Source organism: Zingiber officinale, chromosome 1A, assembly GCF_018446385.1.
Source record: "Zingiber officinale cultivar Zhangliang chromosome 1A, Zo_v1.1, whole genome shotgun sequence".
Taxonomy (NCBI): Eukaryota; Viridiplantae; Streptophyta; class Magnoliopsida; order Zingiberales; family Zingiberaceae; genus Zingiber; species Zingiber officinale.
In genome coordinates, this window is record NC_055987.1 from 52,449,166 (window position 1) to 52,521,254 (window position 72,089).

At 36.3% G+C, this 72,089-nt stretch overlaps 3 protein-coding genes across 6 annotated transcripts; 1 reads left to right on the forward strand and 2 right to left on the reverse strand.

The window, feature by feature from the left end:
• Positions 1–36,918: 36,918 nt before the first annotated feature.
• LOC122024921 (long chain base biosynthesis protein 1b-like) lies at positions 36,919–48,530 on the reverse strand. Of its 4 annotated transcripts, XM_042583674.1 has the most exons (14): positions 48,388–48,530; positions 48,206–48,304; positions 41,610–41,724; positions 41,401–41,495; positions 41,097–41,188; positions 40,103–40,196; positions 39,948–40,020; positions 39,707–39,839; positions 38,803–38,977; positions 38,440–38,580; positions 38,272–38,367; positions 38,056–38,197; positions 37,362–37,489; positions 36,919–37,288 (listed from the first exon to the last, which is right to left on the reverse strand). In XM_042583674.1, exons 3-14 carry the CDS (start codon positions 41,713–41,715, stop codon positions 37,112–37,114), a joined length of 1,452 nt encoding a protein of 483 aa, XP_042439608.1. In that variant the 5' UTR covers positions 41,716–41,724; positions 48,206–48,304; positions 48,388–48,530; the 3' UTR covers positions 36,919–37,111. The 4 variants fall into 4 exon arrangements, with proteins under 4 accessions (XP_042439608.1, XP_042439614.1, XP_042439594.1 ...); XM_042583680.1 differs by lacking the exon at positions 48,206–48,304; XM_042583660.1 differs by having other exon boundaries at positions 48,278–48,530.
• A 16,709-nt stretch (positions 48,531–65,239) lies between these two features.
• On the forward strand, positions 65,240–66,201 carry LOC122003651. The gene is made up of 2 exons (XM_042558735.1): positions 65,240–65,766; positions 66,121–66,201. Exons 1-2 carry the CDS (start codon positions 65,452–65,454, stop codon positions 66,199–66,201), a joined length of 396 nt encoding a protein of 131 aa, XP_042414669.1. The 5' UTR covers positions 65,240–65,451.
• Positions 66,202–66,205: 4 nt separating this feature from the next.
• On the reverse strand, positions 66,206–67,342 carry LOC121997950. The gene has a single exon (XM_042552639.1). The coding sequence runs from the start codon at positions 67,340–67,342 to the stop codon at positions 66,206–66,208; it is 1,137 nt and encodes a 378-aa protein (XP_042408573.1).
• Positions 67,343–72,089: the final 4,747 nt, after the last annotated feature.

Sequence of the window (72,089 nt, forward strand, 5' to 3'; positions counted from 1 at the left end):
ATATTATCTAGGTTTTAACAACATATGAGCATAAGAACTTCATATCATATTATAAAGAGAACCATGAGCACATTAGATTTGGTTTTAAGCTTTCCTAAGCCTTTAATCTCACCATGGCCGAAACCCTAAGTGAAGGTGTCTAGGTTTTTAACAACATATAAGCATAAGAACTTCATATCATATCATAAAGAAAACCATGAGCACATGAGATTTGGTTTTAAGCTTTCCTAAGCCCTTAATCTTACCATGGTCGAAAGTCTCAAGAGAACCTTAGGTTTTTATTTTACACAATCTAAACTCATGGGAAACATATGAACAACTTGTATCACAGGTGAGGGGATACTCACTACTTGTTGCTTTGTTAAGAGAAAGTACTCTTGTGAAGAGGAAGAAGAAGCTTCTCTTCCTAGTTCTCCCTTTTCTTCTCTTGCTTGTAAGGAGTAGATCTTGAGGACTCCTTCTTGTGAATTAGTTTTCTTAGTAAGAAAACCTTAGTTTGGATTTCTGAAATGAGAGAGGGAGAGGTTTAGGTCTCGATGGAGGAGGAAGAAGGAGAAGGAAGGAGGAGGAAGAAGAAGGAGGAAGAAGTAGCCAAACTTTCTCTCCTTTCTCTTCTCATTCCTATTTATTCTCAATGAGGATGAAACATGCCCCAATTCATCCCCTTGACTCCTCTACTCTCTCACCCTCTTCATTCCCATGAAAATAGAGAGAAGAAAGAAGAAAGACAACTTGTCTTTTGCTTGCTTCTTCTCTTAACCAAGAGGAAGAGGAGGAAAGCTACTTGATTTTCTCTTGTTCCCTTACTTAATCTTACTCTTACTTTTAACTACAATTTCCATTCTTTTCTATTCACATATCATTCATGACTCTAGTGGTTATCATACACCAATTTAGCTTTATCTATTGTGAGAGGTTCAAGGTTCAAACCTTACCCTCTCTCTCTTTTTATTTCTTTTTGATTCTATTTCCATTTCCCTTTTTATTTTAAAATAGAATACCCATATGTATAGCTCAAATATTTCGTGGGTGTTACAAGGTCGACCACAGTGCCCTAGCAAGCCAGTCGACCGTCGATCATCAGCCACTGGACGCCGGAGCTTGACCCCGTTTCCTGCCTCGATTTGGTTCTCTGGTTGTCATGAAATAGCTCCATCAGGTCATTGAGGAGGTATAAGCATCCGATTATTACTCTTTTGTTGGTTTAGTTTTCCTTTCTAGATTACCTTCTATAGTCTCATGTTGGATTGTTCTATTTAAGGGTGCTTGGATTGAAAATTCACTGGCATGTGAAATGTGAAGGTTTTAGATTTGAATTGGAGACTTTGATTCAAGGTAAGTTATGTATAGTGTTTTGGTTGATCTCTTGTTAGTATTAGGTTGATATGGATTGGTAACAGATTCTATTTGAGATGTTAATCTGTGATAACATGATTAATGAGTAATTAGTTATCTTAGGTTGGAATTTCAGATGTGATTGAGGTGCGGATTGTGGATGATTTACATTGCGGGCAGTAGCTTCATCGTTGCTTCGACTAGGATTTTCTGACAACCACTTCTCTGACTGCGAGGTGATAAAAGGATACTCACTATTGGGTAAGTTTAGTTTGATTATGATGGTTATTTGGTGGTTGGTTGGTTCAGATGGATGATGGATGAATTGAGTTGATAAAATGAATTGTATTAGTTGAGATTGTTCTTGAGTTATAACAATTGGGACCACTTGGGATTGATTCAATTTGGGTTTCCTTAATCGGAAAGGAAATAGGTTTATTCATTTGGTCCTGATATTCAGTTAGCTAAATGATACTTGTTAGAGTAGCTAAATTAAATATGTGTATGCAGGATTCTGATTACGGGACGATTGTTCTGATGTGAGGATTGTTTAGCACAGACTACAGTTAAAGGCGGGTACCTTGACTTATCTTTGATATAGTCATGTTGATATGTTTAGTATGTTATAACCTTTAGTAATGATTATGTTCGTCCTTGTTTCGGTTGGTCACTACCTGATCTGTTACATGCTTATTTGCTTCCCTGTTATGCATTTTATGTTAGTACCCACATGATTGTATATATGCTCATAGAGGTAGTGACATACCATGCTTTATTGTGCTCAGGACGTAAGTTTTTGATACCTTACCTGATTTGTATACCTTTGATTTGGTTCATTGTCCTATAATACACATTTTATATTTATATATGAATATTGCCATGTTGTTCAGGATATTGCCATATTTAGTGTCATGCATCATCTCGCATGATTGCATGCTGTGCGATAGTCTGCTCCATTATTGTCGAGCACATCGCCAGTTGCATGTATTTACACACACGACCACTCATGGGTTAATGGTATATTCAGGCAGGGTGTGTTGCAACAGATGCTCTGTCAAGGGCTCCGTTAGTCCACTCATAGGTTAGTGTGACGTAGCGTTGTAGCAGGACAGGGATCCCTCCCCGTCATCATGTACCGGGAGATGAGAGCATTGAGCTCCCCTATTTATGATTTGGGGTAAAGAGGATAGGTGTACTCCGACAGTATCCCGTCTACTCGGTCACTCATCAGGAGCAGTGACGGCAGAGTGCACGGTTGTCACAGCCCTACCTACTCGGTTTCACCATTGTGTGTGAGATGGATGACTGGCATCAGGGGTGACCATATCATTGGCATCATATGCATTGATGCATTTACTGATTGTGATTGTTGCACTTATATGTTGCATTTGTATGGATGCATATGTTTGACATGCATACAGGATTTATGACATTCTCGGTCTGACGACCTGACTATTCTGATAGGAGACCCTGGTGAGTACAGTTCTCTTCAGCCCTTTTTGTTATGCATTATCAGCTTTTGTTTAGGAGACTGTACTCCATAGTTATTACTGTCTGTTATATCTTACTATACATGTCAACTGGTATCTGCTGAGTTGTTGAACTCACTCCCCGTGGACACTTTCTTTTTCAGGTACCAGGTCGTTATGGAGTCGCTTGGAGTATCATGTCTGCCGGTCCCCACGTCACATCAGAAGACTTATAGTTTCCCTTTATGTTTTATTTGAATTATGTGTCAGTGTATTTAGATTTATGCTCCGACTTTGTTTTTGGAATGTTGTTATTGTTACGTGGTATTTTGTGTTGTTGTGTGGTGTAAGCCTAGCCGGCTAGTAGTGTTTTGTTTTGTTTTGTGTGGGCTTGTCTTTATGTTTTTCCGTTGTGTTGGTTTTGATTTCAGCCGAGTGGCTGATAAAAATATATATAACTGTGTGGTTGTTGTTATATTTGTCCAGCCGTATAGGCTGAGATTATTAACTGCGTGGTTATGTATATATTTCAGCCGCATGTGGTTGATGTATATTGTGTCTGTAGAAATGCTTCAGATTGTCAGCCGTACAGGGGAGGTGCTATCGAAATTTTCTTCGGATAGGGACTCCCCCGGAGCGTGACAGAAACTCTGTCTATGCATGTCTAGAAGATAATGCTTTGACTTGGTACATTTGGCTTAGTAGAACTTACTGAAATTATCCTTTACGGATCCTACTAGCTTGACTAAGGTTTTGTACTAAGTTCAGTGAATATAACTATTTAGAAAACCTCGACAGCATAGTTACTCTAATTATATTTAGGTGACTCTTCATAACCCAGAAGTTTATCCAAACAATGCTTGTTTGCTGAACCCAAAACTAAACCTGAATTTAACAAAAAGTTAAACCAAATTCCAAAATTAAACTTAACTTATCTCACAAAATTATAGGATTCCTTGATTGAAAACGTATATCGGGTGAGATAACTAAAAACATTAAATTAAAATTAAAATTTAAAATTTAAACTTAGAATTAAAAATAAAAAATTTAAATTAAACATTAAACTTAAAACTTAAAATTAAAAAATAAATTTAAAAAATTTAACTAAAATTAAAATTAAAATTTAAACTTAAAATTAAACTTAAAACTTAATGTTAAAAAAAATTAAAAAAATTTAACTCAAATCAAAATTTAAATTTAAACTTAAAATTAAAAATTAAAATTAAAATTAAACATTAAACATTAAACATTAAACATTAAACATTAAATTTAAAAATTAAAAATTAAAAATTAAACATTAAATTTAAAAGGTAAAACTAAAAATTAGATTAAAAAAATTTAACTCAAATTAAAATTAAAATTAAAATTAAAATTTAACTCAATTAAAATTAAAAATTAAAATTAAGCATTAAACTTAAAACTAAAAATTAAAACTAAAATTTAAATTTAAATTTAAACTTAAAATTACAAATTAAAAATTAAAATTAAACATTAAACTTAAAATTAAAAATTAAAAATTAATAATTAATAATTAAAAATTAAAAATTAAAACTTAAACATTAAATTTAAAAGGTAAATTTAAAAATTAAATTTTAAAAATTTAACTCAAATTAAAATTGGTTAATTTTAATTTTTAATTTTAATTTTAAGTTTAATTTTAATTTTAATTTCAATTTTAAGTTTAATTTTAATTTTAATTTTTAGTTTTAAATTTAATGTTTAATTTTAACTTTTAATTTTAATCTTAATTTGAGGTAAATTTTAAATTTAATTTTAAGTTTTAGCTTATCATTAAATTAAAAATTAAAAATTAAAATTAAAATCAAAATTTAAAAATTAAAATTAAAGTTAAAATCAAAATTTAAATTAAACTTAAAATTAAAATTAAAATTAAAATTAAAATTAAAATTTAAAATTAAACATTAAACCTAAATCTAAATTAAATTTAAATTTAAAATTTAAACTTAAAAAAAAAGACGCCTTCCGAAGGCGCCTTCGACACACTCAGAGGGGCTTTCAGGAGAGGCGGGAAAAATCCCACCTAAGCGGTGGAAGACACCTTCAGTCGCTTGAAGACGCTCTCTATAACCTATGGAAGGCGCTTTCCATTAAGCTTGGAGGCGCCTTTAAGCAATGTTTTTCTAGCGAACAGAACATCTTCTGTTTGTGATCTCGGATGCGACAAGGCACCTTCCAACTACGATTTCTCAATGTTTTCATCCCCAACACCTCAAAATGTCTCCTAGGTATAACCTCAACTTAGTTTATCTTGTCAACATTTAGTTCTTATGTGTTTTCGTTGTCAATTTATGTTTATATACTTGTATAAAATTAGGAAAAGATGACATGTTACCATTAGGCCTAACAATACTCCATCTACTGATGCTAGATTCTCTACTGAGCAGCTTAGGTTGTCCTTACAGCATATATATGTTGCCCTGAAACTCGGTACTTAAGTAGAACCTTTTTTACTCAATACTGTGCCCCTATCACACAGATTATTGAGTACTATTAGTTAGATAAACTGGTTTACTATAGTCATGTAGTAAATCTATTTGTGTGCTCAGTTCTATAGTAACTTCGAAAAGATAGATGACCTGACCTACTCTACCAGAGTTGGTGGAATGGATTTTCACTTTTCCCTCACCTTATTATATGATAGTTTAGGACTTAGGAGATTTGCATGCACATTTTTGTGCTACCCTGGTAGGGTTCTACCATTTGGCGAGCTCTACTTACAACTATGCTTACACAACACAACAAAATAATAGAAGTCACCACATCACAACAAACCAGAAACAAAATCGGAATATACAATGCTAAGTACACCAAATACTTAAACCAAATAAAGTACAAATGAAACCAGAAATTAGGTCTTCGGATGTGGCGTAGGATCGGCAGACAGGATACTCCAAGCAACTCCACAAATATCTACTTGATGTGTGAAATAAAAATATATCAATGGGGTGAGTCCAAGAACTCAGCGGATACCGGATAGACATGCATAATAAGATATAACTAACAGTAATAATCATGCGGTACAGTTTCCTGAACAAAAGTAGGAAATGTAGACTGAAAAGGGCTGAAGAAATTGTACTCATCAGAACCTCCTATCCGGAAATAAGGGTCGTCATACCAGATACAAAATGTCACCTGTATGCATGTCAATCATATGCAACCATCAAACTGCAACATACATAATGCAGCAAGCATAAACAATTAATGCAATCCATGCATATGATGCAAAAATGACATGTGTCACCCCTGACGCCAGTCAACCATCTCACACGCGATGGTGAGACCGAGTGGGTAGAGCTATGATAACTGTGCACTCTGCCATCACTGCTCCTAAGTGACCGAGTGGATAGGATGTTGTCGGAGTACACCTATCCTCCTACCCCAAACAGAGTGGGGGAGCGCAATGCTCTCATCTCCCTGAGACAGTCTAGAGGAGGGATCTCTGTCGTGCTACCATGCTACGTCACGTTATCCATGAGTGGACCAGCGGAGCACTGGCAGAGCAAACTGCCACACACCCTGCCTAATATACCACTAACTCATGAGTGGTTGTGTGCAGATCATGTAACTGGCGATGTGCTCAACAATAATGAAGCCGAAAATCGCTCAGCATGCAATCGTACAAGATAGTGCATGATACTAAACATGTAGATACAAACAATATACACATCCATATAAAATGCACAAATAAGGAAATAAATCATACAATGATCTAGGTAACATAAATCCAAGTACACAAATCAGATATATCAAATAACCGGACTACTACACACTAGGACAATGTATGTCACTATTCCTATGATCAGGAGTAAACATGACAACAAACAAGAGAATATAAGCATGAATACACAAAAGACAAAAATATAGGTAAACTACAAAAACCAAATAGTGACATACCAAAGTAGATGCAAACATAATTATTACTACTAGAAATAAACTACTATACATATCTAAAATGACTATATCAAAGAGACAAGTCAGAAGTATCCGCCTCAAAAAGAAGATCGTGTCAACCGTCTTCAATAGGTCCAAAAGTTTACATCCAACTCGAATCCTATAAATACAGGACACAAGGCACAACTAAGGATCATAATCCTGGTATCAATTATCAATCAAGCTAAATTGATCCAAACTCTTCCTTCACATGTTCCACTTTAATCCAAGAAAGGCATAAACTAACAATATAGAATTAGGGCACCCTAACCATTCCACAACAAACACTCCATATATGAAATTAAACCTAATTTACTAATCAATAACCTCTTAAACTAGAGATCTTACCCTCAATTGATCCATGACTTCTGGTCAGATCGATAACACTTGCTAAATCTTATCAGAACAGTTCTCCTTGGAGGTTCTGGCCGAAATCTTCTCATGGGGCCAAGAGGTCTTAAGAATATAAGGGTAGCTGGTGGTTGACAGAGCTGTGCAAACATCTCACAGTGGCAGCGGCCGACGATGACGCGATCTGTGCCGATGAACTGCACAAAGGTGGTATTAGAAAACTAAGGCATAGAGCAGCAAGGGAAAATCGAGAGGAAAGAAGAAGAGACCTTGGCGTCAGCTGCTCGCGTGGATGAAAGGCAACACCGACGGTCAACACACGGTGGTGACGACGCGAGTAGGACAGATCTAGGGCTTAGTTGGCGACGGGTGCTCGGTGTCCACAGCTAGAAGAGGGTCGATGGTGTCGGGCAGTAATGGTGTTGCGATGGAGAAGAAGCAAGGGTCGGCGGAGATCAGGGATGAAGAGATGAATCGACAGCGTGGATTTAGGGCACGACTTGAAAGAGGGGAAATCAACAATGCCAATGCTCTAGCGTTGGCCCACATCAACCGATGGTGGCTCCTAGCAGTAGGCGGCAGTGGATTTGTCCTAGTGACGAAGATGAATCGGGTGGCGCTGTAACACCCACTAAGCTTTTAAGATAAATATGAGAATGATGAATTTGCCTTAGAAAAATATTAGTAGAATGTTGAACCAAAAAGAAATAAAAAGAAATAAAAATAGGGAGTGGTCAAGGATTGAACCTTGAACCTCTCATGATGTAAATGATAGGATTAATGGGTAATAACCAGTTGGGATAGGAATGATATATTGATAGAAAAGGAGGGAAACTCATGATAAGGATGAGAGTAAAAGCTAGCCAAAAGAAAGCAAGAAAAGAGCAAGAGAAAGGCAACTTGCCTTCCTTCTTTTCTCTCCCTCTTCCTCTCCCTTTGCCGTGACTTAAAGAGGACAATTAAGGGGATTCATTCCCCCTTGTTTCATCATGAATGATGAGAACAAATAAATAAATAAAATAAAAAGAAAAAAAAAAGGAGGCTAAGGGAGAAGGAAAGCAAAAACCAATTTTGCTACCTCTTCCCCCTTAACATAAAAGGGAGCATGTAAAGAGAAGATTTTATTTTTCTCTCATTTCTCTCATTCTCTCCTCTCCACCACCGAGAGCCTCAGCCCCCTCTCCTCCATTTTCGGCCCCCAAAACAAGGTTCCTCCTACGATACAAGGAAGGCTACCAAGGGAAATCAAAGGAGGAGAACAAGAAGAAGAGACCCTTTCTTCCATCACCACACTTTAGAACCACAAGCGAAAATGAGGTAAGTATCCCCTCACCTGTGGTACAAGTGGTTTTAATGTGTTTTTGGATTTTATGAGGATTTTAAAACCTAGAAACAAAGTTGTGAAAATTCGGCCAAAGAAAGGACTTGTTGATCCTAGGAATGTTTAATATAAGCCTTGATTCATGATAATTTTTCTATGCTTTGTAAGAAGGTTTTCTCTCATATTTTTATATATATGTGATGCTGGATTAGAGATGTACCTAACCCTAGAGTTTCGGCCAAAAAGGTTTTATAAGGGTTAGGGAATTTATTTGTTTACCTAACTTGCACAAAACCCTCTAAATAAATGGTTAAGGATCCATTACTGTTTTCATACTTGAAGGTTACTTGGAACCAAAAGTACCCCACTCACAAGTTTTGGCCAAGGAAGGGTTTAGGGTTAGGAAGACTTTGAATTTAAACTCACCATGTTTATATGATAGAATATAGAGTTTCTTAAAGAGTTGCATGCTTGTATGTTGATAGAAACTCAGGAACATCACTTTTAATGTTTCGACCATGGTAAGGTGGATGGTTTAGAATAGCTTAAACAGATTTTTTTTAACATGCTCAAAACCTCCATGACAATAAGATATGAAAGTTGTTTGATGCTCCCATGCTTAATTAGAGTATAGGAAAATTGGTTGCATGATATATGATAATTATGACCACAAGGGTCCTAGCTTGTTTGTGAACCAAACTTATATGTATAGTTCCTTTGATGTTTTTGCCATAAAACTTGTTTAGGTTTTCCATACTTTAGGCCACCTAAAACCTAGTTTAAAGACTTGGAAGGTTTCGGCCAAACATATGCTATGAGATAAAGAAAGGAAAAACCTAGGAAACCTAAGACACAATTTAAATGTATGCTTATAGTGCTTGACTTTTATACATGTTATGAAATGTGTTATGACTTTCTATGCTTTTATGCCATTTGAACAAATTCCATGTTTGATGAGGTTCGGCCATGTAGGGTTTAAAGACCTAGAAACCTTAAAATTTAGACCTCATGTGTTAAAGATGCTTCTTATGAAATTGAGATAACATGTTGATTGTGTTCACATGCTTATATATTTAACTATGATTCAAATGGACACCTTAAAGTCTCGGCCATGAAGGGATACATGTCTTAGAAACCCTAGAACTTACATTGAACATGCTCATGTCACTCTCCATGAAATATGAAATGTAGAAAGCTAAAAATTCACATGCTATATGTTGTTAGTGACCTAAATTGATGCTAAGGGAAGTTTCGGCCATGACCACTTGTATGATGCCATTTATAAATTTATACATGATGTTAGAGTAAGTTCACATGCTTGTATGCTTGCTTGAAAACCTAAATGAGTACTTGTAAGTTTCGGCCATGACATAATTTTAAGGGCTTAAAGGATTTAGGAACTAACTCAATTGTGCTTACCATATTCCTTGAAACAAATGCTATAAATATGGTTAAGGTTTCCATGCTTTATGTCATTTAGAACCTTATTTCACACTTGTTAAGGTTCGGCCAAATGAGGTTTAAGGACTTGGAGAACTTAGAGTCCAAGTAAATCTTGTTTATAATACTTCCTATGAAAATGATATGTGGATGAATTAGGTTCTACATGCTTGGATGTTGTTTAAAACCTGAATTGGTACCTAAGAGGGTTTCGGCCAAGATAAGAACCCAAAGGACTAGGAAGCTTAGTACCCAAATTAATCATGTTACATTGTTCCTTATGATTGGATGAGCACATGATACACTTTTATGCTTAGACATGTATGCTTGTGAGCTATACAAGATGAGAATTTCTACGATATGTTATGAGTTCAAAATATGCATGCTTTATGTTATGATATGTGGGTAAATTTTACATGCTTTGATGATATGATATGAGCTGAAAATATGCATGCTTATGTTATGATATGTGGGTAAATTTTACATGCTTTGATGATATGATATGAGCTGAAAATATGCACGCTTATGTTATGATATGTGGTTAAATTATGCATGTTTTGATGCTATGTTTAGTGCTTAAAATATGCATGCTTTCATGATATGCTATGTGGTTAAATTATGCATGCTTGATGATATGCTTTATGCTTAAGATATGCATGTTTTTATAATCTATGCCTAAGTGATGCATATTGTTATGATATGATGTATGCCTAAGTGATGCATACTTTTATGGTATGATGTATGCCTAAGTGATGCATACCTTTAGGACATGATGTATGCCTAAGTGATGCATACCTTTATGATATGATGTATGCCTAAGTGATGCATACTTTTATGACATGATGTATGCCTAAGTGATGCATACTTTTATGATATGATGTGTGCCTAAGTGATGCATGCTTTTATGATGTATGATATGTATAAGTATGACATGTACTTTACTTTATATGGCTTGTACCAAGGGTGGGCTCCATAAGCGCCCCGGGGTCGATGGAATAAGACTCGGGCCTCGTAAGGGATGGGCTCCTAAGTGCCCCTAGGTCGATGGAGTAAGACTCGGGCCTAGTATGTTGCCTTGTAGGGTTCAAGACTTGCTACCTTGGACCTACATAGGTTGCGCGCAATATGTAAGTGATACATAGCCGGGATCCCCTTTAAGTTGAGATTATGTTCAAGTATATATGTAAGAAGAAATGGTTTTAAAGATCATGAGATATACACATGTTTTTCGGATACATATTTTTTAAAATCATATTGCATATACCTTATGATAATTTATGATATGCCATGGTTAGATATGATTATGTTATGTTCCATGATATGTCCATGTGTAGGATATGCCATGACTCCTTATGACGATATGTCATGATTAGATACGATTATGTTATGCTTCATGTTATGCTTTACGCTATGATATGCCATGACTAGTTATGATTTCTTCATGTTGCATGATATGCTTAAAAGAGTATGTTACATTATGTCATAACTAGTTGAAATGATGCCATGTTGAGACATTCTTTGATTATACTATGATTTTCGATTTTAGTGAGTAGGAAAGGAACTTACTGAGCCATGAGTGCTCACAGCTTACTGTCCTTGTACCACAGATAAAGGAAAAAGCTGGATGAGCTAGAGGAGCAGCAGGAGAGGCAAGGAGATGTGTGTGGCAGTGGCTAGGCAACCAAATAAGAACCTGCTTTAAAAAAAAAAGGAAAATTTGTACATAGAGTATCGTAGCCCCGTCCCTTAGGGTTAGCAGGGAGGGCGGGCGTTTCAGGTTGGTATCAGAGCCAAGTTTTTGCCAGCTCACTACACACACATCAAGCCTCCGACCTGCCGCTCCAAGTAAGAATGTTTATGCTTAATTTTCTTGTTATATGCTTATGCTTAGTTTCATGTTATATGACTTATGCTTGATTTTTCTTCCTTGTTATATTGCTTATGCTTTATTTTCTTTTCTATATTGCTTATGATTTATTTCCTTATGTTATATTGTTTGTCACTCTATTCTTTATTTTTCCTTATGTTGCTTATGCTTTAGTTTCATGTTTTGCTTGCTTATGTTTGATGCTTTATTCTATGCTTTTAGTTATAATTTAGATTAGGATTACATATTAGTAGGTTAGGAATAATACCAGAACAAATAGATAGAAACAAAACAGTACGTTAGATTGGCTAAAAAATGATAACCACTTACACTAGTCTATTTGTCATTATTTAGATAAACATGGTTAGGACACGCAATGACCGAACCGAGGGGACAATGACTCCACCAGACCTGACACAGGTAGTCACAGACCTCCAGCGTCAGATCACAGAACAACAGCAGCTGATCACTACCTTAATGGGTCAGCAAGGCAACCCAGTTACCCCACCGGCAAATCAGAATACACTACCGGTTATACCTACAGCCGCGACAGTGCCCCCGGCAGCCCCTACTCTCTGATTCAGTGGCAAAGGCTTAAGCCGGAAGCCTTCTCGGGAAACTGCGAACCATGGGATGCGCAAGCCTGGCTCAAGACCGTGGAGAGCATAATGGAACTACTGGACTGACCTGAACACGAGAAGGTCAAATGCGCGTCGTTTTGCCTTACCGGAGATGCCCGGATGTGGTGGGACCGAGTAAAGGCGAAAAGACAAATAAACCAGATGCAGTGGATGGATTTTGAGACAGAGTTCTTAGAAGAATTCTTCCTTATGCAAGTGACCAACAAGCACTATGACGAGTTCACTGAGTTCCGGCAAGGTGATCTGTCAGTTAATGAAGCCGTCAAGAAGTTCAACCGCCTAGCATGTCTGTGCCCAGAACTGATCAGTACTGAAAAAGAAAGGGTCCGGTTAATGTTAAAGATGCTCCGATCCGAGATAGCTCTGAACGTAGCCGGCGGAGTTAATAGACCGCAGACTGCAGAGGAGCTAGTCAGCAGTGCCCTGATTACCGAGCACTACCAGAAAGCAATGAACGAGGGCAAGAACCAAGCACTGACCGGAGGACAAAAATCGCACAATACCAGAACCGGCTGGAAAGGAAACTCAGGTGGAAAGAGGAAACAGTGGAACAACACAAAAGGTGATCCGGCCAATAAGCAAACCAAGTACCCTCAGTGTGCCACATGTGGAAAGATGCATTCTGGAGTATGTCTCCTAAGCACCAGAAAGTGCTACAACTACGGAAAGGAAGGACATTTGGCAAGAAATTGCCCTACTCAGTCTCAGGGAGTACCTCCACAGAATAACCAGAATAGGAGTACCCCCGCACAGCTTCATCAGATGCAAACTGCCATAGAAGGGACTTCGATCAGCCAAGGAAGATTGGAAGCCCCTCCCATTATGACGAACGACAGAGTCTACTCTCTTACCAAGGAAGATGTGGAGAATGCCTCTACTGTTGTCACAGGTCAGCTACTTATTTACAATCAGTATGCTGTAGTATTATTTGATACTGGGGCAACACACTCGTTCGTCTCAATATCTTTTATGAAGAAGCTAGATATACCACCCCGAACTCTAGAGGACACATTCTTAACAACCTTACCATCCGGGGAGATTATGCCATCGGACCATATGCTGCAAGCAGTACTCATTCGGATCGCAAACAGAGAACTCTACTGCGATCTGATAGTACTTGATATGCAGGATTATGACATAATACTGGGTATGGATTTCCTGAGCAAGTACGGCGCTTCAATCGAGTGCCGCAAAAGGAAAGTGATTTTCCGACTCGAAACTGAACCAGAGTTTGAGTTTTACGGGGAACCGAAAGGAACGGAGAAGTTATTGTCATCTATTAAAGCACAAAGGATGTTAGATAAAGGATGTATGGGGTTTCTAGCACACGTGGTTGATACCAATCAAGTCAAAGACCCGAAGCTAGAAGATGTCAGGGTAGTATGCAACTATCCAAAAGTATTTCCTGATGAACTACCAGGGTTGGCCCCTGACAGAGAGATAGAATTCGAGATCGAATTGATTCCTGGTACTCAGCCGATCTCAAAAGCACCTTATCGTATGGCTCCGACTGAATTAAAGGAGCTTCAGGAACAGTTATCCGAATTACTCGACAAGGGACTTATTCGTCCTAGTCACTCTCCATGGGGAGCTCCAGTGCTGTTCGTAAAGAAGAAGGATGGGTCTATGCGAATGTGTATAGACTACCGAGCGCTGAATAATGTGACAATCAAGAACCGGTACCCACTCCCACGGATCGATGACCTGTTCGACCAACTGAAGGGTGCGACCGTTTTCTCAAAGATAGACCTACGATCCGGTTATCATCAAGTGAAGGTGAAACCAGATGATATACCAAAAACAGCATTTCGAACCCGATATGGACACTATGAGTTCATAGTTATGCCTTTCGGAGTAACCAACGCTCCTGCAGTATTTATGGACCTGATGAATCGGGTATTTACGACATATCTTGATAAATTTGTAATCGTCTTTATTGACGATATACTTATCTACTCGAGAACCCCAGAAGAACATATTGAACACCTGAATACTGTACTACAGATCCTTCAAGAGAAATAACTATATGCAAAATTCTCCAAATGCGAGTTTTGGCTTGACCGAGTAATATTCCTAGGTCATGTCATCTCCAAAGATGGAGTTATGGTGGATCCAAGCAAAATCGAAGCTGTAAATAACTGGAACAGACCAAGGAATGTCAGCGAAGTCAGGAGTTTTCTCGGTCTAGCAGGCTATTACAGGAAATTCGTAGAGAATTTCTCCAAAATTGCAGCCCCTATGACAGCCCTCACCAAGAAAAATACAAAGTATGAATGGATAGAAGCTTGCGAGAAGAGTTTCGTGAATTAAAAGACTGACCAGTGCTCCGATTCTTACTCTCCTGGAAACCAACAGAGGCTTCGATATGTACAGCGATGCTTCCATCTCAGGACTTGGAGCTGTACTCATGCAAGACGGCAAAGTCATTGCCTACGCTTCTAGACAACTTAAAGAGCATGAGAAGAATTATCCCATTCACGACTTAGAACTAGCAGTCGTGGTCTTCGCTCTCAAAATATGGAGACATTATTTATATGGAGCTCAGTGTAAGATTTATACCGACCATCAGAGTCTGAAATATTTCTTCACACAAAAAGACTTGAATATGAGGCAACGCCGATGGCTCGAGCTAATTAAAGATTACGACTGCGAGATTCTTTATCACCCAGGAAAGGCGAACAAGGTGGCCGATGCACTCAGCCGGAAGTCCAGTGCCACTTGATGTAGCTATTTTAAAGTTCGAGGACGAACTTTTTATGAGGTACGGGGTACTGTAACACCCACTAAGCTTTTAAGATAAATATGAGAATGATGAATTTGCCTTAGAAAAATATTAGTAGAATGTTGAACTAAAAAGAAATAAAAAGAAACAAAAATAGAGAGTGGTCAAGGATTGAACCTTGAAACTCTCATGATGTAAATGATAGGATTAATGGGTAATAACCAGTTGGGATAGGAATGATGTATTGATAGCAAAGGAGGGAAACTCATGATAAGGATGAGAGTAAAAGCTAGCCAAAAGAAAGTAAGAAAAGAGCAAGAGAAATGCAACTTGCCTTCCTTCTTTTCTCTCCCTCTTCCTCTCCCTTTGCCGTGACTTAAAGAGGATAATTAAGGGGATTCATTCCCCCTTGTTTCATCATGAATGATGAGAACAAATAAATAAATAAAATAAAAAGAAAAAAAAAGGGGGCTAAGGGAGAAGGAAAGCAAAAACCAATTTTGCTACCTCTTCCCCCTTAACATAAAAGGGAGCATGTAAAGAGAAGATTTTATTTTTCTCTCATTTCTCTCATTCTCTCCTCTCCACCACCAAGAGCCTCAGCCCCCTCTCCTCCATTTTCGGCCCCCAAAATAAGGTTCCTCCTAGGATACAAGGAAGGCTACCAAGGGAAATCAAAGGAGGAGAACAAGAAGAAGAGACCCTTTCTTCCATCACCACACTTTAGAACCACAAGCGAAAAGGAGGTAAGTATCCCCTCACCTGTGGTACAAGTGGTTTTAATGTGTTTTTGGATTTTATGAGGATTTTAAAACCTAGAAACAAAGTTGTGAAAATTCGGCCAAAGAAAGGACTTGTTGATCCTAGGAATGTTTAATATAAGCCTTGATTCATGATAATTTTTCTATGCTTTGTAAGAAGGTTTTCTCTCATATTTTTATATATATGTGATGCTGGATTAGAGATGTACCTAACCCTAGAGTTTCGGCCAAAAAGGTTTTATAAGGGCTAGGGAATTTATTTGTTTACCTAACTTGCACAAAACCCTCTAAATAAATGGTTAAGGATCCATTACTGTTTTCATACTTGAAGGTTACTTGGAACCAAAAGTACCCCACTCACAAGTTTCGGCCAAGGAAGGGTTTAGGGTTAGGAAGACTTTGAATTTAAACTCACCATGTTTATATGATAGAATATAGAGTTTCTTAAAGAGTTGCATGATTGTATGTTGATAGAAACTCAGGAACATCACTTTTAATGTTTCGGCCATGGTAAGGTGGATGGTTTAGAATAGCTTAAACAGATTTTTTTTAACACGCTCAAAACCTCCATGACAATAAGATATGAAAGTTGTTTGATGCACCCATGCTTAATTAGAGTATAGGAAAATTGGTTGCATGATATATGATAATTATGACCACAAGGGTCCTAGCTTGTTTGTGAACCAAACTTATATGTATAGTTCCTTTGATGTTTTTGCCATAAAACTTGTTTAGGTTTTCCATACTTTAGGCCACCTAAAACCTAGTTTAAAGACTTGGAAGGTTTCGGCCAAACATATGCTATGAGATAAAGAAAGGAAAAACCTAGGAAACCTAAGACACAATTTAAATGTATGCTTATAGTGCTTGACTTTTATACATGTTATGAAATGTGTTATGACTTTCTATGCTTTTATGCCATTTGAACAAATTCCATGTTTGATGAGGTTCGGCCATGTAGGGTTTAAAGACCTAGAAACCTTAAAATTTAGACCTCATGTGTTAAAGATGCTTCTTATGAAATTGAGATAACATGTTGATTGTGTTCACATGCTTATATATTTAACTATGATTCAAATAGACACCTTAAAGTCTTGTCCATGAAGGGATACATGCCTTAGAAACCCTATAACTTACATTGAACATGCTCATGTCACTCTCCATGAAATATGAAATGTAGAAAGCTAGAAATTCACATGCTATATGTTGTTAGTGACCTAAATTGATGCTAAGGGAAGTTTCGGCCATGACCACTTGTATGATGCCATTTATAAATTTATACATGATGTTAGAGTAAGTTCACATGCTTGTATGCTTGCTTGAAAACCTAAATGAGTACTTGTAAGTTTCGGCCATGACATAATTTTAAGGGCTTAAAGGATTTAGGAACTAACTCAATTGTGCTTACCATATTCCTTGAAACAAATGCTATAAATATGGTTAAGGTTTCCATGCTTTATGTCATTTAGAACCTTGTTTCACACTTGTTAAGGTTCGACCAAATGAGGTTTAAGGACTTGGAGAACTTAGAGTCCAAGTAAATCTTGTTTATAATACTTCCTATGAAAATGATATGTGGATGAATTATGTTCTACATGCTTGGATGTTGTTAAAACATGAATTGGCACCTAAGAGGGTTTCGGCCAAGATAAGAACCCAAAGGACTAGGAAGCTTAGTACCCAAATTAATCATGTTACATTGTTCCTTATGATTGGATGAGCACATGATACACTTTTATGCTTAGACATGTATGCTTGTGAGCTATACAAGATGAGAATTTCTACGATATGTTATGAGTTCAAAATATGCATGCTTTATGTTATGATATGTGGGTAAATTTTACATGCTTTGATGATATGATATGAGCTGAAAATATGCATGCTTATGTTATGATATGTGGGTAAATTTTACATGCTTTGATGATATGATATGAGCTGAAAATATGCATGCTTATGTTATGATATGTGGTAAAATTATGAATGTTTTGATGCTATGTTTAGTGCTTAAAATATGCATGCTTTCATGATATGCTATGTGGTTAAATTATGCATGCTTGATGATATGCTTTATGCTTAAGATATGCATGTTTTTATGATCTATGCCTAAGTGATGCATATTGTTATGATATGATGTATGCCTAAGTGATGCATACTTTTATGGTATGATGTATGCCTAAGTGATGCATACCTTTATGATATGATGTATGCCTAAGTGATGCATACTTTTATGACATGATGTATGCCTAAGTGATGCATACTTTTATGATATGATGTGTGCCTAAGTGATGCATGCTTTTATGATGTATGATATGTATAAGTATGACATGTACTTTACTTTATATGGCTTGTACCAAGGGTGGGCTCCATAAGCGCCCCGGGGTCGATGGAATAAGACTCGGGCCTCGTTAGGGATGGGTTCCTAAGTGCCCCTAGGTCGATGGAGTAAGACTCGGGCCTAGTATGTTGCCTTGTAGGGTTCAAGACTTGCTACCTTGGACCTACATAGGTTGCGCGCAATATGTAAGTGGTACATAGCCGGGATCCCCTTTAAGTTGAGATTATGTTCAAGTATATATGTAAGAAGAAATGATTTTAAAGATCATGAGACATACACATGTTTTTCGGATACATGTTTTTCAAAATCATATTGCATATACCTTATGATGATTTATGATATGCCATGGTTAGATATGATTATGTTATGTTCCATGATATGTCCATGTGTAGGATATGCCATGACTCCTTATGACGATATGCCATGATTAGATACGATTATGTTATGCTTCATGCTATGCTTTACGCTATGATATGCCATGACTAATTATGATTTCTTCATGTTGCATGATATGCTTAAAAGAGTATGTTACATTATGTCATGACTAGTTGAAATGATGCCATGTTGAGACATTCTTTGATTATACTATGATTTTCGATTTTAGTGAGTAGGAAAGGAACTTACTGAGCCATGAGTGCTCACAGCTTACTGTCCTTGTACCACAGATAAAGGAAAAAGCTGGATGAGCTAGAGGAGCAGCAGGAGAGGCAAGAAGATGTGTGTGGCAGTGGCTAGGCAACCAAATAAGAACCTGCTTTAAAAAAAAAAAAGAAAAATTTGTACATAGAGTATCGTAGCCCCGTCCCTTAGGATTAGCAGGGAGGGCGAGCGTTATAGGCGCGGCTCGTAAAGAAGATGAGAGGAGGAAGAAGTGATGTGCGACGGCGAGAGGAAAGAATCGGGATGAGAGGAGTTCGGCTCGATGAAGAGGAAGAGGGGTTTTCGGCGAGGGAAGAATTAGGCATGGGTAGAAATAGGAAAAGGAAAAGAAGAAAAAGAAAATAAATTAATTTAGGAAGCTTAGGTTTGGTTTAATCAAACCCTAATTACTTTTCTAAATCAACTCCTATTTTGGTATTTCTAAACAGGCTTTTCCCATGTCTATTATTTCATTCCCGCAAACTACCTTATACGAGCTTCGAAAAATTTCCATAAATTTTTTAAAAATTCTTAAAAATTCCATTAAGGTTATTCCTCCTTTAAACCTTATTATTTTATTTTTATTTGTTACGATATTTTACAGCCTTAGCCTAGATCAAACTCATAGAAAGCATATTCCTATAGATTTAAGACTTGAGCATCTCACCAACACATTAGGGATACCTTGTTTGTATGTTGCCAAACTTAGAAAGGGGTGAGATGCATAGGTAGTTTGCTTGGACTTAAGATGCTTATATCAGTGCATCAACATAAGTCTGGGTGTTAAATACCAAACTTAGAGTGATTGAGTTAAGTAATCCAGTTTAATCAAACACTAATTGGATAAAGGACTTAATCTGACTAACCAAGTAAACACTGCTATCTTCTGATAGTTGGTTAGTAACTAATGGTTAGATAGTTAAGGGAGAGAATTAATAAGTTAATAAATTTTAAAAACATTCCTTTTATTTTTTCAAAAATCTATTTTTGAAAAAGATTATCACATATTTTGAAAATTATTTCAATTTTTCCAAATCATTTTATTTTTTTTAAATATTGCAGCACTTAGTATTTTAACTTTGGAGAACTTTAATTCTAAATCTTTTAAAGTTTTTATTAGAGAACTTAGCAACTTTACATTTTTTTGAGTTTCTAAAGTTAGTAGATTTTAAAGTATTTTCAAATTTATTAGCTTTGTGAAAATGCTAATATACAATGTTTTAAAATTTATTTTAAAAGATGTCTTTAAAATTTCTTTTTATCTACTTTACAAGATATCTTGAAAATATTTTAAAATTTTTTTTGAAAAGATTCTTTTCAAAATTAATTTTTTTACCTTTAGATTTTTAATAATTTGTTTTCTTTATCATTTTGAAATGCTAAGTGGTTTCAAAACATATTTTAACATATGTTGTAAAATATTTTTTTTATATATTTTGAAAAGTTTTTATGGTTATAACATTTTTCCTTCCTCAAGTAATTCTGAGAATTATTCTATTGTAATTTTTTTTTTGTTTACTCTCCTTAGCACATTTTTTTGTTTAAATATTTATTCATGTTTTTTTATGAATGCCAAAGGGAGAGCATTAAGGGGTTAAGTTGATGAAGTTAACAAACGCTGAAACAAATCGAAATCCAAATAACTTAAATCATATTATTTGTCTATTTTTGTACTTTTTCCTAACTTAACTTAGGTTGTCATTGCATCAAAAAGGGAGAGATATTTGGTGCAGTTTTGTACTAACGGTCTACCTTAGGTTTTGATGAATGATAAGCAAGTTAAGTTACGTTTTGTTGTGATCTAACTACATGATCAAGTGTGCAGTACGAAGTCCAGATAGGTCGACGGACTGACTGGATATCTGGCAGATAACCCAGCTAGATCAACGGACTGACCGGATAGCTGGTACGAAGTTTAGATAGGTCAACGGGTCGATCGAATATCTAGCAAGAACTCCAGTTAGGTCAACGGGCCGACTGGATAGCTGGTACAAAGTCCAGATAGGTCGATTGACTGACTGGATATCTGGCAAGAAATCCAGCTAGGTCAACAGGCCGACTGGATAGCCGATGTAAGTCCAGACAGGTCGATGGACTGATCAGATGTCTGGCAAGTTTGTAAGTTAAGGTAAGTCACTGGAGGAGAGTGACCTTGTGAGGACGCATCCCAGTTTGAAGACAGTAGACATTGGTCCAGTTTACGACCATTTAGGATCCTTAAACTGAGACCACGGCTAGTTCTTGGTCCTGAGAGGACAGAAACTAATTACTATTCTTTATTATTATTAAACAGTATCCGAAGACGCATTCAAGCAGTGAAGACCCCTTCATACTGTTCATAGAAGGCGTCTTCCATGGCTATGGAATACGCCTTCCAGAGGATAAATTTTGGCCGAAGTTGTGGATAAGTGTCGGGCTGATCAGGATCGAAATTGCCTCATTGGATGCACCTTCTTTGGCTATGGAAGGTGCCTTCCATGCCTTTTATAACGCTGTCTCGAGAAGGCATTGGTAGAACACCCATATACAAGATACTGCACGTTCATTTAAGCTTTCGACTGCTCCAGGCTTCTGCTATGACTCTGCTGCAAAGCTACTGTGGCCGACAACTGTTCCAAGGACTTCCGATTGCGGCTGGTAGACCAACATTGACACACGAACGCTTCCACATTCAAACTCTAAGTGTCAGTAATAAACTTTACTGTTGTACTTACATTATGCAAATGGAAAGTGTAGCCTGTTACACTTATCTGAATTATTCTTTGTACTTGATTCCCTCTTCTGGGGGTACCGGAAGAGGTCTTTAGTGTACCCATCGTTAGGTCCGCGGGACTTGGGTCTTGGAGTATGAGTCACTGAAGGCTCCGAACCAAGTAAACCGCATGCGTTTTCTAGTATTGACTTTTTGTTTTAATTTTTTGCTACATACTTTACTCTGTTTTTTAGAATCGAAAAGAAAAGTGTTAAAAACCACGTGATTCACCCCCCTCTCACGTGCGATTGATCTAACAAGAAGTCCTAGTCAAGTGGATTGAACAAAGAAGTCCTGGTCAGGTGGACTGGGAATAAGTCTTGGTAGATCGAGGACATCGGGCAAAAGCCTTGGGGTCGCAGACATTAGGTGAAAGTCTAGGCGGGTCGTGTTGGTGCAGGTTACACTTATAATCAAGTTTTGATGTATGACAAATGAGTTAAAGTTAGATGTGTTATTTGTCTAAGTTTTTTACCAAGTGTGTAAGAGTTAATGGGTATAAAGGACTGGAATACCAAGCTGAAGTCTAGCTAGGTTGATAGCTGGCATGAAGTCTAGATTGATTAAGATCTGGCAGAAGAAAGTCCAGCTATGTTGATAGCAGGCACGAAGTCTAGATCGGTTGAGATATGGTAGGAGGAAGTCCAGATTAATGGAAATCTAATAGGAATCTTAGTGGGACAAGAGACCTGATAGGAAATTTGCAAATGGTAAGTAAGGTAAGTCACTAGACGAGAGTGATCAGTGAGGACGAGTCCAAATGGGACTATAGGCGCAGTTCTGCTTAGAGCCATTTGGGAAGTCTAAGCTAAGACCATGATTAGATCCTAGTTATGGGAAGATCGGATTTAAGTCATAAATTGATCATATTCTTAATGTGCTAACTTTATTTTGCACGATAAATATGTTATGGTTGTTTGGACTAACTCTTTTTTTGTAGGTAAGAGAAAAACGAGAAAGAGTGGTCCGGGAGCCCGGAGTTCGGGCGCTGAGACTCTGGGCGCCCAAAGTTGATTTGGGCGCCCGACTTTTGTAGGATTGTTGCGCTAGAGGGGAGGGTGAATAATGCTCGTGGCTTTTACATGCGTTTAAAATACCGACGACTTAGTAGGATGAAAACTTCAATAGAGGTCGTCGGAGCTTTTGGACGTCGTAGAGGCTTTATCAGAGCAGCGCGCAAGTGTAGAAGTCGTTCTGAATGTCGTTGTCAAGCTCTTGGTCGAATGCTGCATATATAAGTTGTTTCGGGCACCTGGACGTGCCCCGGCCAATTGACGCACTCCATGTATGCTTATGGATGATTTTTTAGATTCGGGCACTCGGATCGCCTGGGCGCCTACCACCCTCCCTAGACGAGGCTAGTCCAAGTACCCGGACCAGCTCCGGGTGCTTGGACTCTGGGCACCCTGACTAGCTCCGGGCGCCCGAACTCCGAGCGCCTGGACTCTGGGCACCCTGACCAGCTCCGGGCGCCCGAACTCCGGGCGCTTGGACTCTGGGCACCCTGACCAGCTCCGGGCGCCTAGACCAAGTTTTTTAGCCAATTGATTTTCTATAAAACAAATTAGTCCAGGCAATAAATAATATATATAAAATATGAATTTGACAGCCTTTGATTATCTGATTCTAACTTTAAGTTTCGCTGAAACTCTAGGTCGAATTGACGCTTACTGTTTCCTCTTCGGGGGAACACGTCCTCACCTACTCTTCTCAGGAGAGTTTATCTTTTGCCAGATCCATCCTCTACAACCATCTGTACTTTTGCTCAACATCCGAGATTTCAAGTCTTCATGCTGAACGTACGCTTCATGACCCGTCTAGACTTCCACCTGATCCGTGACCACCAGGATTTTCACCTAGAATCCCCGACTCTAGGATTTCGCCCAAAGTGCTCAACCCGCTAAGACTTCGCCTTGCCTAACCGCAGCTAGGACTTTCCACCACTTAGGGTTACCTCCCCCTAGGATTTTCCATCTGACTAGCATCCACTAGAACTTTTACCTAAGAACACTTGGAACTTTCCTACAAGCTCATTCACACTTGTCAGACCACAAATAACTTTAAGTTTGAACCCTTTGTCATAATCAAAATTTAGGTTCGATCGTCTGGTACTCTCTGTATCAACAATCTCCCTCTTTTTGATTATGACAACCTAGTTCAAAGTTAAATATAAGATAACAATAAAGTATATAACTTAAGCAAGAACATTAGTGAAATAATTAAAAGAACTTATGCATAAGGAAAATAAAAATCTCTTTGCTCCTCTTTAATCAAAAGTTATATGTTTAATTTAGCTTTAACCTATTTTTTCCCATTTGACATACATCAAAAAGATATTAAGTTAGAGAGAAAAAATTAATTTGTAAAGATAGTAAAAAAAATTCTAATCGCTATCATAATTACATCACTAAGCTCCCCTTTAAATAAACAATTTTAGTTTTGAAAGAAATTTGAAATACTTAATTAAGTATTTAGAAAAACTTTTAAGTATCTAATTAGTTTTAAAAGTATTTTAAAAGTATTTTAAAATTTTTTACAACTATAAAGCTTAAACAGTTATCTTTAAAAAGATTTTAATAAAAGAAAAATACCTTTGAAAGGATTAAAAAAATTTAAATACTTAGCTTTTGAAAAATTTTTAAAAAAAATTAATTGAATACTTAGATTTTCTAAAAAAATTATCTAAATACTTAGCTTCAAAAATTTTTTATCACAATACTTAGTTTTTTTAAAAAAATTTGGATAAATTTAAGTTTTGAAAATTCCTTGTAAAAATACTTAGCTAAGAAAATGATTTTAAATACTTAACAATACTTATCAACTACTTAGGTTTATCAAAAATTAGTTAATTACTTAGCTTTTTGAAAAGATTAAAAATTTAATGATGTACATAAAAATTTAGTTAATTTTTTTTTCAGATAGAAATATTTGAACTTCCTTTTAAAAATACTTTGAATTTTTAAAAGAACTCTATTCTGAAATTTTGAAAAGAGTATCTTAAATTTTGAGAAAATATTTTTTTAAAAAAAATATTTAATTTAACTTGAGTTCTTTCACTCTCCCTTGATCAATTTCAAAAAAAAATAAGAAAATTATTTAAGTTTTGAGGGTCTTAGAGTCCAAGCAAATAAAATAAGATAAAAGTAATTATTTATTTTCTTGATTTTCCATCTTATCCTTTCTAAGTTATCAAACATGTGAATCTGATGGGTGCTAGTGAGATGGAGAGAATTTTGAAAAATATTTAAGTTTGAATTTTAAAAATATTAATATTAAAATATTTAAATTTAAATTTTAACAAATTAAAATTAAAACTTTTTTAAGTTTAAATTTTAATTGGAAGAGTAATTCAGTTTGAATTTAAATATTTTAATTTTATTTTAAAAATAATTAAGTTTTAAAATTTGTATTGAAATTAATTAAATTTTGAAATTATTAGAATTTTAAAACTAATTATTTTTTAAAATAAATTAGGAAAATTAATGATACTTTTGAATTTAATTAAGAATTTGAAATTAATTAAATTTTGAAATTAATTAAAGTGACTTAGGTTTGTTAAATTGAATTAATTTTAGTTGAATTTTAATTAAGTTAACTTAATTGAATTGAGTTTAATTAATTTAGGTTTGATTAACTACTATTTATTTTAAATCTAGGTCCATCTCATATTTTTCTAGATTTATAATCAGGGAACTTTATAAGTTTTGTGAGATGATTAATTTAATCTTTAATTTAAATTTAATTCTAAGGATTGATATATATTTGAATTAGACTAAGGTTTAACAGTTAGCTAATTAAATATTTATTTCAATAATCAGCTTCCATGCTGTGGCAAGCACTAGACCTTCTTGAATATTTGATCATTAATCAGTTTTAGACAATTTGTTTTTAAAAAAAATTGAATATATAATTTCCTTTCTGAAAATCCTAGGTCTAATTAGTCAAGTGTAGAGCAAGCCTAAGTCCTTATATATCATAATCTAAGCATGGATAATAAAAAGTGGTAAAGCAAACATCAAACAAATTTATTTAATAACAGAAATGATCTTTCTATTGGCTTCCCCCTGGATTATAGTCTCGATAGGGGTCTATCAAGGTAATGGATTTGATCTTTGAGGATCCAATATTGACCAAGTTCAACTTAATTAATCAAGTTAGATTTGGGGACCCATGCTTGGACTATTTTTCTATTTGATCGATTCACTAAAGACAAGTAAGATTTGAATCGATTTCTAGCCTTGTATCCAAGTCCTGTTCAGTTGTATACGACCCTTTATTTTTCCAGAATCAGATCAAGGTTCTTGGAACCCAAGGTGAACCATTCCAACGTGTTCTTAAGTTTCTTAACTTGACTTTTCAAATTGGAATTCTTTTCCTCAAGTTGTTGGACTTGAGTTGAGGTTCCTTCTTGAATTTGCTTAGTTAAAGAACTTGAGTTAGTCACTTCCTTAAGGACTGTTATCTCCTTTTGGAGTGACTTGATCCGGAGATTAGATTTAGTCAATTTTCTTAACAAGTATTCAATTAGATTTTGTAATTTGTCTATTTAAGTACCAGTGAACAGAGAACTTACAAAGTGGTTTGGCCCTTCAGAAATGAATACAGATCTGTGGCTTCTTTCGAGCTCGGTTTCTGATTCTGCTCCAGTTTCAGACTCGGACTCGATTTTGGTAATGTACACTTGTGCTGGTAGAACAACGAAGCTTGCTTGCTCGTGTTCTTCTTCGTCTGACTCCTCCGATGACTCGGACCACGTTGCCTTCAACACCTTCCTTCTTCCTTGCTTCTAGTTTGGACATTCAGGCTTGTAATGTGCCTTCTTGTTGTAGCCATTGCAGGTAACTCCAGACTTGGCTTTCATGTTCAATTGAGTCACCTTCTTCTTCTTAAGTACTTTCTGAACTAATTTGACTAGTTTTGTGGTGATTTCGTCTTCTTCTGAGTCTGATTCATCTTCAGACTCAGGTTTAGTCTGGTGCTTGGTTTTTAGTTCCCGCGTTCTGTTTGTTCCTGCAATCAAAGCAATACCTTTCTCGACCTATGTAGTATTAATTTGTTCATGAAGCTCGAATTTGGAAAATAATTTGTCTAATTTTATTAAGGAAAGATCCTTTGTTACATTGTAAGCATCTACCATAGATGCCCACAAAGTGTTCCTCGAAAATGCATTGAGTGCATACCTGATGACATCGTGGTTTTCTACCTTCTGACAGATTGTGTGGAGACCATTGAGGAGGTCTTGAATTCGCGCATGAAGTTGACTTACCAATTCACCTTCCTTCATTTTTATATTATAAAGTTTATTTAATATCAAATCATATTTGCTTAACTTCGTGTCGGAAGTTCTTTCGTGCAGCTTGATCAACTTTTCCCATAGCTCCTTTGCGCTTGAGAATGAGCTGACTCGGTTTAGCTCTTCTTTTGTCAGGCCACATTGTAAAGTTTGAGTAGCTTTGGCATCAGCTTCGATCTTCTTTCTAGTTGGTGCATCCCATTTGTCGCACGGGACGAGGACTCCATCTTCGATGGGATATGCAAATCCCATCTAGATGATTATCTATATCTCGACTTGTATCTTGAGGTGGTATTCTATTCGGCTCTTCCAGTATCTGAAGTTTTTGTCAGAGATGTGGGGAGGGCGTGCAGTGCTATAACCTTCTTGGTGGGTCATTTGAAAAAGGAGCTCTTTCACAAAAAAAGAATAGAACTTGTCCCAAGACTAGGTCTTGGTTTAGTAGTGCAGGATAAATAATTTAAATAAACGAACATGAGTGGTGTTGCACTAGCTTCGAGAAGGAAGAAAACTTGATTGCGATAAAACTGATTGGGAAGAGGCAATTGTACCGATTTCAATCAACTCTGAAAAAAAAAAGACTAATACCATGAAAAAAATTGCTTAAATGGTGGTTTCATTGAGTCGAAGCGACCCCGCTCTGATACCAATCGTAGGATCGTTACGCTAGAGGGGGTGAATAGCACTCGTGACTTTCACATTCATTTAAAACATTCAAGTAAAATGCAGCGGAATAAAGATAGAAATGAAAAACAAACAATGTTAACATGACCAAGATTTATTTAGTTCGGAGCATGTGATAACTCCTACACCAAGGCCCGCATGTGAGAGTGTTTTTGATGGACAATCACTAATCAATCGTAAAGATTACGAGTACAATTTGAAACAATTACAAGTAATTAGAAAACTAAAAATACCAATGACTTGGTATGATGAAAACTTCAACAGAGTTGTCGTCGGAGCTTTTGGACGTCGTAGAGGCTTTATTGGAGCAACGCATAAGTGCAGAAGTCATTCTGAGTGTCGTTCTTAAGCTCCTGGTCGAATGCTGTTTATATAAGTTATTCCGGGCACCTGGATCACGTGTCCTAGCCAATCGATGTGCTCTATATAAGCTTATGGATGATTTTTTTGGTCCGGGCGCTCGGACCGCCCCGCCTTAGGTGAGGCTGGTCCAGGCGCCCGAACCAAGTTTTTCAGCCAATTGATTTTCTACAAAACAAAGTTAATCCAAGTAATAGACAATATATATAAAATATGAATTTGACAACCTCTGACTATCCAATTCTGACTTTGAGTTTTGCTGAAACTCTAGGTCGAACCAACGCTTGTTGTTCCCTCTTCGGGGGAACACGTTCTCACCTACTCATCTCAGGAGAGTTTACCTTTTTCCATATCAGTCCTCCATGACCGTCTGAACTTTTGCTCAGCGTCCGAGACTTAAGGTCTTCATGTTGAATGTCCGCTCCACGACCCTTCCAGACTTCCACCTGGTCCGCAACCACTAGGATTTTCACTTGCTTACTTATGTTGTTGTTGCTAGTTTATGCTTATTTATGATGTTGTTGCTTACTTATGCTGATATGCGTATATAGGTTGATATATATATATATACCTGTAGTATGTATTTAGACACTGACTTACTTATTGTTAATATGTGTATACCTCGCATGTTACTCATATAGTTATGAGCAGTACTATAGTAGGTCTTTGCTACATCTGACCTTCTATTACTAGCCTAGGATATGGTTTCAGGTATGGACACTTAATATGATATCTCTGTAATATCTACTATTTTCCCTATGAGACTATATACCTTTGTATCTCTAGTTCTTTACTATACTCATGCACTATCTGTCTATTACCCGCTTAGTCTTAGTACTCACCACCCAAAAAATTGATTTATTTAGCCAAGTAATAGGTAAAGGATTTATGGAGTCGCTTGGAGGTCCTGTTTGCCAATCCCACGTCACATTCGAGGATGATCTTCTGGTTTCGGTTTCTTATGCTATTTTATTTTAGATTTTTTATCTTGGTATTGTAATAGTTTGATGTGAACTTAGAGTTTTATCTTGTGGTATCTTGTATTTGGTTTGGTGATGTTGTGTCAAGTCGAGCCGGCTCGCAGTTAGTTGTTTGGTTTGGTGATGTTGTGTCAAGTGAAAACTAGTAAATTACCCCTTTCAGACCGAGTTAGGTTATTGGGAAAATAAATGTTATGTTTTTCTTGATTTCGAGCATGCCTATGAGACCTTGGGTAGATTAAAAAGGATGAACCAAGTGTGTGACATGTAAGTGTCTATCATTGGGAGCACGAGGAACTCAACTTAATGACAACTTGATTAGGATTAGGGATTGAGATTTGAAGAGCATAGGTCATTTACTGCACTACGCATGAGAATTTAACTTCAGGCTATATCCATAGAATTCTACGATCATGTTCACAAATGAAACTAGTTGATAGAGAAGAATTCATTCATTAAGAATTACAATGAACAATCTAATCATTTGTGTCTTGATTACAGGTTTAAGTATGGGGTGTGATGTGCATAGTCTATATACGCATTTATGCATACTTTATCACACATTCACGGTTTTATCTTGAGTATGTTCTACACATTTGCATTTCCTTTCATTATTATTTCAGCATAATTACTCTTTTGGTTTGGAGATCTATTTTTGTATATTTTGTTGTGACAAGAACGCTTTTAGAGTCAAAACAGAGCAGAAACGTGCAAAGAAGCAACTTGTGGAGAAAAGAGCAGAGTAGGGTCATGCCTCTTGGTACAGTTGTGTTTCTTCACCCGAAGGCAACAAGAGGTTGGTCGTGCCCCTAGGCACGACCATGCAGATCAACCAGCAGCCAACCCCACTCATGCGTGTGGATTCACATGGCTGTGTGGGGGATCTAGAGCTCAACTCGATTGAGGTCGTGCCAATCAGCATGGTTGTGTCTCACCACCAGAGATTGACCTTACCAGGGTCGTGTGGATTCTACATGGTTGTGCACCAAGACTTTGAGGTCAACAGACTTTGGCGGTGTCAATTGGCATGGTCATGGCACGACCTGTGCAGGGGTCGTGCCAGCGTATATAAGGGGTCTTCTTCCCTATTTCAAAGGGGAAGGAAGTTTTTCCCCTTTGGGAAAGATGATCTAAGCTTAGATATGGTACCCCCGAAGGTCTTGAATTGATGATCCAAGGTCGAAATCTAACTCTCCATCCCTCCATTGGCAAGGATTTCTCTGAAGATCACTCGTTGGCAATCGCTAAGTCTCTTCTTCACATCTCTCTTGATTTGAAAGTTAAGACTTACTATCTTTGTATTTGGATTCCATTTCCTTCTTGTCATGGAGTAGTTCTCTTGTTCTAGGGATCAGTGAGTAGTTATAATGAGGATTTGATGTAAACTCTTGTATTATACCAATGCCCTATTTAAGTGATATTCTTGTTGCTTGTTCTTGTTAAATCTAATGTGATTGTGTGGAATTGTGCTTAATGATCATGTTAGCTTTGATAGATGTGGTGAATTGTTAACTTAGTATGAATTGATCTCTAGATTGTATGACCGGGAGATCCTAGTGATAAGGATACTCTCTTAATTGGATATCTAGGGGGTAGATCTTGATGAAGGGGCAATCCCCTTTGGGAAAGAAGTTTTTCCCCTTTGGGAAAGATGATCTAAGCTTAGATATGGTACCCCCGAAGGTCTTGAATTGATGATCCAAGGTCAAAATCTAACTCTCCATCCCTCCATTGGCAAGGATTTCTCTGAAGATCACTCGTTGGCAATCGCTAAGTCTCTTCTTCACATCTCTCTTGATTTGAAAGTTAAGACTTACTATCTTTGTATTTGGATTCCATTTCCTTCTTGTCATGGAGTAGTTCTCTTGTTCTAGGGATCAGTGAGTAGTTATAATGAGGATTTGATGTAAACTCTTGTATTATACCAATGCCCTATTTAAGTGATATTCTTGTTGCTTGTTCTTGTTAAATCTAATGTGATTGTGTGGAATTGTGCTTAATGATCATGTTAGCTTTGATAGATGTGGTGAATTGTTAACTTAGTATGAATTGATCTCTAGATTGTATGACCGGGAGATCCTAGTGATAAGGATACTCTCTTAATTGGATATCTAGGGGGTAGATCTTGATGAAGGGGCAATCCCCCCCCCCCCCCCCAAGGGAGATTGTAACTGCACGTAATGGGTTTTCCTTAATCTCATGCTCATAAGTGACTTGTATGATTTAGGAATGTATGACCGGGGGGTCTTAGTGACAGGGATATCCTCTTAACCGGACTTCCTAGATTACCATTTTCATTTAGGAGGATTGGATGATAATAATAGGGAAATAGCCGTGGATTAGTGTTGGTACATCAGTTAGGCTTCCTACATGCATAAGAATTGATGATAGAAAATGGGTAAATCCAAGCACATTAAATCCCATCACTTTGAAACTGAAACCCTAGAACATTTCGTTAAACAAGACTTCCTCACTTTTATTTTTAGTTTATCTTGCTTTTCTTTTATACTTACTTTTATGCAAAAACCCCTCCTTGAGAATTCGTTAATTTAGCTAATTTAAAGTGTGAGTCTTTGAGAGTTCTCAATACATGTGGGATCGATATTTTTATTAATGACGACGTAGTTATGCACTTGCGACTTTATAACATCCAGTTTGGATCATAAGGAGGACTCTTGAGAATGGGTATGTACAAATCACATTTTGTATCATTTTCATACTACACAACCACATTTGATTTATGTCATTGATGAAATTAGCATCGTGATTACTATTAAATCTTATTACAGTTATAGTAACTCTGACTTTGTTAATCATGTACTAATTGAATTAATTGACTAAATTATTTAAAGAGATATTTAACCCATAAAATTTTAGCATATTGAGCTCAACTAAGGTATTGTGTGGTGTATATGGTATCATGTATAGCAAAGTAGGAGATTGAAGGATTAAGTTATTGAATCGAAAGTGCTAGAGGGGGGGGGTGGGGAGGGAGTGAATAGTGCTTATGACTTTTTTATGTTTTCATAAATCAATCAAGAGTACACGTAGTGGAAACAAAGAAGTAAAGAAGAGAAAGAGAATCCAAGCTAACACATGTTAGTTTTACTTGGTTCGGAGCATGTGATGACTCCTATTCCAAGACCCATACTTGAAAGTGCTTTTATTGGACAATCACTAATCAATTGAGTCATTACAAAAGTAATTTGAATTTAAGTACAAGTAATTGAAAAATAAAAGATACTAATGACTTAGAAAAAAAAATATCTTGAACATAGTTATCGTCGGAGCAACGTTCAGGTGTTGTAGAATCATTTTATGAGCAATACGCAAGAGATAAACTTTTTGGAATTGATGTACTGAAGGAGCTAGTCGAACCCTCCTTTTATAGTCCATTTGAGCGCCTGGACTCCTCACCTGGCGCCCCCACTGGACTGACGTGGTATGCTCTTGTTGAAACTTCATCTAGCAAACTCTATCCATGTCCGAGCTTTCGGATCGATCCGGGCGCCTGGACCATTGACATGGGTCAACTAGTCAAAATGTGCCACTGTAGCCTGCGGATGAAGTATGCCCATCGGGGCGCCTGTACCAGTTCGGGGGCCCGGACCGTCTAGGTTGTAAAATACCGAACCAAATAATAATGAAATAATAATATTTAATAGACAAATAGCCTTAACAAAATTTTTAGAAATTTTTTTGGATTTAATTAGAGCTCGTATGACGTACTTAGAGGGGATGCACTAATGGGCCGAGAAAAAGCCTGTTTGGAATACCCGGGAGTGGGAGTTGATTGAGAAACAGATCTAGGATTTAATCAAAATTTCCTAAGTTATAAAAACATCACCGTGCCCTAATCTCCTTCCCACGCCGATCTCTCCTAATTTCTTCCCCGACGCCGCCGACCCCTTCCTCGTGACGCCGCCCTTCTCTGCTCTCCCGAAGCCCTAGCTCCTCTCCTTTTCCTTTCCGAGCCACACCGCTGAGCTTTCCCTCTTCTCATTGCCGATTGTTTTCTTCCCTTCACATCCAACTCCTCTCAACCTTTCTCGCGTGTTCATCGCTGCCACACGGAGCAGCATGTCGTCTTCCCGGTGGTTGCCCCTCCTTCCCCGATTAGCCGGCCGAGCCTCTTCTCTCCTCTCTTGGTCGCGGACACTGGAGCTCGCCGGGAATTGAGCATCCAAGTCTCCAATGCACCTGTTCCCTAGCTTGTTAGGCGCCATTGGAATCGAGCCAGGGATCCGAGGGCTTTGAATTGCTGTGGCGATCTTGCTTCAGCTGAGGTTTGGAAGGAAGGTAATTGTAAAGGTTAGTTTTCTTGTTAAGCATTGATTCCCAAACAATGAGAATCTAGGAGGTGATTTAGAATGTGTTTATCATGTAGGGAAGGTTAGTAATGAATCGTTCTTAATTTGATTTAAGATTAGGTTTAAGTTTTAATCTAATTGATTAGTGGAACGATTAGGGTATAACGAAGTAAACCCTAGTTGATCAATTGATTAGATTTTTTGCCAGGGATTTGTTTTAGCTAATTAATTTATGTAATTAGCTAAATCTTTATATTATGCGTTACAGGACTTTGATTCGAGACGGGCGTCTCGACGGAGGATTTCTTGATTCGATTTTCTATTGAGGCGGGTACTTCTTACCTTAATTCTGTAGTTCTTTGAACTTGGTGCATGAACTATATTTTGGACAAGAACTGCTTTACCTTGACTCCACTCGTGATTTTTCCTGTGCTTGATACTTCCACTCAAAAACTTTGAGATATTCATTTTTATATTCATACAGTCTCTTGTTGTTATCAATGATATTTAGTAGATACTAGATACCAACCTTGTATGTTTTGTTTGTTGTTTACTTATGTATTGTATTGAGCATGCTGACTTCATGTAGCATACCTTACACCTGATTTTAGCTTATGTTTATATAATGACTGTTGCATTGTACGCATCATGTCATTGCATTCATGTAGGCGACCACTTCTCCCTTGTGGGGGGAGTGAGCCGTTGTGCCGCGCCGCACACTCGACCACTCATGAGTAGTGGCAGCTGGAGGAGATGCCGCTTGTCCTGTCGTGCCGCACTCGTCCACTCATGGGTAGTGGTAACTGGAGGAGATGCCGCTTGTCCTATCGTGCTGCACTCGACCACTCATGGGTAGTGGTAGCTGGAGTTGTGAGCAGCAGGGATCCCCTTCGCTTGGTAGCTAGATAGCTACTTAGCACTTGTCCATTCGGTCACACGAGAGGAGTGGTGGCTTTTGGGTGGTACAATTATCATCGATCCGACCTCTCGACCATATAAGGGTCGTGGTGCAGAGAGGTGGGCGGGGTGACCATCCGTGCATACGTTGTTATTGTATCTGCTGTTATTGTTGCTTATTTATGCTGCTGTTATTAGCTTATGTTATTGTTGCTAGTATATACTACTGTTTTTTTTTGCTGATATGTGCTTTTATATTGAGATATACACTCGTTATGGGTGTTTAGACACTGTTATAGTTATTGGTAAAATGGACACATCTTACATATTACCTTGTAGTTATAGCAGTGCTGTAGCAGGTTTGTGCCACCCCTGACCTTCTGTTGTTAGCCTAGGATATGACTTCAGGTATGAACACTTAAATTAACATCACGGTAGTATCTGCTATTCTCTTTATGAGATTGTATACTGTTGGCTTATTCTCTATTTATATGTTATTTTCATGCACTATCTTTTCCTATACCCGCTGAGTTCCAATACTCACCACCCCACAAAATGGTTTTCCTTTCGCCAAGTAGCAGGTAGATGAATCATGGATGCTTGGAGAGTCCCGGCTGCCAGTCCCACGTCACACTCGAGAACAGTTGCTTTTCGATCTTATTTCAATGTGGTGGTATAGCGATTTTGCGCATTTTGTTTTCCAATAAGTCGATGTAGATTTTGGAGTCTAGTGTGGTGGTTGCAGGTATTTTATTAGTGTCGTCGTTGGTCTTATGTTCGTATGATTTTGTGTTTTCCGCTGTGCATGTTTACTTTCAGCCGTGTAGGATTATTAAACTGCGTGGTTGTGTTTATTTTATTCCAGCCAAGTAGGCCGATGATATAAACTGCGTGGTTGTGCTTATATCCAGCCGTGTGGGCTGTTGTATTATGTTATATGTTTATGTGTATGTATTTATTGCTTCATATTGTCACCTGTACAGAAGAGATGTTGCCGGATTTTTGTCTGGCAGGGACTCCTCTGGGGAGTGACATAGGTGCCCTCGGCGAAGAAGGCTGGCCAACTGACATGCCTGTTCTCTGCCACTGACCCAGGCACCTTGAGAAACTCCAGGCGCCCGGACTGGGTCCAAGGGCCTAGATACCCTGTTTTCCAGCTTTTATATCATTTCAATCACCTACACCAAGGAATTAGAAATAAACAATAATATGTAAAGTGAAGTCATATTTAACAGCCTCCGGATTGTCCGGTCCTAACTTTAAGTTTCGCTGAAACTCTAGGTCAGATTAACGTCTACTGTTCCCTCTAGGACGTCTTTGCCTAGCCTCAACTAAGACTTTCATCTTACCTAAGATCACTTGGAACTTTCATGCGCACTCAATCAAACTTGTTAGAACAAGAATAAGACTTAACTTAGAACCATTTACCAATATCAAAACTCAGGTTCGATCATCTGATGCTCCTTGCACCACATAAATCTCCATAAGATGGGCTAATACGAGATTAACCACAACACAATATTTTTTCCATTAAGGGATTAAACCCCAATTATGTGATCTAATACTTTAAGAATGAAGGAGGTTTAGATTATTAGATGTAAATTCAATGTATAGATCCAATAATTCAGTTCATTAGTATTAATAGGCTATTAATGGGTTATGAGCTTTTATGATGGATGGTCCCTGTAAGATGTGCTTGGCATATAAGAATAGAAGGTTGATTCAATTGGCAGGTTCTGATTTAGCTCTTCTTCTTCTTCATTGGACTCTTTCCCATTGAGACCCAGCTTTAGTTGTCACCCACTTCTACAAAAGACTCCAATGCACTTGTAGGAATTCGTATGATGACAAGTAAGAAGCAATGACTTTAGCAATGAATTCAGATTAGTTATTCATTTTCCATTGCATTCAATTTCAGTTTACCTTATTGAAAAGATGATAGTTAAATCCTATAGTAAATACATTATATCATATGGTTTTGTTTCGATTTATTGTTATTGCTTTCAATTATTTGATTTAAAAGTGGAGAAAATATCAAAAATTTCAACATACCACATATATCATACCAAGATATCTATATCGAAAATTTCGATACAATATTATACTATACCAAATTTTTTGACATAAGTATGAGATTTAATATTTCAATATGGTATATACCATACTTATATTAAAATTTTAATATAAATACTATAAAATTTATACCATATCAATAATTTAATATATTAAAACTTAGGCATACCAAAATTTTAGTATAATATCAATTTATATTTTCTTTATAGTAAAATTTTTAATATGGTATATGATATCATATAAAAAATTTAGTACAATATGATATAACACCCCTAATTTGATCGGAAGTCATTTTTCTCAAATCTTCATTCTCATTCTTAGCTATTCCTTAATCTCCACTCTGTAATCCCATAACTTCTTTGAGAAACATATATGTTCAAGTAAACAACAAGACCAAGACCGAAGCTAGATAAACCAAAACAAAACAAAACAAAACAGAGCAGATTTAATGAGCCTTCATGATGGACATTTTACTAAACGAAGCGCAGTCAAAGATTCCGAGAAATGTAACTTCTTAGACAATATGGCAGAAGGAATCGGTATTATTAAGGATATTAAATTAGCGAAGGAAAATTAAAATCAAGCTTTAATATGCAAGGAAAAAGGACAGTGCACCTGTCGAATTACATAATAGTTACTTCAATAAGACAAGATTAACAATCAATTCAGCATTTTTATCTACACGTGGCCATTTGCTGGAGAATGATCGAGTATAGCATTTGGTCGAAGGGTACGGCAATCAATTAATTCGATCTGGACAATTGTAATTAACAAAAATAATTCTGAAAAGTAAATCATGCATCCATTCCCTACTCTTTTTTAATATCTTTTCCAAGCAAGAAAAAAAAATAGTATAAAACTCAGGCAAGCTACAGAACTAGCCTTCGACCTCTGCGTGGTGGATGATTGAATGTTTGCTTCATATCAAGCTTAGATATGTTCAGCTAGAACCAGGGCTGCAACTCTTCGCAAGGAGTCGGAAACTTTCTTGATGTCGGATACAGTGTGACCTGCCGAAACAAATAAGCGAATGCCAACGGGAAGATGGCACTTATCCAGAACTGACCTTTTTGTGCTAACAACAAAGACAGAATCTTCCCTAAGTGCCTGGACCAAGTCAGAAATTGTCAAAGAGAATGCATAATTTGGTATGCTTGTGAATGATAGTCCAACAGCTTACCTTTTCGGCAATTTTGTTTAGAAGTTCCAAGTCACACTTGGAGGAACTCGTTGATTTTTTAAGTTTTAGGAAGACAAGGGGTGATGATGGATCACTTGCAATTGTCAAACCTGGTATATCTGATAACCCTGCACTCCAAAAAAGTTTAAATTTCCATGAGTAAGAGAGGTAACTCAAACCAAAGTAGCAAATATATTCTTACATATTTTGGGTTCAATATTTAGTTTCCAACTATGTGATATAAAGCAAAACTAAGAATCTGATAATAAATCAAACATTTAATGCCATCAAAACACACTAGTTGAGATAGAATGAAGATGACAAGTTGAATATTCCGTGTAAGAACATATGAAAGCTTTCATTCTCAGATACTGGCTAATAATATTGGATGGAATACCAGAAAGTATGAAGTCAAACTCATCTCAGACAACTAAAATGACATGCAACAACAAGAAAACTGAACCCATGTGTATGTATAATCACATGGCTGGAATAGAGACTGCACTGGAGTGCAGTCATTGTTCAGTGAGCGCACATACCATAATGCTACAGCATACAGATTTTCCAAATTTATCATCAAGTAGGTCCAACCAGTACGAGAGAAAAAAAAAAGTGACATGGGAAAAGGAATAAACACTATGAAGGTGCCATATGCATTTAAAAGCAATAAATTTTCTTGGAAAAAAGAATTCACCTTTCCAGAGCAGAGAAACATTGCTCCTTAATGTTGTGAGAACAGTTGGATTATCCTCTAAGTAGTTCACAGCAGCAACTGCAGCACTTGCAAGATAGGGAGGTAAAGATGCAGAAAAGACGTATCCAGAGCTACTCAAACGCTGCAAATACCATCAGTCAAAAAGAGTCACTGACATGATTCTGCAATTCATGTTAGCTAGAGCTACATTCGTACCTGGTGATCAACTACTCTGGCACTTCCAATGCAAAACCCCCCATCGGTGGCCAATGCATTTCCCATACCAGCAGTTATTATATCAATCTTCTCAATCTGTAAGATCAATCAATTACAAACTGCGTCAAAATGGTGTATAGAATGTGGGAAAACAAAGGTTAGACATACTGATACTCCATAATGCTCAGCAAGACCTCGTCCAGTGTTTCCAAGTACACCAAAGGAATGGCTTTCTTCCAATATGACCCGAAAGCGGTACTTCTCTTTTAGCCGCATAATTTCATTTAATGGGGCAACTTGACCAGAATTCTGGTTTAAAGATATTAAGATGTTTTATTTTTTTGGTATTTCAAATATAAGAAATTGCCTATCTAGAAAGTGGGCTACTAAAAGAGTTCATATTGACGATGATGTTGATGACAAATCTAAAAGGAACCATCCACTGGGACAAGATAAGTTTTGCAGTGGAGAGTTGAGTTACTAATAGCTGGATGAAACAGGGAAAGAAACTATGGTGAAAATCATTAATACCTGGTAAAGTGCTTCAACAACAATATAGCGTCTAATCTTTTCTGCTTGCCTATTTCCACGAGTCAATTTCTCTAAAGTGCCCTCTAGTGATGTCATATCATTATGCTTGAAGTAAACAACAGTACTTCTTGAGAGATAAAGCCCATTTTGCACTCCCCAATGAACACCCTCATCTCTGTAAAATCAAGCAAAACATAAGTTTATTGTGGGATTTAACTATGTGAATCAGTCTGGTAGACCCATTTATGTATGTAATCTAACAAAATACTCAATTGGACAACTAGAAAATTGAACAAAGAAATCATGACAAGTGATCCATTATATGGAGGAATGATTTTGGTTCATGGGAGCTATTACTTTGTTCATTTAATGATAAGCTCAAGGATCTTGACTATGGAAACTAATGATGACGGGAATAGTCTTTCAAATGCAACCAAAAAGATCGACAAAGAATTGAAGTGCCAAAGCCATGACCTATTTAAAGGCATTAATATAGGATTTTCATCAATAAGCACAAATTTTCTCGACTATGGAAGCTAATGATGATGGGAATACAGTCTTTCAAATGCAACCAGAAGGATCAACAACAAAGAATTGAAGTGACAAAGTCAATGACCTATTTAAAGGCAACAATGTAGGATTTTCAGTCACTGATATTTAGATTTTCAATCACTGATATGAAGCAGCATAAATACTGCATGGAATAAAACGTCAACAACAGTGTGATACTTTTTCCATTTAATTTCTTCAGAATTAATGACAAATAAAGCACATATTTGCTCCATTTATCGAGGGAGAAAGGAAAAAATAGCCCAATCTTTAGAATAACAGTCAGTTGTATATTTTAGGCAATACTATTAACATATGAAATGATATACAAAGATTATATGAGAAGATAACTTACGCAACAATAATGTCTCCTTTCTTACAAAATGCTGGAATGACACTGAAAATGGTTGAGATGCCATAAGAGTAGAGTATTGAATCTGGAGTACCCATGAACTTTGCAATTCTCGTCTCACAATCAAGGTGGACATCTATAGTGTGCAAGTTATTAGTTCAGAACTAATTGTTTAGTATATTGTTCCAAAGAATAAGTGAACCATCATCAGTATAAAGTATGAATGAAAAATAACAAGACTGACCAATTGTTCCATAGAAACCACGAGGACCACAAGAACCGACGCCATACTTTTCTAGTGAGGCAACACATGAATCCTGAAATATATACTTGTATGACATATTTTTGTGAAGTAATAACAAGAAATTACATGGAGAAAAATTAGGAGTTGATTCTCACAATTATCTTATCATTGCCTATAAGTCCTAGATAGTTTGCCGAAGCAAAATTCACAACTTTCTTTCCATCAATTACCGTGTGTGGCCCTGCAGCACTGCATCAAACATTTCTTAGTAGGAGGAAAATATGGATGGATGTATTATGAAGTTTCATCATTTAAAGCTTTATCTCAACAAGGAAACAAATAAAAACATGTATGCATAAAATCATGACACGAATAAGTTGTATCGGTTCTTTTGCACCTGATGCACACACACAATAAAAAAGATAATGATAATAATAATAAATAAAATCACATCAGGTTGTCAAATCAAATAGAAGGAGAGAACCTTTTATTTATATAGTTATGTAAATTTTATTACCTAGTTGCACTAAGCTACGTCATAAGACTAGAAAGGTTAAAAAACAACCAACTTGAGGAGCCTAAGTTTCTGAAGTAATATTTAAACAATTTTTTAGTAGGAACTGAGGTTGAGGATCAGTGTTTGTTGGTACTTAAACTCACATAGAAAAATTAAATGCTATGCAAGTCTTAGGAAAATCATTGTACTTTCTCTTCTAACCTCCCTAAATTTCACGAAAACCCAAAAATGACTAAAAAGATCGTAAACTACCAAATATGAGTTCCTAAATATAGAATTGCCAAAGCACTTTCAAGGATTACCAAGTACCGACCACCCCAACTTTTGGCAATGTCCCAATGCATATATTGTGTTTGAATCCTAACAATGCAAGCAATATATTCTCAGTCAAGCTGAGTTAATCCATGCCAGTCTAGTCCAATATGGCTACTGAATAGAAATGGTGAGAATACAATGCCCAGATGAGTTTCTTTCCTAATTTCTTAATCTTTCAGGATAAGTGGAAGAATAGAGCCTTTCAGAAGTTGTAATATAAATATTAACCTCATATATTTCAAAAATTAACAAAGATTGATATGTTATAATGACTCAACTACGTGAACATCGTAAAATAATTCTAAGATTCTAGCTACCTTTCTAAGGTTGGAGGCTCAACTTTCATTTCCTCAGTGATAGGCGGATGAAGGGATTCAGGAACCCATTCTTCACAAAGATCATCTATTTCCTACGGAAAGAAAATAAGATTTGCAGAAGTTATCTTTAGATGTACAATGCCATAATGATTAAAGGCATATCCACTAGGAATCTGAATATCAACATTGGTGAACCAGAAAATCTAGAAAATCATGGAAGGAGAAATGGATGAATTCCTTTTTATCTTTAGAAGGCAATTAGTGGACCTGTAGCAAAAGTAACAATTCCAAAAAGTAGACAAACCTTTTCAGTTAGGGGTTTCTTGGGCGGCTTGTAACTTTTTCTTGTTAGTTGGAACAGTATGACAGCTATAAGTAGCACTTCAACAACTAAGTGTCCTTCAATCAAGAAAAAACCAACATAATGTCAACATATACCCGGTAATGAGAAACATGGAAAAATTAAAACCACATAAAGTTTCATTTTCAGAGACATGGAAGAACAGTTCATACCATCTATGTGAACACCAAAGACAACAGCTCGGGCAAGCGGAGCATCAAAAACCACAGATACCCAATCCAGCGCTGCAGTGGTCATGCTAATTACAGCAGCGGCCATAAACTCCACCTTCGAATTGAATGGAGGAAGAGTATCACAGCTAACTGTAGTGATATGATTACAGTAACACAGTAATCTAATCTATAATTGCACCAATAAATGACGAGTATGCAATAAACAATAATAAGAGTAGGGTTAAGAATTTGTGTATCTCCGGTTGAAGCGTCGGGCTTGCCGACTGTCTTTAGAGAATTTATTGCCGCCCACGGTGCAGAGGCTCTCCGGCAAAATCCTCCCAAGATCCGACAACCGCTCGCGCCGTTTGTAGGTGCACTCCAAGACGAATGCCGCACTCGGACTCAACCTCAGATCGCAGAAACCAAGCCTCAGAACTCAAACTCGGGAAGAAGAAAGGAGAAAGCAGAGAGCATAGGAATGCTTTGCTTTGGAGTGATTTGAGAAGGAGCAAAGGAAGTGTATAAATACACTTCGAAACAGTGCACGCACCAAAGCGTACGTCGCTTTGCTTCCTCACGAGAACAGGACCGCGTCGCTTCGTTCACGCGGACAGAAATAGTGCGTCGCGCTGTGTAAGCAAACCAGACAGGAAAAAACAAAAAGAAACCGGCCCGCCCGCAAGCGTAAGGCCCACGAGCTGGGGATTTGCACCCCCCTGCGCGCGATGATCGCGTGCGTCGCGCCCGGTTTATGGATTTCCGGCTCGAACCCCCCCAAATCACCTGATTTGGGTTCAGCCCGCGCATGCGTGTAGGCCCCCTTAACATTGCTAAGCATGGATGGAAGGGCTCCATATATAAGTCCTTCCAACCTTCTTAGCTTGGCAATGTGGGACTAAAAACCAAAGGAAATAGTTTGAATTAAAACTTCAACAATCCCCCACTAATTCAAATTATTTTGATCGAAAATAAAGATATGTTCTGAGGCTTGGTTGCAATGAGCTTTTAGTGAAAATATCTTCCGGTTTGAATTTTCACCTAAGTACACCAATCTTATTCACATAGGTTTGAAGAGAACTGAGTCTTGATCTTAAACCTTTTATATGTGAAAATCAATTGGTAACAACTCATCACTGGCGACAGTTGAATCCTTCTGGGTTGGTGCATTACGGTCATGCCACCGAATCTTGTTTCATAAGTGCTAAGGAGAGTTGCCTAGACCCCCCACACTGCGGCCCCATAGTTACACTTACATAGGTGAGTTCTCCAAGGATGTACTGCAAGCATCCTGTCATTAAGACCTTGAACTCATTAAGAGCTCCTAAGCTCATCCTTACTAGCAGTCAAGCATCTATCCAGGGAAGAGACTATGAGATTATATCTCAATCAATTTGATGCTTACGATTCATCCTTATAGCTTGTTTATACCACATTGAACCTACTTCTTGGGATCTCCAATCAGATAGGTTGGGTTGCTGCTATAGATGAATCCAGGACAGGTCTCAGTCCCATTCCCTTACTGTATCTCTTGATTTTCTCATAATCAAGCCCTTTAGTGAGTGGATCAGCAATATTGTCCTTTGAACTTACAAAGTCCAATGACACCACTCCAAGAGACACTAACTCATGAATAGACTTTAATCGTATTCGTACATGTCTCTTCTGTTTCTGGTTATACTTGGAGCTTCTAATCTGAGCTATTGTTGTTTGATTATCACAGTGTATTGAAATAGAAGGTATTGGCTTCATCATCAAGGGAATTTCAGAAAGAAGACCCTTCAACCAATCAGCTTCAGTTACTGTGGTATCTAAAGCACACAATTCTGCCTCAGATGTAGAACGGGTTATAATCGTCTGTTTAACAAACCTCCAAGCAACTGCACCGCCTCCAAGTGTAAAGACATAACCAGTAATGCCTTTACACTCAGCAGTGTCCGCTATCTAACTAGCATCACTATATCCCTCCAGGACTGCAGGGAATCTCCCATACCACAAGCCCAAGGATATAGTGCCTTTTAGGTATCTGAGTAATCTGTCTAATGCATCCCAATGCGTTCTGTCCGGACAGCTGGTAAACCTGCTCAATTTCGATATAGCAAAAGAAATATCAGGTCTAGAACAATTTGCTAAATACATTAGACTACCTATTATTTGTAAGTATCTTAATTGAGACACTGCCACACCACTCTTATTCTTGTGGAGAGTTTTTGAAGAATCATACGGTGTGACTACAGATTTAACTTGGCTATAGCCATATTTCTCTAATACTCTCTTAATATAGAGTGACTGAAAAATTGCTATTCCATCAGTTGATCGAGTCAACTTCAGCCCTAAAATCATATCAGCACAACCCATATCCTTCATATCAAACTTACCACTTAAGAGGGTCTTAGTCTCATTAATAATAGAAAGGTTAGAACCAAAAAGTAGAATATCATCTACATATAAACATAAGATAATACAACTATCACCTTTCATTTTAGCATACACACATTTATCAGAGTCATTCATTTCAAAGTCAAACGATAGCATAGCACTATCAAATTTTTCGTGCCACTGCTTTGGGGCTTGCTTCAAACCATAAAGAGATTTAACTAACCTATAGACTTTATTCTCATTTCCAGAAACTACATGTCCCTCAGGCTGATCCATATATATCTCTTCTTGAATATCTCCATTAAGAAATGCCGTTTTGACATCCATTTGATGAACCTCAAGATGATATATAGATGTCAATGCTATCAACACTCGGATTGTAGTAATTCTAGTAACAGGAGAATAAGTGTCAAAATAGTCAATCCCTTCTTTCTGTTTAAATCCCTTAGCAACTAGGCGGGCTTTGAATTTATCTACTAACCCATCAGGTTTTAGTTTTCTCTTAAACACCCATTTACATCCTATAGTGTTACACCCAGGAAGTAAATCTACCAACTCCCAAGTGGCATTAGAGATAATAGAGTTCATTTCATTTTTAATTGCCTCTTTCCACTGCTTAGCTTCAGGAGAAGTCATAGCATCTCTATATGTCACAGGGTCACCTTCTATATTATAGGTGATAAAGTCCTGACCTAAATCCGTAGACACACGTTGCCTCTTGCTTCTCCTCAGTTCTGTACACTCACTAGATTCATCTAGTCTAGAGTGACTTGAGGAAGGTATACCTTCTACGGATAATGGGGCCTCTTCGGAAGCAGGCTTATCTCTAGTAGGAATACTAGATATAGACTGAGGTGTTCTTGTCTTCATAGGAAATATATCCTCAAAAAATGTAGCATCGCGAAGTTCGACAATAGTATTTGCATCTATTCCAGAAATTTCTGATTTAATAATCAGAAATCTATATGCAATACTATTTTGAGCATAACCCAAGAAGATACCATCTACGGTCTTTGGACCAAGTTTTTTCCTTCTGTGTTCAGGTACTAGTACCTTTGCAAGGCACCCCCACACTTTAAGGTATTTCAAACTTGTCCTCCGGCCTTTCCAAAGCTCATATGGGCTTTTATCCCTAGACCTCATGGGGATTCTATTTAACACATGGCATGCAGTGTATAGAGCTTCCCCCCACATGAAATTGGGTAACCCAGAACTGCCTAACATGGAATTAATCATATCTTCAAGGGTTCGATTTTTTCGTTCTGCTATACCGTTGGATTGAGGACTATATAGAGCAGTTACCTCGTGAATTATACCTGTATCTTGACAAAATTTTTGAAACAGGTTCGAGATAAACTCTCCACCCCTATCAGACCTTAGTATCTTAAAAGATTTATTTGTTTGATTCTCAGCTTCAGATTTAAAAATCATAAATTTATCTAAAGCTTCATCCTTAGTTTTCAGCAAATAAACATAACAATAACGAGAGTGATCATCAATGAAGGTGATGAAATACCTTTTATGATCTCTCGTTATTACACCGTTAAACTCACAACAGTCAGTATGTATCAATTCTAAAATATCATAATTTCTCTCAACTGATTTGAAGGGTTTTCGGGTTTGTTTATATTGCACACAAACTTCACATTTTTTCTTATCATTTATAGCATGCTTAGGAATCATGTCTAGGTTCATCATCCTTTTCACGGTATTAAAATTGACATGTCCTAATCTGTCATGCCATATATCATAAGACTCAATGTTATATGAACAACCAATATCAGTAGATTTATTTAAGGTAGCATTTTCTACATTGAGTTTAAATAAACCTTCATTAAGGTAACCTTTTCCAATCAAGGTTCCTAAATGTAATATTACAACTTTATTACATTTAAAGTTCAACTCATAACCAGCACGGACTAACTTTGACCCGCTAATCAAATTCCGATGGACCGCTAGAACATGATGCACCTCACGCAGTGACAGGACTTTTCCAGAGGTGAACCTCAGGTCAACTTGTCCTATCCCAAACACCCTGGCTGCAGAATGGTTCCCCATGGTCACGGAAGTGCCTTCAATTACCTGATAAGTAAGGAAGGCAGAGCGATCAGCACAACAGTGCACATTAGCACCTGTATCAACTAACCATTCATTAGGTTGATAGATCAAGTTTAGTTCGGGTTTGAAGGTAACAAACCTATTGCTGGTGTTGTCACTAGCAGTCACGACATTTGCTTGTGCCTTGATGTTGGACTTATGCTTTGGTTTTTCTCCTTGTCCTTCCGCTTAGGGCAGAATTTGGCATAATGTCCAATTTGTCCACATGCCCAGCACGGCTTGGTTACATTTTTCTTTTGAACCTTTGGTTTGGGTTTCATCTTGTTCTTCATTTTCTGATTTTTGAATTTTTTCTTGTTAGATGAGACTACTACATTTGCCTTTGGAATAAAATCCATAGGCATTCTTGTATCATCATTTTTATGTTGCTTCCGATGTTCTTCTTCGATATTTAAGGCAATCATCAAATCTTCTAGAGAGATTTTACCTCTCCGATGTTTAAGAGTCATGCCAAAATCTTTCCAACTCGGAGACAATTTTTCGATGATTGATAAGACCTGAAATTTTTCAGGTAATGGCATATCTCCTTCGGCAAGACCATGAATTTGAACTTGGAATTCATGTGTCTGCTCAATTACAGATTTGCCTTCAACCATTTTGAAGTTTAGGAATTTTGCGACAGTGTACTTTTCTAAACCAGAATCTTTGGAGTTGTATTTTTTATCCAAAGATTTCCACAGCTCTTTAGCTGAAGAGGTTGAGCAGTACACATCAAATAGTGCGTCTGAGAGGGCAGACAAGATCCTCCCATGGCAGAGATAATCCCTTTGCTTAAACCTCTCTATGGCAGCACTACGGGCAGGTTCCTCTTCATTAGGTGAAGGAGGATCTGTTTCTATAACGGAGAATAGCCCTAACGTAGTAAGCCAAAATTTCATCCGTTGTTGCCAACGTCTGAAGTTTTGCCCGAAAAATCTTTCGGGTCGGGCACTAGCCTCATCAGACCCTGTTACCCTATCATTCATCATGTCTATTGATGCTACAATAAATTCTCTAAAATTATAGTGATATGATTACAGTAACACAGTAATATAATCTATAATTGCACCAATAAATGACGAGCATGCAATAAACGGTAATAAGAGTAGGGTTAAGAATTTGTGTATCTCCGGTTGAAGCGTCGGGCTTGCTGACTGTCTTTAGAGAATTTATTGCCGCCCACGGTGCAGAGGCTCTCCGGCAAAATCCTCCCAAGATCCGACAACCGCTCGCGTCGTTCGTAGGTGCACTCCAAGACGAACGCTGCACTCGGACTCAACCTTAAATCGCAGAAACCAAGCCTCAGAACTCGAACTCGGGAAGAAGAAAGGAGAAAGCAGAGAGCAGAGGAATGCTTTGCTTTGGAGTGATTTGAGAAGGAGCAAAGGAAGTGTATAAATACACTTCGAAACAGTGCACGCACCAAAGCGTATGTCGCTTTGCTTCCTCACGAGAACAGGACCGCGTCGCTTCGTTCACGCGGACAGAAACAGTGCGTCGCGCTGTTTTGCTTTCTCACGGGAACAGAACCAAACCGAAATAGATAAACCAGGTAAGCAAAACAGACTGGCAAGAATAAACCTGGCCGCACGCAATGATCGTGCCCGGTTTATGGATTTCCGGCTTAAATCTCTCGAAATCACCTGATTTGGGTTCAGCCCGCGCATGCGTATAGGCCCCCTTAACATTGCTAAGCATGGATGGAAGGGCTCCATATATAAGTCCTTCCAACCTTCTTAGCTTGGCAATGTGGGACTAAAAACCAAAGGAAATAGTTTGAATTAAAACTTCAACACTAACTTCATGGATACACAATCCCCCAAAACAAGACAATGCGGGACTCTATCCAATGAGACGCAATCCACCACAAATCTTCTTGCTGCTCCAAACGAATCTAGATAAACAAATCCAAGAAAAAAAATCTTCAAGCTAATTTCACCCAAAAGTAGGTCAATTCTCATACAGTATGGTTGAAAATTAATCAATGAGCAAATCAAACTGCCCAAATGACATTCAACCCCAAGAAAGCCGAACAAGGGAGCGCCTTTTTCACTCGATCTAACCTCTTAATTCGAAAATAAATATATAGACCGAAATCAAAGAAGAGTTCAAACAGATACCTTGCAGGATGCATGGATCCAAAACCACAAAGCACCAGCAATAAGAAAAAGGAAGAAAGAACTTCGACGCACCTGCGGTGCTCTAACCCTAACAAAATGCTGAACGGTTGACGCCTGAGGTCAAATCTCCAACGGCCAACCTTAAATAGAGGGAGAGCGATCGAGAAAGAAGAGCTTCTCACAGATTCAAATGCAGGGAGGATCGGAGGAAAAGGTCGTCCCTTCTTCCGAGACTTGGACGACGATCGAGAGCGACGATGCGATCGTCTCTATCGCATCCTAATGACGAAACAGCCACCCAACTTAAAAGTATCGAGAACGGTCTTTAGCCAGCAAAAGGACTGAAGAGAGTATTTAAGGAAGATTGTATCTTCTTAGTTTTATGTCGACGTTAGGCCACCGATGGGTAGCGGAAGATTGTGACGGTGGGACCGTTGTGTATTGGCTTTGAGGAGTCGGGTACACTCACGCGTCTCCAGCGAGAGAGTGGTGAGTATTCAGGATGCTGAGTCCCGTATATCTAATAAATATTTGATATAAAAAAATTTCATACCAAAATTTCATCTTAATTTTACAAAATTTTAATATTGATATGGTACATTAAAAATGATATTTTTTCCAACAGCAGGGTATATATTTTCTCGATTTGACACTCAGAGGCGTAATTTGTCTTATAATTGTTTTTGTTTAAAATGTCATTTTCGTTTAATTAATTTAATTGGTTTAATTATGGTGTACCCAACAAACACTAACCAACCACTTCTTCCAAACCAATATCTAGTTATTATTGTGCTTGATTAATAAATCAATACAAACTTCTCTCTTTTTTCAGTCAATGATTTTGTCTTTAATTTTTTTCCCACGCATTCCCATTGCAGAGTTAGTGGTGTGGTTGAATTCTCCTTTACAAACCCGACCCAGTTTAGAACGATTAGTTCGACGGTTTTAAACCATAGGTTGGACGGTTTAGAATTGTGGAGTCAACCTTTAATTTTAATCATTTTAGACGATTATGATTCATAATTGTTAGTTCACAATTTGTGCATGGTTTGTCATAGTTCATTATTCGTGCAACTTTGTCATCTGAAAGTTATATTCCTTACATTCTTTTTTCGGCTCTGGTCTAAGCGTCGAATAATACTTAGACTTCCAATGAGTTAGAAGATAAAGTTGATTATCATTCATCTAATATGTTATTGTCGACATTAATGTTTGTTCTACAACAACTATTGACACTAGACAAGAAAAAAATATTTTAGCAATCGTGGGAGGACGAGAAAACTTTGAGCCTTCTATGACCACCACTTTAGGACATCAAAATCAACCATAAAATCAAAATAAATCACAAAATAATTCTAAAATTCATGTATGGTACTTTTAAAAATTCATAAATACTACTACAAATATTTCATTGTTGTGAAAATAAATATATATTAGTATAATTAATATTTTGTGTAAAATGAACATAATAATTCTCTATATTAAAATGAATCTACTAACAATTCATACGTTGAGTTCCGACAGGTTGGTATATCTCATTCTATTATTTTTACAAAATTTACCTCATTATTTCATTATAGATGGATGCAGTCATAAATAGGAAATAATATTTCTATTTAGTTTAATATGATTTGTTAAAATTCTTAATTCATCTTGAATATATAAATTTAAAACATGACAAACACAATAAATAAGAAAAAAATAAACCACCAATAACATGTTGACATATAAATTTAAGTTCTTCAATACTAGCATTATCAAATAATATTGAAAATATTTTATGAGTTAATCCATATTCTTCTAAAATTAAACATAATAATTATGAAATGTTATAGTTCACTATTCGTGTAATTTCGTCATCTGAAAGTTGTATTCCTTGCATTCTTTTTTCGGCTCTAGGCTAATCATCGAATAATGCTTAGGCTTCTAATGGGTCAGGAGATAAAGTTGATAATCATTCATCCAATATGTTACCGTTGATATTAACGTATGTTTCACAACAACTGTCGACACTGGACAAGTAAAAAAATATTTAGCAATCGTGGGGAGGACGAGAAAACTTTGAGCCTTCTGTGACCACCACTTTAGGACATCGAAATCAACGATAAAATCAAAATAAATCATAAAATAATTCTAAAATTCCTATATGGTACTTTTAAAAATTCACAAATACTAATACAAATATTTCATTGTTGTAAAAATAAATATATATTAGTATAATTAATATTTTGTGTAAAATGAACATAATAATTTTCTATATTAAAATGAATCTACTGACAATTCATATGTTGAATTCTAACATGTTGGTACATTACTTGAAATTTCTTTAGGTTTCATTCCATTATTTTTACAAAAATTTACTTTATTGTTTCATTATAGATGAATGCGACCATAAATAGGAAATAACATTTCAAATTAGTTGAATATGATTTATTAAAATTCTTAATCCATTTTGAATATATAAATTTAAAGCACGACAAATACAATGATTATGGAAGAATAAACCACCAATAACATGTTGATATATAAATTTAAGTTCTTCATTACTAGTATTATCAAATGATATTGAAAATATTTTATGAGTTAATCCATATTCTTCTAAAATTAAACATAATAATTATGAGATGTTGTGAGTATTATGTGATTCATAAAAAACTTTATAAGCTAACAATTTTTTTTGGATATTCTAGGAGTTATCAATTTAATGACAAGTAACATGAATGTGTTTGCCAATGATCATTCCAAATATCAAAACATTATTTAATTTACTAAAATTTTTAATTAATTTTTTTCTCTTGTTTTACTAATTTTTTAATTGCTTTTGTAACTATAGTTCTAGGAACACGTTTAGTAGATAGATTAAGCGATTCTTTATAAAAATCTTTGAAAGTACATTTAGATCCAAAACTAAATAAAAGATGTTTTATGAAAATAAATTTACCTTAATTTATTATCAGAATATAAAAATAAATTAGAATCATTACATCCTCCAGTGGAAAATCTAGATAATTATACTTGATCACGGTCAATTTCATATTCCATCAGGTGCTTTACTTCTACGTGTCGTTTCAACGACTCATAGACACCGCCGACTTAAAATTGTATGAAGTATTACAGTACTTACATTTTGCACGCAATTCTTCCGGTAGAAGAGTGACTTTATCAAAATGTCTAGTAAAAATAGAAGATTTTAAAAGAGGAACTTCTTGAACCTTAGGGGTGTGTTCAGTTCAAGTTATCATGTATAATCTTGGTTATATGATTATAATCACATAACTAAGGTTATGAGGAATAAAACATAACCAAATGTTATTTGGTTCAACCTAGGTAATGCAAGAAAAACTTGTTTGTTTGAAGGTTTTAATGAATAATCTAGTTTAATATTTTATTGTATTACCCTTAGTTACAAAAATAATCATATATTATTATTATTATTATTTTTCAAATCAACATTTTTCTTTTTTATGTTTTTTTACTTTTCCTTTTCACATTATTTTTTATTTTTATGTTTTTATGTGTTTTCTATTTTTTTTACGTTTATTATTTTTTTACGTTTTTTTTTATTTTTTAAACATTTTTTCTAATTTTTTTTTATTTTTTTAAGTTTTTCTCTTACCGAAAGGTATTTTTGGTAAAAAAAATTCGTTAATCCTGGAATCAAGAAAAACCATAGTTTTTAAGATTTTCTGATTCCAAGTTGTATACCCCTTTTACTAACGTATTGGGCATGGAACATTACTCGGGATCATCAATTACCTAAACCAAACAGGGTTTTCGTATATAACCTTAAATGGATAATTAGTGTTATCAAGGATAACCTCCAACCAAATGTAACATACCCTAGAAGTAATTGCATTGATACTTCCTTATATTTCGGATGTCACAATCAGATTCAGAAGTTGCTTGGTCTAATGATCGGTGGATTGAATGTTTGAATTTGCTATTTCCTTGTCCCTCCAAGATCGAGATGATGAACTTCCTCGCGCTCAGCCTCCTTCTCGCCCTCGGTCTCCTTCCATTGTAGTCAAAAACTCAAAAGAAGTAAAAAATGTTTAGAATTAGAGTAAAAAACGTGTAGAGATTGTAGAATTAAGAATGAGAGAAGAGAAGATATGTGTGAAAATAATAAAATGTTATCTATTTATAAAGTTTGGGGAGCAATGAACACTAAATTGTAGCTATTGATAAAAAAATGATCAAATGACTCAACCATTGAAAAAATATTAAAAAAAAAACTTTCTTTTTCATCCCAATGGCTAGAAACCTATGGTTCTAACGGTCGAATACAAAAAAACACTAAACTTAAACCACAGTTCGAATCGGTGGTTAACCGCCAATTGACTCGGACCATTGACCTGGACCCAGCTCCGGGCCTACTCTACTATCTCATTAGCATGGAATTTGCATTAGATTCCTCATTTCTCTCTTTTGTATTTTGATCTGTATCGGTTCTTTCCCAGCTTTAAGTTTGTTGTCAAACTCTGCTTTCTATTTAACTTGATGCATATCCTTGAAAATATTCCCTATGAGTAAGGTTGTAAATGAGAAAATCGAACTAAATTTTGTGTTATTATCAAACTTACTCATAAACATTTGGATTCGTTTACAACCTACTTGTAAGAAATTTTATTCATAAATTGATTTATCTTAATGTGGCAAAAAGGCGAAATCGCTCGTCCCCAGCGCCCCCGCCGCACCCGACCCAAGGCCATCACAAGGGAGGTAAATCATAGCATCCTGAGCGAGCATGTGGCAGGTGGGGTGAGTTGCACAGGGACCGGGGATTTACGCCCCGACTACCCCGAGTTTCGACCCCGCGACCTCATGTGGCAAGCATCCCACCACATACCAACTCGGATGACCTATGAGGTCAAATTGATTTATCTTAATGGTTCCCCCCATCGCATCTCTAATGAGAACCAAGATTGACTCATTTTGGTATTTGGTCAACAATTGCAAGACTCTCAGTTAGGTAGGCTGCTACTTTGTTTATCTTTACCTCGTCACATTTTCAAATTTCACTATGTAGTATCTACTTCCAATGCCGATAGGACAAGATCCCCCTCGACTTCGGTAGCACTTGAAGTCAAGTCACAATCTATCAAATTGAAATCCAAGAGAAGTTTTTGATCCACCCTTTGGCCCACACTCTTAGCCTATGGTCTTGTTTCGTGATCACATTTTTCTTTCTAAAAGCTTCCTTAAGTTCATTCCAGATATCTCTAAACATTGTATCATAAAAACATCTAAATATTTTATAAAATTTTTTACCGAATCGCATAGATAAATTTTTAAAATTATCAAATCACGTAGGTTATTTTTAAAACTCCACTTCCCATTTTACCCTTAATCAGTCGATTGATAAAAAAATTAATTGAATCGATTCCTGTTTGAAAATCAGTTGATTGATTTTTAACATCAATCAAATTGATTTCTCTTGACGCTGAAATTTCGAGTAAATCAGTCGACTGATGGTGAAAATCAATCGAATCAATTTTCTTCTATATCAAAGTCGATTTTAGGCAAAACTGGTTGATATATCAAATGATCTTATATTGACATGAAACTAATTTCTATGTATTCAGTTAGCTCTCTTAATTATATTAATGCCTTCAAACATTAATTTGACTCAATATATTGAGAGCAGTAATTTTTTGAATACGAATGCGCTCGAAAAATTTAATTCGTGGTCCATCAACTGATTTTGGACAAAATCAGCTGATGGACCAAACATCGTCGGATTGATATGAAATAGTTTTTATGTATTTGGTTAGTTTTTCTAATTATATTTATATCCTCACATCAATTTGACACTGAGATTAGTATTTTTTAAATACAAATATATTTGAAAAATTTAGTTTCTGTTCAAAAAATCACCGATCACAATATATTAAGTTAAATTGATATTTGATGATATGAATATAATTAGAAGAATTAGATGAACATATAGAAATTAGTTTCATGTCAATTCGAGGATGTTTGGTAAATCAGGTGATTTTGGGCTGATGGACTAAACATTCTCGAATTGAAATTAAACTAGTTCCTATGTGTTCATCTAGTTCTCCTGATTATATTCATACCCTCAAATATCAATTTAACCTAATATATTGAGAGCAGTAATTTTTTTTAAACACGAATGTGTTTGAAAAATCTAATTCATATTTAAAAAATTACTAATATTGATATATTAGGTTAAATTGATGTTTGAGTATATGAATATAATTAGGAGAACTAGCCGAACATATAGAAGCTAGTTTCATATCAGTCCGAGGTTATTTGGTTCATCGGTTGATTTTGCTCAATACTAGTTGATGAATCAAACGTTCTCATATTGACATGAAACTAGTTCTAATGTTTTCGTTTAGTTCTCCTTATTATATTCATGCCCTCAAATATCAATTTAACCTAATATATTGATAGTAGTAATTTTTTTAACACGAATTAGATTTTTTGAATATATTCATGTTCAAAAAATCATTGCTCCAAATATATTAAGTCAAATTAATGTTTGAGGGTATGAATATAATCAAGAGAACTAGACGAATATATAGAAACTAGTTTCATATCATTTTAAGTTGTCTAGGTCTATCAAATATCAATTTGACCAAATATATTGAGAGTAGTAATTTTTTTAACACTAATTAAAATTTTCAAATACATTCATGTTAAAAAAAAAACACTGCTTTCAATATATTAGATCAAATTGATCTTTGAGAGGATGAATATAATAAGGAGAATTAGCCGAACATATAGGAACTAATTTCATATTAATCTAATGTCATTTAATCTATTAACTCATTTTGGACAAAATCGACTGATAGATCAAACGACTTCGGATTGATATGAAATTAGCTCCTTTGTGTTTGGCTAGTTCTCCTGATTATATCTATGCTCTTAAATATCAATTTGACTCAATATATTGAGAGCTATGATTTTTTGAAAATGAATGTGTTTAAAAAATTTAATCCATTTTTAAAAAATCACTATTCTTAATATGTTGAGTTAAATTGATATTTGAGGCATAAATATAATCAAGAGAACTAGCCAAATATATAAAAACTAGTTTCAAGTCAATCCGATGATGTTTGGACTATCAATCGATTATACCCAAAATCGACTTTGAAATAGAAGTAAATCAATTCGACTGATTTTTATTATCAGTCGACTGATTTGCTTGAAACTTTAGAATAGAGAGAAATCAATTTGACTGGTGTTAAAAATTAGTCAACTGATTTTCAAATAGAAATCGATTAGACCAATTTTTTTTATCAATCAACTGATTAGGGGTAAAACGGAAAGTGAGTATATGATTTGGTAATTTTAAAACTAACCTACGTGATTTAATAATTTTAAAAATTTATCTATGTGATTCGATAAAAAACTATATTTTATAAGAACCTTCTAGACTCATAACATATACAATTAGATCAAATTGATCTTAAATGTCTATTTGGAAAGAGATTGTTTCTACATACAATCCATTCCCTTAACATGAAAATTATCCTCAAAAATAGTAAACTCGCTTATCAATTTCTCAATCTTTCTTAACTTCTCTCGTGGGTCTTGTTGTATATTTGATAGCATGAAACAAACACTGAATAAAATTGGAAACAACTTACAGTGATCTCCCGAGAAGAACTTGGTCATCGGTCTTTAAGCGTTTGCCGTCAGAAGAGTGATCACGAAATTGATTCGAAAAACTCTTCTTAAATCCATAAACCAAACCTCTACTACTCCCAAATGCTCTTCTCTTTGCTTGCTCACAATCACCTCACTCCCTCCTCGAGATTTCTTGGACGCCTATTTATCAGATGAAAGAATCAGTTTGCAACCGATGCTTTGATGGCTCGTTTTATTGCAACATACATTGAGGAAGATGAATCAATCATCTCCTCAATGTAAACGTTGCAAATCATTTAAAAACAGAGTCGTGCACAGTGGAAAGTAAAAGAATAGACAAGTCTGTTTTACTTCGTTCGGAGCCTAGCTCGACTCCTACTCGAAGGCCCGCGATCCTTGATCGCACCGATGGGCAATCCACTATAACCCTTCTTTTCGAGATCCTCGGAAAGAAGCAGATCGTACAAATGAGTAGAGTAAGATAGTAACAACTTACTATCTTACTTGAATTAAGTACAATGCAAGTTAAACAAATATACCGATTACTTAGATAGAAGATGTAGCTCGATCGACACTTCTTGGATGGTACAACAACTTGCTTGATGGATGTGTAGAAGAGTAGTAGCACGAACAGCTTTTTTACAGAGATGATATCAGAACCCGTTCCTTAGCCACGGCCCTAAAGCTTCACTTTTATAAGAATCGTCAATGTTCGGTCGACCGATCCTTGGGTTTGGTCAACCGAACCCGCTCCCTTTCCTTCCTAGCTGGAGTCTGACGCTAGCTCGATCTTCTGCTTTAACTGGTCATTAAGGGTTCGGTCGATGATAACCATGATTTGGCTATATTATCTTGATTTATAATGCACATTTTTAATGATCTTTTTATAGCTTAATCTCACATTTACATCATATTTCATAATTGCATTTGAATTTGGACTTAATTACAAATTGGCTTATAATTATGGTATTTGATGTTAATATTTGATTCTTATTTTGTAGGCATCAAAAGGATCATGGACCCGATCAAATCGGACCACATTTGGGCTCAAATCAAGGGCTAAACGAGGCGATCAAACCTTGGAGCATTATGGACCATTTGTTGAAGATCAAAGAGATCTGAGCCATCCGTTGAGAATCTGGTCCATCCGACCTAATGAGGAGCAGATCTCATCCATTGATGAATATCTAGAAGTTTTGATCCAGATCTGAACTCATCCAGCCGTTGATCAAGCCCCGAATTATTATGGGTCATCCGATTTAATCTGAGGAGGATTTAAAAGCTTCTTGAGAAGCTACAGTGCGATTGAGCTCGGTTTGTGATTTGTGCTACAGTGTGTGCGTCTTCTTCTTCGCGGCTGCAACTCCCATTCCTCAAATCAGATCCAGTTCTTCTTCTTCTTCAACGACAACATCTCTAGCTGCCGGCATTCAACCTCCGGTGATCAGAGAGCGATCGAGGGAGGTTTCCAGATTGCATCGCCGCATACCCGATCGAGGGAGGTTCCAGATCGACGTTATTCGCTTCCACCAGAGCTTCAAGGGAGGTTTCCGGGAGCTACTGATCTCTTTCCGATCTTCATTCCATAGCAAGGCTGTGTCAATTTGGCCATTCGATCCAGTTTGCAAATTCGCAGAATTCTCCTCTGTTCTTCGGATGGTGAGGTTACCAGTCGGATGTGAGCTTTGAGGGAGGTTTCCAAGAGCTGTGAGCATCCCCTGGTAATAGAAGGAAGCTTGGTTGATTGTAGTTGGATGCTTGAAGGGAGGTTTCCAATGGCATCACTGTTCACAGCAGATTGAGGGGAGTTTGAGCATGGATCTGGATTGTGGAATGTTTTAGGTTTTGGTTTTTCTTTATCTTTGATTTGGTTTATCCTTGAATTTGCTCAGATCTGAAGATCTGATAGATAGTTTGCATATGATTCCTTGTTTAGCAATTCTTATTTCAGTTTCAGTTTTCATTCAAGTCTCTACAATTCGAATCTTGTGCAGCTACTTAATTGTTGCAATTTATGTTTAGTTTGAATCTGAAATTCTGTTCACCGCTAGATAGTTAGTTTGTCTATTTAGTTAGAAATTCCTTGCTCTATATAAAATTGATCTAGTGATTGTTAACTTGTTAGTGTGATGAATGCTCAACTTGTGATTTAAATTGCTATTGTGAATGAGAGCTTTGAATGTTTGAATGCTTTGTACTGTGAATTTGAATGAAAGGTATATTCATTGACTCATTTTATTAGATGAAGTTTAATAACGAATTTACTTGCGGATAATTTGATGAAGTGAAATTTAATCATGTTAAGATGAGAATGACTTTCTTTGTTATTAATTCTGATTGAAGAAGGATTTAATTTGCAATGTGAGTCAAATGGAGAAGTTTCATTGATCTTGTTAAGGTAAGAATTTAATTGGAACCACTTCAAGAATTTTCACACATTTACTAGTTACCCTTGGAAAAAAAATACGACTTGGGACTCCTTACTATGACACTTGTTTTAATTTTAATGAGTTTCAATCTTTATTAATTTGAAGCGCCTCGTGACATGCAAAAAGGCCGACACCAAATTTTTGCGCCATTGCTGGAGAGCAACTAACTAGTAGTGTGTGTTTATTTTAGATTGATCATTGAGTGATTTTATTTGTTAGCATGTTGATTGATTTGATTGCTTATTTCTTTTTGAATTTTTATGTTGGCTTGTTCTTGAATTTTTAAGTGCTTTTATTGTTAATATTTTCATGTGTATGAAACTTTATGCTTTTGAGTCTTCTAATCTTGATTTTTAGTGTTGTAGTGAAGAACAGGAGATTTCAGTAGCATGGATCCATATTTTCATAATTTTGGAGGTGGAATGGAGAATTAATATTTTCAGCCTGAGTATCAATTTTACCCAAACATGGATCAATAAAATAGGTATGTATCATTTTCAAATGGTTTTAATGCTAATTGGGTGGATAATTCATGTTTCAGGTATGAAAATGCACAAGGACCACTTATTGAGCCATATCCAGTCTACCAGAGTTCTTATGGATTTCAAGAGGTTTCAACAAATTTTATACCACAACGGTGTGCACAAAATCTAAGTGTCACATTGTACATCAAATTAATAAAGATCGGAACATTCCAAAACTAAAGATAAAACAGGTAGCATGAAGTCCCAAGTCGAATCTCACAAGGAAACTAATTGTAGGATGATTGATTTTAGATTAGAATTATTCTTCTTTTAAAGTTTTCTGCAGATTAATTGGAGTGATGACTTTCAATTCAAATCCTAAGTTAAGAATTAAAATTACAGCTAATTAATCTGATCTTACGCAATGATTAAATTCTAGATAAGGAAAACTAATGTACTCTGTGAATTAGAAACTAAAAGAATTCAACAGAATTTAAATTGTAGAAATAACTTGTGCAGAAATTTTAATACGAAACTGGATTTGCAGGAAGAACAACTGTAGCATAGAAATGCAGAACTCTAGCTGTAAATAAACAAGAAAGGAAACATAATTGACTTGCACAAAAGATAACTAAGGTAACAAAACTAGAACTATATAATTCAGAATTAAAGAAACAATGAATTCAATGACAAAATCTAAAAGAAACAAAAACGTATGAACTATAAACTGCAAAACTAAACTCTAAGCCATCTCCAATCAAAACTACTCCTCTAACAAGTCTTCCCTTGCTACAACACAAGCTAATTGAATGAAAACTTCAACTCAATTCAATCTCTTCCAGCACCAAGGAAAACTTTCCTGGAAAAGCCGGTGAAGATTGGAACTGCACAGCTCGAAATTTCGCAGATCTTGAATCCGATTTCTCTGGATCGATACTCTCTGATAGAGAGCAAGCCACTATCACCGAAGAATTCCCCCGATGATGGCTGAAACAGAGGACATACGAACAGATCTGAGCTCCGGAGAGATGTTCGCCGACGCGTGCAAAAGATCCGAGCCTAGAAGCAAAAGAATGGAAGCTCCAACGCCAATTAGACTCGTTGAGAAATAGATCTGAAGGAGGATGGGGCCGAAATCCTGAAGAAAGACGCCCGGACGCGGAGCTGAGCGCGGAGGAATCGACGAAGAAGCTGGGCACTGTAGCTTCTCTGTTTTAAACAGATCTCAGATTTGAACCGACGGCTGGGATCAATTTGGAACTAAATCAACGGTGAAAGTTCGCCTAAAATCCGATCTGAAGGTACTGATCTTGATCTAGGGTCTGGATCTACTCTCCCTTAGGTCGGATCGATCAGATCATCACTGGATGGCCCAGATCGGCCCAGTCTTCATTGAACGGTCCAGATTGTTTCGGCCTGGATCAATGGCTAGATGAACTCAGATCTGGATCAAAACTTCTGGATCTTCATCAATGGCTCATATCTGCTTCCCATTAGGTTGGATCGGCCAGATCTTCAACGGATGATCCAGATCTCTCCTATTCTTGATGAATGGCCCAAATCGACTCAAAGCTTGATCTTCTTGTTTGAACTCCGATTCGAGCCCAATTTCGGTCCAAATAAATCCAAATCCAAGATCCTTTGATGCCTACAAAATAAGAATCAAATATTAGCATCAAATAGTACCAAAAATAATATAATTTGCAATTAAGTCCAAAAATACACACAATGCACAAAATATGATGTAACCATGATTTAAACTATGAATCAACATCAAACCATGCATATATGAATCAAAATAATGCAGTAAAATCATGGTTATCAAATCCCCCACACTTAGTCTTGAACGTCCCGTGAAAGTCAAGAAAACTAAAAATCCTACTTAAATGGCACCCCCTAAACAAATTCCTAAACATGATTAGAAAATAAAGAAGGTAACCCATCTAAGATTATCACATTTAAAAAATCTCAAGCATTCATGGACTTCAAATTTTACTCTTAGTTAACAACATAATAATTTCCATCTATCATGAGTAAATTGAAATTGATTCACACTAAAAACCTCACAAGATAAGAGTTTTTGTGGCCCTCATCCTATCTCACATGTAATCACAAAAAATGGAGGGCGCTCATGCTACTTGTGCTTCTTGAACTACCATATGCTTGCTTATCTTCTACTCTCTACCATGATCATGGATACAAATCACAATATAAAGGTTAATCATGGACAAGAAAATGTAAGAATATGAATTAAGTGCACATCAAAACATTAGTTGCAAGAAAAGTTAAGAAAAGGAAAAATTTTGCTCAAAGAAAAGATAAGCAAGAAAGATTTAGCTTAAGTGGAAGACATGGATACAAAGAATGCTATATAAATGAATTCCGGCCACCACTTCCAATTTCATCTCAACTGTTAGACAATCTCATTCCCAAACAATTCAGCAACTTAAATTCAGAAAACTCAATGTTAGATGTGCGGTTTTTAATCTAACTATCTGAGCTTACTCCCCTAGATTTAATCATAGAAAGACATCCATTCACTCTTAGTTGAAGTATATCTTCTTAACTTCCTTTCCGTTCTCAGCCCTTTTGAATTCTTGGCACACAAAACAGCTTCAATTCAGAATTTTCTTACACTGCAGCTTCAATTCTTAGCCTTTCAAAATTCCGGCACAAAAACTGCACAATAAAAACTTGACCTTTGTTATATTAATCTCCTTCCTGTTTAGCTGCAAAAACTCACTGTACACTCCCCTTTAAATTGGTTCTTTCAAGTTTTACCAATGAACTTACCAATCCTTGAAGAATTTTTACCATTTGTTCACCTTACATCACTGATCCTTTTACAAAATAATTCTGAATTCAGCTCTGCAATTCAATTTCGGCACTTTCATTCTTCAAGATTTTGTCACATAAGTTTGCCACTTGATTTCTGATTTTTCATTCAATCCAACAATGAGATACTCAGCTCATATCTTACCTGATCTTACCTCCCCCACACTTAAACCGTAGCTCGTCTCGAGCAATGAAAGCTCAACAAAATTGAAACAATAGCTATAGGAACAGATTTTCAATATCTGGTATGTTCTGTTTCTGCAGAAATTCAATTTACATTTAATCACTGATTATCTCTTCTGATTACAGAAAATTCTTATCTTCAGATAGTTAACAAATTCCTTCTCACATTGGCATACTTGAACCAAATTCCCATTACAAACAACTAGTATTAAAGGTCTGTTGCATGAAAAAAAAAACAAAGAAGATGCTCATAATTTCAGTTACTGAAATTTCCAACCACAAATTTACAGCTCACTTTTCCAACATTTTTTCCATTTCCTATATCCACAGCTTCCTTTTATATTTACCCAATTCTTCTTGAATTACACCTTCAATGACTGCAAATTCAGCTAAACTGCAAATTAAAACTCAACTGCAAAATGGACAGAATCAGATTTCAAGTTCCAACTACCAGTTTCCAGCTAATGTCACTGTTTTGTATCAAACTTCCATTCTAAAAACTCAGCTACACGACGAAGATGCAAAGTCTTCTTTTATTAACATTCTATAATCAGCCAGTTTCCAGAATTCCAGTGAAAAAAAATAGCTTTTAAACCCAGTTATCACAGCAAAAACAGGTTTCCTGATTTTCCTGTACAGCCTCTGAATTTTGTATCAACTGAACATCATCAAAACTCCAAAAATTCCAATTTCTTCACATCTGTCCTCTTCAGATCCCTATCAAATTATCCTCCAAAGATTTCTGGATTTAAACAATTCAAGCTTGCTACAACTCATATTCCAGAATTTGTACAGAATCTGCCCAGAAATCTGCAGATTTCTGCATTTACAGTTTCAGAATTTTAATGTCATTATAAGATATCTTAATGACATGTATCAATAGCACTTCACATCCCAAATAATATCTAGAATCACATTTCGATTAACTGCATTTAGAATTCATCAAAGTTCAACAATTTAGTTCTTCTGCCCTGCCCAGATTCAGCACTTCATATTCATAGTATTTAACTTCAATCTTCTCAAATTCTCTTCACTATTTTGAAGTTTGTATCAAGTAGTAGCTATTGTCCTCATTCCTTCAGTGTAAAAATTTCAATGCTGTTCATTTCCTGAATCTGCATTTTCATTGCAGTTCCTACAACTTCACAGATTTCATTTCAGCAATTTGATACTTCTAAAATTCCATCCAATTCAACTTATGAAGTTATAGAAGGCAATAGAATTCCATATGTTACTGAAAATTCAACAGCTTCAATGTATTTCTTCATTGATTTGAGTGCTGTTACTGATAATGTGCACTGCTTTCATTTCCAGAATTTTGTTCACAGCATTGAAGAATTATCCGTCTGCCATTAATCTACAATAAAAGGTCTTCAACAATTCCTCACTGAATTTAACAACTAACAATGCCAAGTTGATACATCTTGGACAGCATAAACAATCACAAACAAAATCTCAACAATTCACTCTTCATTTCTTGCAACTGCAATCACTGAATATTAGAGTATAAAAACAGCATCTCATCACAAATTCAGTATCTTGCAATCTAAATTCCAATTGCCCAGAATCAATACAGCATAAAGGGTACTTTCAAGGAATCACCATGGTACCAATTTCTGGAAATCAAAGCTAATTAAGCTTGCTCTATACATGATAAAGCTCAAGGAATGATTCTTTTTGACAATTCAATATTAAAAGCTTGGATTTAAAACCTTGCAATTCAAAAATAGAAACATCCATGAAGCAAATAACATAAACTTACAAGTTCCAAATGCTTCCAAAAATTCAAAATCAATTCACATTTCCCCCACACTTAAATCCTTGTCCTCTTGGCCAAAGAATCCATCATATAACACTTAATGTATCCATATCCAAGATTTACAAATGAGAAGACAAAAATCGACATGAGGATTATCAAGAAAATTAGCAAGAATTCGTGTGGAAGAGAAACAAATTGATATACCTTCATAAACATGATTTAATCCATTGGATTGTGGTTTTGAAAGAATCAAAGCAAGTTCTAGAGTGCAATAACACAAGTGCATCACTCAATTAAGGCTCATCCTCACTAGGCATGAAAAAGCATCAATCCAATTTACCAATCAAGTGTCCATTATTAAGTAGAAACCTTGAGAAAATTAAAAATCCATTATAGATATTAAGCTCCAAAATAGATTCTCAAATCTAGCTCACATTCTCTATTCCTAACATGTTATAGAAAACTTGTAAAGGGGGTACCATTTTTTATTCCAAATTCAAACTTTATTCTGTAGGAAAATTATAACAGTAAAGAATTTATTCCCATATACTAAACTTATTATTTGAAAACAAAGAATTTATTAAGCAACTAAGCAAGCTAAAAGAAACGAACTAAAAACTAAGTTGTGAAAGCAAAGACTTATTATTTGTGAAAGCAAAAATAAAAGCTAAGTTGGAACGAATTCCCCTTTGATTTTGGTGAATTGCATCATTATTGTCCACCTTGTCCACTCTGCATCATTTCCTCCCTCGAAGGAATTTCTTAAGTTGGTTGCTATACACTTTAAAAGGTTGACCAGTAGACACCTCCTGCATCTCAATCACACCATTAGAAAAAATATTGCTAACACAAAAAGAGTTCAATGGGTTAGTCATTTCCTTTGGTTGTCCTACTGGCTTCTCAACTTCCTCTGCAATGTCCTTTGAAATTTCCTGTGATTCAATATCTAGTTCTGATGAAGGTACAATAATTGGTAGTGATTCTTGGGTGCTTGGCTCCATAGCACAAGTCCCTACACTCTCTTCATTTACATCCAATTTAGGTGATTCTTGGGGTATTGATTCCTTGCAATCCCCTACACTTATAGATTCATCCACAGTAGTTTGACCACAATCAGATCTTACCTCAACTATCTCCCTGTTATCACTACAACCTCCGGAGTGTTTGGATTTACATCCCAATTCATCAGAGTCTGAAACAATTTCCTCACAATCTGCATCAACAAAATTCATAGTATCCAGCCATTCAGATTTATAAACACTGAGAATAGAATGACTCTTCTTTTGTTGCATCGTGTCAAAAATACTGAATTGAACAACTACATCAGCAATCTCCATAGATAGAGTTCCGGCATGCACATCAATCTTGGTTCTGGCAGTCTTAAGGAACGGTCTTCCCAAAATAATTGGAGCTCTATTCATTAATACATCACCTTCCATATCCAAAATGTAAAAATCAGCTGGAAATATAAGGTCACTCACCTTAACCAAAACATTCTCAATCACTCTAGTTGGATGAGCCTGACTATGGTTGGCTAACTGAATAACTACTCCCGTAGGCTGTAGAGGACCAATACCCAATGATAGAAAAACTGATTTCGGCATTACATTAATAGAAGCTCCTAAATCCAGCATAGCATCCACAAATACATAATTCCCAATAGTACATGGCACAGTGAAAACTCCTGAATCATCACATTTCTAAGGAATAGGTCGAATAAGAGCTTGCTAACTAATTCATTTTTTCCCATGCTAACTAATTCATTTCCCTTTAATTTCTTCTTATGCACACATACATCCTTGAGAAATTTTGCATATTTCAGAACTTGCTCTATCATAGTTAACAAGGGCACATTCACCTCCACTTTGCTAAACAAATTAACAAGTTCTTGAAATTCCCTAGCTTTCTCTTCCTCAACATGTTTCTTTTGCTGAATTCTTCTTTGAGGAAAAGGTAATGGAGCAGAAATCTCAGTACCTTGCTGTTGTGATTCTTTCTCTACATTTTGAGCTGAAATTGGAGCTGATTGTGAATCATCTTGTTCTGCTGAACCAAAATCTGTTAAAATCTGTTCTGCTGTATTTCTTCCACTGTTTTGTACTGGTTGAGTGGATTTTGAATTCAAATTTCCTGGTACAAGATCTGGTGAATCCGGTACTGGTGCAACAAAATCTGATCCAATTGGAATATTCTTCATTGGTTCGGTTATGGTTCTTCCAATTCGAAGAGTCAACGAACTCACATTCTTTGGGTTTGGCATTGTTTGAGAAGGTAGTTTGCTTGAACCTTGAGCTTGCATTTGATTTAAGTTCGTTGCTAGTTGGCTAATCTGTCTTTCAAGGTTTTGCAAAGCTGAATCTGTCCTTTGCTCATGTTGCTGCTGCTGTAAAAACAATTGCTGCTGTTGCAAAATTTGTTGCATCAAATCATCCATCTTCTGTTGTGTATCCGAATTTGAAGAGCTATTAGAACTTCCTTGAGTCAAACTTAATCTTGAAGGTGCTGGAAGTGCATTCTGGATTACATTTTGCTCTTGCTGAACACCTTGATTCTGGAATTGCCATTGCTGATTTTGATTTGGAAACTGCTAATAAGGCTGAAATTGCTGTTGGAATTGATTTGCAGGTTGATAATATTGCTGGAAAGGCTGATTTTGCTGCTGGAAACTTTGCTCAGGTTGCTGGAAATTGCTGGAAGTGTGGCTGAACTGCTAATTTGAAAATGGTTGTTGATAGAATGAGTTGCTATACTTAAAATTAGGATGATCTCTCCAACCAGGATTATAAGTAGATGAGTGGGGGTCATATTTTTGAGGAAACTGAGCTCTAGAAAATGCTGCTACTGACTCATCTTGATGAAGATTTGGACACAATTCTGAATTGTGGTCTTGGCTTGAACAAATGCCACAAACTCCCTTCGATTGATATGGAAACTGTGTACTTGGCAAAATGGAAGCTTGATTAGCATTATTCAGTGCCAATTGCTTTACCAAAGATGTTAACTCCAATAATGAGCTTCTTATCTCCTTTTGTTCATTGGAAACCATTTGAACCTCTCCAACCCCTCTTGTTGTCAAAGCTCTACTTCCAAATTGTTGTGAATTTTCTGCCATGTTTGAAATAAGCTCCCTAGCTTGTTCTGGAGTCTTGTTCACTAAAGCTCCTCCAGCTGCTGCATCTATCATACTTCTGTCCATAGGTAGTAAACCCTCATAGAAGTATTGGACTAGTAACTGCTCACTGATTTGGTGTTGAGGACAACTTGAACATAATTTCTTGAATCGCTCCCAATAGTCGTATAATGTCTCTCCCACCACTTGCTGAATCCCACAGATACTTTTCCTGATAATTGCAGTCCTTGAAGCTGGAAAGAATTTCTCCAAGAAAGCCTTCTTCATATCTATCCAAGAAGTGATGTATCCTGGTGGTAAATAATACAGCCAATCTTTTGCTACTCCAGTTAATGAAAATGGAAAGGCCCTCAGCTTGATATCTTCTTCTGAAATCCCTTGTGGCTTCATGGTTGAGCAGACCACATGGAATTCATGCAAATGTCTATTTGGGTCTTCTCTAGATAATCCTTGATATTTTAGAAGTAAATGAATCAATCCAGATCTAAGCTCGAAGTCTCCTGCCAAATCTGGATATGTAATGCAAGAATATTTGAAAGTCTCATCAAGAGCTGCAAGCTCTTTCATTGTTCTGCTATGATCAGCCATGGGGGTATCTGAAGATGATAAAGAACTTCCTGAGTCCTCTGAAATGTTCTCTTGAATTCTCAAAGCTCTGAAGGTCCTTTCAATTTCTGGATCAAAATCAAGTAGTTTACCACACGAGGATCTGGTCATATCACCAAAAATCAATAGTTAGAACAAAAAATAGATAGACAATAAAATCAAGAAAGTGAAAACAAAGAAAAGATGAACTATACGCAATCTAAAAACAAGCAAACTCCACTAGTTTCCCCGGTAACGGCGCCAAAATTTGGTGTGCACAAAATCTAAGTGTCACATTGTACATCAAATTAATAAAGATCGGAACATTCCAAAACTAAAGATAAAACATGTAGCATGAAGTCCCAAGTTGAATCTCACAAGGAAACTAATTGTAGGATGATTGATTTTAGATTAGAATTATTCTTCTTTTAAAGTTTTCTGCAGATTAATTGGAGTGATGACTTTCAATTCAAATCCTAAGTTAAGAATTAAAATTGCAGCTAATTAATCTGATCTTAAGCAATGATTAAATTCTAGATAAGGAAAACTAATGTACTCTGTGAATTAGAAACTAAAAGAATTCAACAGAATTTAAATTGCAGAAATAACTTGTGCAGAAATTTTAATACGAAACTGGATTTGCAGGAAGAACAACTGTAGCATAGAAATGCAGAACTCTAGCTGTAAATAAACAAGAAAGGAAACATAATTGACTTGCACAAAAGATAACTAAGGTAACAAAACTAGAACTATATAATTCAGAATTAAAGAAACAACGAATTCAATGACAAAATCTAAAAGAAACAAAAACGCAGGAACTATAAACTGCAAAACTAAACTCTAAGCCATCTCCAATCAAAACTACTCCTCTAACAAGTCTTCCCTTGCTACAACACAAGCTAATTGAATGAAAACTTCAACTCAATTCAATCTCTTCCAGCACCAAGGAAAACTTTCCTGGAAAAGCCGGTGAAGATTGGAACTGCACAGCTCGAAATTTCGCAGATCTTGAATCCGATTTCTCTGGATCGATACTCTCTGATAGAGAGCAAGCCACTATCACCGAAGAATTCCCCCGATGATGGCTGAAACAGAGGACATACGAACAGATCTGAGCTCCGGAGAGATGTTCACCGGCGCGTGCAAAAGATCTGAGTCTAGAAGCAAAAGAATGGAAGCTCCAACGCCAATTAGACTCGTTGAGAAGTAGATCTGAAGGAGGATGGGGCCGAAATCCTAAAGAAAGACGCCCGGACGCGGAGCTGAGCGCGGAGGAATCGACGAAGAAGCTGGGCACTGTAGCTTCTCTGTTTTAAACAGATCTTAGATTTGAACCGACGGCTGGGATCAATTTGGAACTAAATCAACGGTGAAAGTTCGCCTAAAATCTGATCTGAAGGTACTGATCTTGATCTAGGGTCTGGATCTACTCTCCCTTAGGTCGGATCGATCAGATCATCACTGGATGGCCCAGATCGGCCCAGTCTTCATTGAACGGCCCAGATTGTTTTGGCCTGGATCAATGGCTAGATGAACTCAGATCTGGATCAAAACTTCTGGATCTTCATCAATGGCTCATATTTGCTCCCCATTAGGTTGGATCGGCCAGATCTTCAACGGATGGTCCAGATCTCTCCTATTCTTGATGAATGGCCCAAATCGACCCAAAGCTTGATCTTCTTGTTTGAACTCCGATTCGAGCCCAATTTTGGTCCAAATAAATCCAAATCCAAGATCCTTTGATGCCTACAAAATAAGAATCAAATATTAGCATCAAATAGTACCAAAAATAATATAATTTACAATTAAGTCTAAAAATACACACAATGCACAATATATGATGTAACCATGATTTAAACTATGAAATCAACATCAAACCATGCATATATGAATCAAAATAATGCAGTAAAATCATGGTTATCAACAACCTTTTCAACAAAATGACCCTCAGATGGATGAGTCAACATGGAAACTCAGGGAGATTATGCAACAAATGAATGAGCATCAAGAGCAGCAATTCTCAAGAATATAGAATATACAAAATCAGTTAGATCATATTGCATCATCCATTCATCAGTTGAAAACATAGAGCGCCAATGAAGAGATGGGTTGTGGAGATCTTGTCAGGCCTGACACTGCATCTACTTCTTCATTAGATTCCTTAAGTACTTTTTAATGTTGTGATGATGTATTTGAACCTACTTTTGATTCTACTAATGATGTTGCTCTAGATGTTGGAAATGATGCAGGAATTGATTTTGGAGATGATTTAAGTGTAGGGGATTGCTTACTGGAAGCATTACCTCAAGAATCACCAAGAATTGAAGATGTAAGTGTAGGGACTTGTGTTATGGAGCCAAGAACCCAAGGATCACTACATGAGGATGTACATTCACCAGAACCAGAGCTTGAGCATTTAGTTGATGAGGAAGAGGTAATAATCACCACTCCACGTACCTTTCAACATGATAAGGTGAGCAATTTTGGTGATACATCAGAAAATTTAATTGAGGTCCATTCATTGATTTTGTTAGATTTGATCCATTGTTTGATACATTTCCTACCAAGACTAATATTCTCCTTTTTTTTTTATCCCACGTGTGTATGGGAGGTATTATCTTTTAACGATGTTGTAGGAGAATGCAAGCTCCCATAGTGGATGCTTGAACTGAACCGCCTCCGTCCTCCAGAAAAAGCTTTAAAAGGAAAAATGAAGAATAAAAAGAATTTTAGTGGAACCACAATTCCTCCACTTCCGGCATGGATTCTCCTTCTAAATCTTCTTCAACCACCGGGAAAAAGGGGAGTTTGTTCCAACTTAATTTTCTTTTGAATTTTAATTCATGCTTTGTTAATAAATTCTTTTTATGCATTTCTTTAGTTTCATACTTTGCATTTTGCATTTTGTTTCCACACTTTATTTCCATACTCTGCATTTTGTTTAGTATATAGCATTTCATTTGAATAAAGTCTCCATGGAATTTTCTAGTAATATTTTTAAGATGGTAAAAGCTTCTTAAATTTGATCATCAATTTTAGGTCATTGGGCATGATTGGATACTCTACTTATATGATATTGGTTAAAATGGTAGTGGATTCCAATTTGATTAATTGGACTTGTTTGCATGAAAATACCTAGAGAGGACCACCCTTAGCCTATACTTCATTACTTTATTTTGTGACATGCACTCATAGCAATTGAAACTCTAGAACTTGCTTAGTTTCTTTTCAAAGTCACAATCACATATGTGTGCATGGAAATTGAGGATTTAGTCAATTTTGTTCCCCCTTCATACTTTCCAATTCCTTTCCTCATAATTTTCTTTATACATTCTCATCTAGCATTCTAATTCTTAATTTTCTTTGCTTGTCATATTTCTTTTATTTCGTTGAGAGTTTTGGATTAATTACTTGATGAGTTAGCTTAATTAAGATGACAAGGTTCTAAGTGTGGGGGAAGATTTTGGACAAAATTTGAGGACTTGAAGGAATTTTTGATGGCTTCATGAGGGTTGCTTTTTGACATTCGGGAATGAAATAGAAGTGACAAGAGCCTTCATCTCTATGATTTATCTTTGTGCCAATTAAAAGGTTGTTTGCAAGTTATTAGAGGAAAGCTGAAGCTAAATGCTAAACTTGATTTATGCCAAACTCTCTTAACAGTATCAAGTAAATGAAGAAAACCTGAAAATCACAGCAACAAAAGCTTACTGCTGTTTTTGAGTAGAAACTCCTTCAATTGAAGTTCATATCGATTCATTGTTATTTGTTATGTATCCTTCCGTGGTGATGCTGCCCAGGATGTGTTAGACAATGAAATCAGGGGATGTTGGAATTGGAAATGCAGAGATATGGAAGAGAGCTATAAGACAAGAAATGTGCAGGAAGCTGTTTGAAAATGCAGAAAAAAATGTGCCAAGATCTTGTTTCAGGAATGTGAATGGTTGTAATAAGGGACAAGTGCATTTTTCAAGCTGTTTAGGAGAGCTGGAAATTCTGTAAATGCAACAGAATACAGAATTCAGCCAAAAATCAAAATACATAATAACAATGTGCCAAGTCTGATGAAGATTTATGATCAGCAAAGAATTTAAGTGAAGACCCTACTTATGCTGCTAATGAAAGAGTTGTGTTTTGTGTAACTAGTGCATGGTGCAAGGGAATAAAATTCAGAATCAGCCTAGTTCTATTTTTATTTCTGTTTTCAATCTGGATTTTGTTCTGATTTTAGTTATGATATAGAAAATTTAGAACAATGGAAGGAAAAAGAAATTATATCAAGTTAAGAATCAAGTATAAGTGGTAAATTCAATTGACAACTTATGATTATTAGCCATATCAGAATTGAAATTGAAGGCCGAACAGATGTTTTTTTAAAATGTAGTTGGATAAACATCAAAATTCAGACAGCAAGAACTTTGAGGGGTTTAATTCATCACTCTTTTTCCTTTCTAATCCCTTCCAGTCCTGCAAATCAGTGACAAATTGATACAAAAGTCCAGAATTGAAGAAGAAAATGAAATCTGCATCTTGCTGCACAAGTGGAGTTTAAAAAGTTTACAAGACTTTTAGACAAGAAATTTGATACCAAACAGGGAAACAACGCTAGCAACTGACGGCTGTTTTTGGGTATATTATTCTAGTTGTTTAGTGATACTCATTCAAGGATTACAAATTAAGTTTTAGAAGGAGATCTTTTCTACAAAAATAGAAATTAACAGAGAGGTAGTAATCCAGGAATTTCATAATTCTGCAGAAATGAATTGGGCCCTTTTTGTGCCAATTTGGGAATTGAATTTGAATGAGCTAGAACTGCTGGAACCTAGAAAGCATTCGAGTATGCATTGATAGGGGTCTTAAGAAACATGATGAAGAAGAA

What these genes read in the sequence shown, in the direction of transcription:
- LOC122024921 (XM_042583680.1), bottom strand. Translation starts at nt 41,715, where the DNA reads ATGGCCGCTGCTGTAATTAGCATGACCACTGCAGCGCTGGATTGGGTA. An exon ending in TTGTTGAAGCACTTTACCAG is followed by an intron (nt 38,581 to 38,802) that starts GTATTAATGATT and finishes TCTTTAAACCAG; the next exon opens with AATTCTGGTCAAGTTGCCCC. An exon ending in TAAACAAAATTGCCGAAAAG is followed by an intron (nt 37,289 to 37,361) that starts GTAAGCTGTTGG and finishes GACTTGGTCCAG; the next exon opens with GCACTTAGGGAAGATTCTGT.
- LOC122003651 (XM_042558735.1), top strand. Translation starts at nt 65,452, where the DNA reads ATGGAGCAGAAATCTCAGTACCTTGCTGTTGTGATTCTTTCTCTACAT. An exon ending in GTTTGGCATTGTTTGAGAAG is followed by an intron (nt 65,767 to 66,120) that starts GTAGTTTGCTTG and finishes ATTGATTTGCAG; the next exon opens with GTTGATAATATTGCTGGAAA.
- LOC121997950 (XM_042552639.1), bottom strand. Translation starts at nt 67,342, where the DNA reads ATGACCAGATCCTCGTGTGGTAAACTACTTGATTTTGATCCAGAAATT.